The sequence below is a fragment of the Castor canadensis genome, chromosome 6 (genome assembly GCF_047511655.1).
Source record: "Castor canadensis chromosome 6, mCasCan1.hap1v2, whole genome shotgun sequence".
Classification (NCBI taxonomy): Eukaryota; Metazoa; Chordata; class Mammalia; order Rodentia; family Castoridae; genus Castor; species Castor canadensis.
Window position 1 is genome coordinate 3,617,063 of NC_133391.1, and position 51,923 is coordinate 3,668,985.

Consider the following 51,923-nt stretch of genomic DNA (forward strand, 5'->3'; position numbering starts at 1 on the left):
CAGTGTCTCACACTTGTTAAGCAGGCATTTTACCACCTGACCCACTCTGCTAGCCATTTAGAGTTGGGTATTTTCGAAATAGGATGTCACAAACTATTTGTCCAGGCTGGCTTCGAACCATGATCCGCCTGACCTCTGCCTGCCGTGTAGCTAGGACACAGGCATGAGCCATGGGTGCCTGGCTGCTCCCCATCTTTGAACCTTACCTGTCTGCCTGACACCCACCCTCCTCCCCTCCCACCCTATGCCTACTCCACAACACCTGACCCCTTTCCATCACCCTAACCCTACCCAGCCTCCTGACGCCCTCCATCTCTCCCTTCTCTAACCCCCACTCTTCCTTGGCCTATCCTTCCTCTTGAGGCTCCCTGACTTCCTTCCACCTACACCATGACCTCTTCACCTGACTAACCCCTCTGCACCCTATTCCCATTTGCCAGTCCTACGCACTTCCCTGACCCCTACTATTTTCTGACCACCTTACACCCTCCCTCAACCCTCTCCATCTCCTCGAACCTTCCCCACCTTCTTACCTCCCTCACCTTCTCTCATTCCACATCACCTCCCTTACTCCTCCCTCACTCCTCCCCCCCTCTTCCCACCCATCCCCACCACCCTGACCCCTCCCCACCTCCCTCACCCCTCCCTCTTCACTTACTTACCTGGACCTCTCCTCACTCACTGAGCCATACCTCTGTAAATTCTACCTATTTTCATGACCACTACCCACTGCCCTGTGTTCTGGGGTCCTGTTCCTGGTGGGCTGAGAACCCAAGGACACAGAGCAGCCCCTCCACACACACACCAGCACATTGTCAGAGCCTCAGAACCTGGTGGATGCTCACAGTAGATCCCAGGCCAGAAACAGGCCATCTCTCCAGGAGATGGGCATCTTCATAACCAGAGGAGCTCCCCACTAGGAGGCGACCTTGCGCCCCTCAGCCAGGGTCCAGGCACCAGAGCCAGGGAGGAGGTAGACTGGAGGCAATGGGGCCACCCCACAGAAAGGATTGCAAGAGTGCCCTGGACCCATCGGGGATGCCTGAACCTTGGCTAGGCTTTCTACCAGGACAGACCCATTGGCCTGAAGGACCCATGCCTGTGCCTTCAGTCCTGGCTCCACTGTGCCCAGCTGGGCCTAGGCTCCAGTGAGCAGAAGGCCAGGGTCTCTACCTGCAGTGGACTGTGCGCTTCTCCCTGCCTTTCCTGACCACAAAATCGGGGCACACACCCGAAGGGAACAAAACTGCACTGCAGCGTGGCTCCTCTGCTGCCACGGGACTTCATGATCTTCAGCCCCCAACACGGATGGGAGTCCATGTGCATTTCTCCTGAAAGCACATGAAGGGAAGTGGGAGAGGGGCACAGACTCATGGCCATGCAGCCCTTCCCCCAGGCACCTGCAGTGAGTCTTTTGCCTGGCCCCATGCCCGTACTCAGTAGGCGCTCACTAGCTACTTGCTGAGTGGAGGATGGGGTGGGTGCCAACCAAGCTGCTCAGTGGGACACATCTGTCAGGCCATTTTCAAAGGGTGAAAGGACCCAGGTCAGCTGTCCTGAGCAGGAGCTGGAGATGGTGTTGAGGTGGGGATGAGAGACTGGAGGAGGAGGGTGAGAGACTGCAGGGGGAGGGGGAGAGACGGGAGGGGGAGGGGTGAGAGACTGGAGGAGGAGGATGAGAGACTGGAGGGGGGAATGAGAGACTGGAGGGGGAGGGGGAGAGACTGCAGGGGGAGGATGAGAGACTGGAGGGGGAGGGGGAGAGACTGCAGGGGGAGGATGAGAGACTGGAGGGGGAGGGGGAGAGACTGGAGCGGGAGGGGGAGAGACTGGAATAGGGGAGAGACTGGAGGGGGAGCGCGGGCTGTCCTGGACATGGAGCCCCGGGAAGGTACAGCCCACACTGTGCAAACGCAGTGATTCTGTCCCTGCCTCTGACAGGGCATTTGTGTGTCAACAGGTTCCAGAGGTTTGAGCACTAAGGTGGGGGTGAGAACAAAGCCCCCTCCAGGCCCGGGGTCAGCAGGGGTAGGCTTTGCAAAAAAGCCTTCCTTGGGCTGATGTGAGCAGGGACACTGAGGACCCCATCCGTCACCTTCCCGTCCCTGATACAGGACAGAGGGCCACAGTGCCTCTGACAATGTCAAGGTCCCAGACAAGATGCCTGAGCCCAACCCCCAATACAGAAGGAGCCTCGGTTTGTTTCTTAATGAACTACATCCCCCCCTTATCTCCAGGCCACCCAAACTCTGGCTGTACAAGGAGTGGCTGCCCAGGGTGAGGACGCCAGCCTTGTCCCAAGCAGCTCCTAGGCAGGCAGGGAAGGGTTGCTTCCCTCAGTCATTTCCCGAAGACATCCTGGGAGCCCTGGCACCTGGTCCTGACCCTGCTGACACCTGTGCCTTGCTCAACACCCCCTTCCCACTGTCCCAGCCAGTCCCCATGGGTGGCCCAGGGCACTGAGCTCAGGGTCTGCAGATTGTGACCCCTGCTGCAGGGTCTGCTCCACCTGGGTGTCTGCACTGCCAACCTGGCCAAGAGGAAGAACAGTCACCTTCTGACACCTCAGTGAATTTGAGGGGCAGAAGAGGAGGCCAGGGCTGGTCGCCAATGGGGAGAGGTGGGCAGCCTCACCTAGCATTGATGTTTTCTGCAGGACATAGCACCCCTACTTCATCTGAGCCACAGGAACTTGAAAACAGTTGTTGTTAGGACCAATGTCCTAAACCTCGGACCTTGCTAATGGGTGCGTCACAGCTCTCTGCCTTAGGATGTTAGGGTTCTCAGGTGTTAGACACTGGCTAGAGGTACAACTGTCTGGTGGGCAGTTCCGAGGAGCCTTGTCAGAGGCACAGCCAGGGAGCATCTGTGCCTGGGGACAGCAGAGAAGCGTGGGGTTGGGGTTTCTCACAGAGCAAGGCCAGGTCGGAGGACAGAGGGCCAGGCGGAGCAGACCCTGTGAGCAGAGTTTCACAGTGGTCAGGCCCTCGGCTCAGTGCTGGCAGGACTCCATGGCAGGACAGGGTGACATGACTCACAGGATATCTTCAGCAAGCATCTTTGGGGGGCAGCTTTTCCAGGCCAGTGTGGGTGCTGCCCAGAAGTGGGCGGGCGTCCTCACCCAGGACACTCAGCAGGCCACCTGGGGGAACAGGTGGTTTTAGTTTGTTGAGAAACTGCAGTGAGGCTCCTTTTGTTTTGGCTGTGGCTCAAGCCTCTCCTCTAGACTTCCAGCATGCTTAGAGGGCTGGCTGTGAAATGTCACAGGATCGGGGACAGGGCAATGATGGCAGCTGTCCCCCTCAGCGTCCCTGCCTGAAACCCTGTGATGAAGGCTTTCCTTCAACCGAGCCTGCTGACCCGACGCTGCGAGGGGGCTTCCCTGTCACCCCCACCTTAGTGCTCACTTCTCTGGAACCTGTGGACACACAGCTGCCCCGTCAGTGGCAAGTAGATGGAATGGTTCCGTTGTCACAGTGTGAGCTGTGACCTCCCAGGGTCCACGTCTGGGACAACCCACCTTCCCCACCCAAGTCTCTCATCTGCACAGCAATACCGCCTCAGCTCCTGCTCCAGGACGGCCGAACTCAGCGTTCAGCCTTTAAAGTCCTGAGAGACATGGCACACTGACCAGCTGGGCTGGCACCGTCTCTATTCAGGAGGTAGCTAGTGGGCACCTATGGAATATGAGGCATGGGGCAGGCAGCGGGCTCAGGGTGAATCCTCGGGAGGGAAGTGGTCAGTGCCCTTGATTCACATAAGGAAATTGAGGCAAAGGAGACATGACAGAAGGGTCTCCCCACCCCCACACCTCCTATTTCTCTCATCCTGCTGCAGAGGCAGGACCCCATGACGCCTGCTTGGGAAATTTGCAGGTGCACAGAAGGGGGTCTTCATGTCTATGGGTCTGTGTGGGACCCCCTCCCACTTACCTTCCTATGACTGTCGGTGGAAATGCACGCTGATTCCATTCCCTGGTGGGGGCTGGAGATCCAGAAGTCCTGGGCAGAGGCAGCCACAGAACAGAAACCGCACTCAAGTCCTCAGACATGCAGGCCCAGTTGCACCCTGGGAAGGCAGAGAGATGCACACAGCCCACCCAGAGCAGGAGCTGGGTTTCCCGCTTGCCCGTGTCTCTGAGTTGAACGTGGAAGTGGCTCCACCACGGTTAGGGCCATGAGGCAGGTGGGCAGGCTGCTTGTCCATGAATGAGTTTTACTTGGGGCCCTTACAGAGCAGTGGGGACCGGCACATGCTGGCCTGCCTACACCCATTGGTTATGTGTCCGTATACTTACAGGCAGCAAGGAGGAATCTGTGCAGGGGGGCACTTGTTTTAGAAACTGTGCCCCACTTCCCAGGAGGAAACTAACAGTGGCAGTAGGCTTTCTGCCATCAGATGAAGAACTGGTGTCTTACTCTCACTTCAGCTCGGGCGGTGCCTCTGGTCAGTCATGTTGACAGCTCTCGCACCGAGACGGCGGTGCTCACATGTAATCCAGAAGACCCCTTCTCCCACACTTGGGCGACCTGGGAGAGAGAAGAGAAGACCCAGAAGGACGTCCACGAAGCGACGGCCACGAGATTCTTGACAGAGGAGCCGAAGACATACTTTGGAAGAAAGATGGCCCTTCACACATGGTGCTGGCAAAACTCGACATCCACACTGGGGCTGCAAGCAGGTCCCCATCTCTCACCCTGTGCAGAAAGAACTCAAAATGGACCAGAGACCTTAGTTAAGACAGAAACTTGGGAACAGCTGGAGGAAAATGTGGGTCGAAGCTTTGCCATGAATTTCCAAATAGGCATCCAGTGGCAGAGCCCCAGGCGAAGGGGTAAGCACCCAGTACTTACATGACTTAGAACCATGGTCCTCCTTATCTCGGCCTCTCAGTAGCTAGGATTATAAGCATCAGCCACCAGCACTTGGCTTCATTTATTTTTATGTGGATCCATTGGTGTCCAAAGGACAATCACATCTCACTGCATTGTGATTCGCTAAGAAACCTCTATTCCCTAAGACACCAGTTACTAACTAGGATACTCTTTGTCCTTTCACTTTGGAGCTTTTTCTGCTATTAGAGCATGCTATTAACATTCATGCACCTGACAGGAAGAGAGATTTCATCCTAAAAGCCCCATAAGATCCCCATCAGGTCCCTCATCAGACACTCTGGTCCCCAGAAGCCAGTGGGTAGCTACATTCAGAGTGATGAAGGAAACAACTGTCACCGAAGAGCCCTACAGACAGGAAGAGTGGATTGAGTAATGGAGGCATTCCAGGGGTCTCTGTCCCTTCATCCTGCTCTAACAAAATACCTTAGAATCAACAGGAATGGATTTCTCACACTTCTGCATGTTGGCAAGTCAGGGTCAAGGTGCCAGGGAAGTTCATTGTGTGGAGAGTTCAAGCTCTCCCCTGTGACGTGGCATCTTGTTGTGTGTCCTCCCAGGATGAGTGGGTGGAAGGGTTGAACCCAGCCCCTCAAGCTTTTCTCTAAAGGCACACACACTGTCCATGTGTCAGGAACCTCATGGCCTAATTATTTCCCATGACAAATATAACAGCTAGTACTAGCTGGTTGTGGCAGTTCATGCCTGTAATCCCAGCACTGGGGAGTCTGAAGCAGGAGGGTTGTGAGTTTGACACATTGAACGACCATATTTCAAAAATAAGTAAACTGTTATCATTGTGGATCAATCTCTAAAGTGCCTGCCTACCAAATGAGAAGCCCTGAGTTCAAACCCCGGTATCACCAAAAAAGGGAAATACATATATAAATGAAATTTAAATGCTAGTACATTTTTGTTTCTCTATGTTTAGGACTGATAAAAAAGTATCAGTCTGTGCCAGTTAACACACAATACATGAACATATAATTATGACATCAGCCACTGAGGGAGTGGGACTGGAGCAGCCTTTTTTATGTTACTGATTGATTTGCACTGCTATAGGTTCACATCAGAGGGGTATCACTTTTTCCTGTTAAATGGAACCCCCGTGAGTCCCTATAGAACATACACAAAAGAAAATGGGTGGAAATAAATTATTCAGTACACAAATCCACAAAAGAGGTAGAAGAACAGAAAATGAGGGACACAAAGGCCATAGGCATATGGAAAAAAACAACAAAAGGACTGAAGTCCTTCCTTAGCAGGAATTGCTTTCAATAGAAATGGAACAGACTCTACAATCAAAGGATAGAGCATGCCAACATGAACAGAACACACCTCCCTGCTTGCTATCTGCAAGAAACTTACCTCATTTTCTTTTTCTTTTTCTTTCTTCCTTCCTTCCATCCCTCCTTCCTTCCTCCCTTCTTTCTTATATATATATATATAAAACAATTATGTTTGTATATAAAATAATTATATACATACAATTGTTGAATTCTAGGGATTATACCTATGCAGGTTAGGCAAGTGCTCCACTCCTAGAGGCACACACGCCCAGCCCAAGAGACTCACATTAGATCAAAGACACAAAAAGCTCCTAAGTGAAAGGACAAAGAAATTCCATGCAAGTCATGACCCCATGTGAGCAGGGCTGGTTGAACTCATTTCACCCAAAATACACATTCAATCAAAAAAGTTTACAGGAATCAAGAAAGACACTGACTATTCACAAAAGATTCAATACAAAAAGAAGGGGAAACTTTTATACACATTACCTCACTGAAGAGTGGGCAATCCTAAATTCATGCCTGTGCAGTGCAGCGTCCTCCCTTGGCTAGGCAGAATTTAGGGTAGCCAATGGAGCAAAGTGGTTTAGACCACCAAAGCAAAAAAAGGAGGACGAAGGAAATAGAAAACAATGAAGTCTAGGTGGGTTTGTTCGTGCTCACTCATGCTGTTGTCCCAGGTACTGGAGAGGCTGAGGCAGGAGGAATATGAGTTCAAGGCCAGCCTGAACACAATTAGCATGAGACCTTTTCTGAGAAAACTAAAAGCAAAAGTACTTGAAGTGTCGCACCAGTGGGGGAGCATTTGTCCATTAAGCACAAGGCTGAGCTCAATCCCCAGTACTGCAAAAAAACAAAAACAAAATACTATGTGTCTAAGTGCATATGATGTCAGGTATGGCTGTACCGGGGTGCTGAGTGTCCATGTCAGGAATCGGGTGTCCTGACCTCATGGCCCTGCTTCACCCCTCTCTGCGCCTAGCATTCTAGTGTGGTCTCTGCCTTTAAGAGGACAAGATGACAGCAACTGTCTAAGCATCTCCCTCCCCTATGGTCCCACCACTGCAGTCTGACTTATGGAACCTGATTGGTCACCTGCCTGGATCTTAGCCAATGACAGAACAGAGAGGATGGTCTCTGCTGGTCTGTCAGGTGCCAGTCATGTGACCTCTCTCTCCAAGATCCCCTTGGTGCTCCTTCCAGGTGAGGAATCTTGTGATACCTGAGAGAGCAGAGTTAGGGATGGAGCCTCTGCCTCCTCTAAGCCTAATTTTGGGGCTATGCCTGTCCCTCCTTGTACCTTTTGTTCACAGAATTCATGGCAGCAACTCTTCCCTTCCAAGCCCTATTTTGCTGTCTGAAGGTTTGATATGGGGTTTGCTCCCAGCTTCTAGGCCAGCTACTTGTGTGATGCTCAATCTACAAACTTTAACTGTTGACTTGCTATGTGCCAGTGTGTCAGGACCTTACAAGCTGCTGGACACAGGCATCAACAAGACTGAAGATGTTCCTGTCTCCAAGGCACTGACACTCGGGCAGCTTACAGAGAAATTGGGAAGACAAAGGCAGATGGAGTAAGTTCACATGAAAAAAAAATCATGGCAGCCAGTGGGATTGTACACACTTGCAATCTCAGCACTTGGGAGGCTAAGCCAGGAGAATCGTGAGCTCAAGACCAGCCTGGGCTACATTACAAGACCCTATCTCAAAAAGGAAAAAACCATGGCTTGGCATATCTGCTTTTTTGTCCCCACTATCCCAAAATTCAAAATTATTGTCACTGTTTTCCCATTCCTTTCACTGTGTATGTGATGGGTCACTTTATTTCAGAAATTTCTATTTCTCAGTCTTAGAAACTATCCCCAAATTATTCCATTGGCGATTTTCTGTTCCTGTTCCCACCTGCTGTTCTTTTTGGAAATAATTTTATTCACTTATTGAATTGGTCCTCAAATATTCTGAAAGATTGACTCAATTTTGCTTCCAAACCATCAACTTATATTTTCCTTTATTATCTTGACTTTCTTATTAAATAATTTGTCTGAATGTTCCTTTTTTTTTTATAGTGCCCTGTTCTTGTTTCATGGATACAGGATCTCCTCTTACCTCTCTGAGAACATGATGAGAATTTTTTTTTTGAAGTACTGGGCTTTGAGCAAGGCAAGCTCTGTACCATATGAGCCACATCTCCAGACCAGAAAACAAATTCTATGTCATAAAAACTTAAAATATAATAAACATTTGGCTAGGAACTGTAGGTCAGTGGTAGAGCACTTGCCTAGGATGCATAAGGCTCTGAGTTTAAGCCCCAGCACTTCAAAAAAAAGTTGATAAAAATGAATGCAAAAACAATAATGAATTGCTTTACTGTTGTGGGAAATTACGAGCTGAGATAGGGGACTCTGAGGCAGATTAGCACAAAGCAATGTTTATTGTGCTGATGACACAGACCCAGCGGACTCATGTCCAAAGGCTGAACCCCGGGAACAAAGGGGTCTCACCTTATATTCCCTTCCAAGCAGGTTAAAAAAGCAAAAAGCAAAGCCCAACCCACGTATGGCTGCATGTGACTCCATTGGCTATTTCATTCCCCCAGTGCTATGTGACCTTCATGTTTTAATTCTTTAAGTTTTATCTCTCTGCTTTGCCATCCTCTCCCCCTGTCTCCTTAGAACACAGCCTGTCTGTTTCTCTTCTGGCCCTCCTCCCTGCCACATTACAACTTTGGGTGAGACATTTGCAAGAAGGATGCAAAATTGATGAAGGAATGTCAAACAAAATCACAATGTGGTAGCACTTCATACCTAAGAGGGAGCTATAATAAAACAAAATAATAACTGCTAGCAAGGATGTAGAGAAAGTGAAGTCCATTAGCATTGCTGCTGGGAATGTGACATGGTGCAGCCTCTTTTTGGTTCCTCAAAAAGTTAAACACAGGGCTGGAGGCATGGCTCAAGCAGTAGAGCGCCCACCTAGCAAGTGTGAAGCCCTGAGTTCAAACCTCAGTACCACCAAAAAAACAAAAGTTGAACATAGAGTAAACATATAATGCAGCAATTTACTCCTGGCTGTGTACCCAGCAGTACTGAAAACAGATTCTCAAACAAGCTCTTGATGCAAATGTTCACAACACCCTTATTCACCACGGCCAAAAGGTAAAAACACAAATGCCCATGGATGGAGTGTATAGACAAAACTGATTTCAACATACAGTGGAATATTAATCAGTCTTAAGAAAGAACGAAGCTCTGCGTTGGTGGCTCACGCCTGTAATACTAGCCACTTGGGAGGCTGAGATAGGGAGGACAATGATTCCAGGCCAGCCTGGCCAAAAAAGTTTCCAAGACCCCATCTCAATGGAAAAAAGCAAAAGGTGGATGTGGTGGCAGGAGCCTGTCATTCCAGCGACAGCAGGAGACTTAGAACACTCATGGTCCTAAGCCAAAAGGAAGAACCCTGTCACCGGAGCAAAAAGTGAAAGGAAAGTGAAGAAGTGGAAAAGAATCACATCTGCGACCTTCGTAAGCAGCAGGCCTTTATTAGGGAGAGGAGACCTGAGAGGGACCCTCAGCCAGCAGAGTAACACTCAGAGAGGGGCGAGAGCACGCCTTTCTTACAGGCTGGGGATTTTAAACATTCCGTGGTGGGAAGAGGGAGGCTGGAGGGGGATGGGTTGGGGTGGTTGGGAAAGAGGATGGGGGAGGCGTTGGACATTAGCGGGGAGGCCATTAGGGTTGAGCAGGTATGCGTGTTGTTATCTCATCTCGACATTCCAGCAGTTCCAGCATTTGCATTGTTTCAGTGTTTCCTAGCAAGTGGGAAGTCCTGAGTTCAAACCCCGGTACTGCCAAAAAGAAAAAACAAAAAAGAAGAAGAAGAAGAAGCGTTGCTACATTGTGTGCTTATAAATGTACATATTTATATACGCAAATACACTTACTGCCTCCCAGATTTTTGGTCGTTGCTTGCTCTGTGATCACAGAGTTGGTTCTTTTAAATCTTTCTCTTTTTCCAGGCGCAACAAGGTTATACCTTGTCAGGAAGGGATGCTGGGACGATATAAGAGGACGATTTTACCCTTAGTTCCCCCCTCTTCTTAGATAAGGAAACTGAGGCCCAGGAAGTTTTCCCAGTCACCCAGCAATAAGTGCCATCTGGCGCTGAAGCCTGCGTCTCCCTTAGGGCCCCAGGCCACCCACTCTCCGTACCCTTCCTAGAAGGTCTAGCTCCATCTCAGAGCCCTCGGTGTGCCCTCGTACGTGTGAAACATCGAGTATTTTAGTGAAGAGAACACAACACACTCTTTCCTTTCCTACGATATGTCAAATCTCGGTTCTAACCAAAGGGTCTTAATCTATCAGAGGACTTGGGACCAGCACGCAAACAGGCTGCTAGTTCTTGGAGCTTAAGGGAGCGAAACCAAGTGTAAAAGTGAGTGTGAGGGGCTTCCGGAGGCCATTGCTTCTAAAACAGTGCCTCTGAGCGGCTAGACGAAGTGGAGATTTCTACCACGCTCCCTAAACCTAGTGTCGCATAGCCTTTTGGGAAATAGAGTCCTCGTACTCTCCCTGGGATCAGCAGGGAGCCCGGGGACGGGACTTCCGGCGCCCTGCTGCGCATGCGCGCCTCTCTCTCTCTCTCTCTCTCTCTCTCTCTGCGTGCGCGTTCACGCATGCGCACGGCTGCTGCACTGCCCTCGCTTCCTGTCTGTCCCAGTTCACTTGCAGCCTTCGCTCCCAGACTTGGTCCTCTGGTCTGTGAGAACAGCGTTGCTAGCGGGGTTGAGGGCCGAGCGACCGGGCGGGCACTAAGCGGGTGCTACTGTGCGCGTCAAGGTCCGCGTGGGCCGGCGGAGGCGCGAAGGGGAAGCGAAGAGCCCGCGGCGGAGGACCCGGCGGGCGGCGGCGGCTGGACCGGGCCCGGCGCGCGGCATCCTCGGCGGACGCAGCCGGACGGTGAGTGCCGAGGACGGCAGAACTGGGCCCCGGGAGGGACGTTCGGCCTGAAGTTGTCCCGAAGGCCCTGGGAGCCCCAGGGCGGTGGGGAGGTCGGGACCTGCGGGCCGGGTGAGCGCGGCCTGCTGCAGCAACCGCGCGGGCACAGCGAGGGGGCAGCGCAGGTTCCGCGGCCCCGGGGACGGAGGCCCGGCGGGCTGCACGGGTCACGGCGCTCCGTGAGGGGCTGTGAGGACCGGGAATGACGTCCTGACTCCGCACCCCGACACCCCTTCCCCCAGCTGTCCCCGCTCCAGGATCCCCGGGTCTAAACGTCATGGGCACCTCTGTTCTTTGTCTGCTGACCCCCCACTCCCCCAGCTCTGTCCTGTAGAGTCACCCGGTGTAGTGCAGGAAAAGTCTCTTTTGCCTGGATCGATGGAGGAGGAAGACACTGGGCTGGGGAAGATGGGTGACTTGACCAAGGTTAAGGTCACAGGTTTGTTGGTCGCAGTGCTAACGGGACTGCAGTGTTCTGTCCGCTGTGGACCGGTTTAGTTAAGTACAGCATCAGCCAAGTTTAGGCGGGTACTTTAAAAACCAAACCATTCTTTATGCCCATTAACACCCCTACCCCCTTTTTTGTGATAGGATCTTGTTGTGTGACTGGTACTGGCCTTGAACTCATGATCTTCCAGCATCAGCTTTCCAAGTGCTGGGATTACGGTGTACACCACAATGCCCAGGCATTCATTCCATTTTTGAGAGCTCAAATTCTCAATTCCTGTGGCTTCTTTGATTTTAAGCAATTTGAAGAGCCAGTAAGCTGGGATGTGGCTCGCAGGTAAGAGTTTGAGCTGGGCATGTACAAGGCCGTGTTTCGATTCTCAACACCACAACCCAAACCAAACAATAATAAAATGAATGCACATCCCAAGAAAACTTTCGGTTTTTGTGCCTTGTGTTTAATAGTGGCAGAGCATTTGAGAAAGGGAGTCAAGGCTTATATTCAACTTTGAGTGTCTAAGCCATCCTGTATCACCTGATGATTTAGAATTTAAAAAGTGTGTGTTTCCTGACTGTCACTGGTTTTTTTCCCCTCTTGAGTTTTCAGTAGGTATACTCCGTTTGATGGTTCAGCTAGATAATTCCTGACTGAAGTGACCTGCTTCTCCTCCCTTAGGTCCACCCTCAATAGACTACAGTTTCCCAAGAGCAGCAGAAAATGAACAGATTGAAGGTGAGTGTTCCTGTTTGTGTATATTTTCTTTCCCTCTTCTTCGTAATACATTTGAGGAGGTTTATAAGGATCTGTTCTTTAAATGACAATGTAGAAATGGATAAAAGATATTATCAAGTGAAATGCAGTCAGAGAAGCAAATCAGCACTGAGAGCCTTTTGTAAGGTCTTTGGTGCAGGTGAGTGATAGTTTAGGGCTAATGAAGCTATTGCCAAGTAGCACTTTTTTTTTTTCCTTTTTTGTGGAAATGGAGTTTGAACTTAGGGCTTCAAGATTGCTAAGCAGCTCTCTACCTCTGGAGCCTCACCTCCAGCCCTTTTTGCACTGGTTATTTTGGAAATAAAGTCTTGCTTTTTGCCAGAGTGAATACTGAGATCCTCCTCTTTTAAGCTCTCTGCTGTTTTTTTTTTTTTTTCCAAACTCCCCCATCTCTACCCAGCTGACCTTGAACTACAATTTTTCCAATCTTAGCTTCCGGAGTAGCTAGGATTACAGGTGTGCATCCCCAATGCCTGGCTTGATAGGCTAGATAGTCATAGAAAAAGGAAAGTAACATCCATTACATCATCAGTGAAAATGAAGACATTACAAGACACCATTGTTGTTACCTGTGAGTTTTAAAGATTTTTCTTTGTTAAAGTAGGTATAATTGCAGATAGCTTTCCTAATAAACTATTGTGGTGCATGACTTCTCTTTGTCTTTGTTTTTTGTTTGTTTTGTGGACCAAATTGTTTAATCCAGGGATGAAATCAGGATCATGGGGGCATGACCTGATCATCCTTTACTGACCTGCTTCTCCTCCCCTGGGTCCATATTTCTGTCTGTTTGGGTTGGACAGCAAACAATGCAAGAATATTCACTAACAAAGATTTCTTCACTTCCTATTCACATTCATTTCTCAGTATTTTGGTTACATCTTTACCACTTTCCTGAATCTGTAGGTAAAGAATACCAATGACTTAATAACAGGCAAATCCAGTGTACATTTTCCAGTCCTTGCCTCATACGGCCCTTCATCTGCTTTGACATTTGTTGCTCCCAAAGTCGTACTTCCTTCATGGCATCTCTCCTTTTACTCTGGGCATCTCTCCTTTTACTCCGGGGGTAGGGGTGGGGAGCTTAAAAAACTCATCTGGGGACTGGGGATATAGCTTAGTGTTAGAGAGCACTTGCCTACCCTGTCTGCACGTCTGAGTTCATCCTCAGTACTGGGGGGAAAAAAAAAGACAGACACAAAAAAATATGTATTTCTGTATTTGTCTGTAAGTGATAGCCAGTCTTTCTTTAACAGAGTGGAGACTACCCACAATGCCATTCTTTTTGAATATATAATGTCTGGTGTTTCGGTTTTCTAGAAAAGTTTTGGTATGTTTTCTCTCAGTATACGGTGACATCCACACGCTGCAGTTGGAAGATAAATGTTTTATTGATAGTTCCCCTAATATGTCTCTTTCTGCTGTTTATTGTTTGAAGAAACTAATTTGTTTATCCTCAGTTTCTCAGTTTGGAAAGTGTTGTCATAGTGTTACCTTTAGCGAATTTTTTTAATTCCTTTTATGCCTTGAACACTTGGTAGCTTGATCTGGAAGTCTGATCAGGTCGATTAAGTTCACTTCTTTTGTCAGGACTGTTTTTCATGGCATTGCTTCCTTTCTTGCGGGGTCTCTGTCACCCTCCTGGCTCTGCTTTTGTGAGGTGAGCGTCTTCTGCTTGATGATCATTGCCACAGTCTATGGATTCCCTTGGGAGGCAGAATGGCAGTCCACTAATTCTACCCTTTCTTCCTCATTTACAAGCTAGAGTACTTATCTGAAACTCAGCTTCACTTCATTTTTGTTGTATATTGGAAGACAGGAAGATAGTTTTCAAAATTTTGAGTAGCAATTTTGTTTTTTTGGCTGGTTATCATGAGGCCATGGGTTTAAAAATGTTTCATGTTGGCTGGACACAGTGACTCATTTCTGTAATCCCAGCTACTCCAGAGGCAGAGTGGAGTATCCCAGGCCAAAAAAAAAAAAAGTTACTGCAACCCCACCTCAACGTCAAGCCAGGCATGGTGGTGGTACACACCTTAGATCTCAGCTACCAACAGACAGAAGTAGGAGGACTGGTCCAAGGCTGCCCCAGTCAAAAACGAGACTCTATCCAAAAAATAACTCAAGCCAAACAGGGCAGGGAGTGTGCCTCAGGTGGTACAGAGCCCCTGCCTGGCAAGTGTGAGGCTCTCACATGCTAGGCAAGTGCTCCACCAAATTTCAAGTAGCTCAGGTGACGTGAAGTTGCAGATCACTTGGATATTTAAGTGGTTCCATCTGCGGGCAGGGAAGACCCCTTTAAGTTGATTTCCAAGTCCTTTTGAAATACCTCATATATTTGATAGCATTTGTTTGTAATCAGTATTTTATGTAGAAATAATTTGAGATTTACAGAAGAGTTGCAAAGAAATCACATTCTTTTTGCTCAGAAACTTCAGTTCTTAACATTTTACCACATTTGCCTCTGTGTGTGTGTCCATACACATTTATGCATGCACATATTTCCTGTACCATTTGAAAGAGGGTGCCACGTGTCGTGCCTCTTTGCCATGTAATGCTTCAGATTATCCCTCCTATAGGCAAGGACATTCCCTTACGTATCAATGGCACAATTAGAGAATTCTAATTGTACTTCATTTAAAGTACAGTTCATTTTCCAATTTTGCTAGTTTCCCAGTATTTTCCTTTATGGCAGTCATTATTTCTGGTAGAAGAGTCAGTCCAGGATTATGAACTGCACTTAGCTTTCATGCTTTTTTAAGGCTATTTAATGTGGAGTAGTTTCTCAGTGTCATTATACTATTGGAAGAATTATAGGCCAGTTATTTTATTAAAAAGTCTTTGAGATTAGGTTTCCCTGATGTTTGCTCACGCTTTGCATTTAGATTGTGAATTTCTGGCTGAACACTACATGAAAACTTAGATTTCTGGATTAGAGTAGGATCTGCACACTAGAGAAGACGAATGTCCTGCTCCTGTGGGGTGGAGTGTGTGTGAGCGCTGATGACATCAGATTGATGAAATCGGCTGCATTGTCCATGTGTTCTCTGTCTTTGCTGACTTTCTGCTACTTGTGAAGGGCGGATGAAATCTTCTGCAGTTACTTTGTTGCTTTCTTTGGAATTCTGTCAGTTTTTGCTTCCTATATTTATTACTTGGATAAACCTTCAAGATTATGTCTGCCTAGAGTGCACAAGGCCCAGGGTTTAATGTCCAGCACTGCATTTAAAGAAAAAAGATTTTAATGTTTTTCTCAATTACCACTTTGCTGTTGAAAAAAGCCACTGAGTCCTTTTTGAGTGATGTGGGCATAGTACATCTTACTTTACCTTCTGCTGTTAGTGTGTTTGCGTCTTTGCATTGAGCACGCTTTTCTTATAGGTAATGTACAGCTGGGCCTTGCGCTTTGTTTTTATCTACTCTGACAATTTCTGCCTTTTGGTTGGGGATGCTTAGACCACTGCTGTACAATGTGTTTGTTACTGTATCTGGTGAGGTTAGAGTCTGTTCTGTTTCTATTTGTCCCATATTTCTTCTAAGTCTTCCTTCCTTTTGTTTTTTGTGTTTTGTCTTGCTGCAGGTGCTGGGGATTGAAGCCAGGGCTTCATACATGCTAGGCAAGCCCTCTACCACTGACCAAACTCCCAGACCCTTGATTTATGTTTCTTATTATGCCATCTTACGTCCTCTGTTGGGCCTTTAACTATAACACTACTTTCTACTCTGCTAGGTGTTTGGGATTTATAGTATGCAACTTTAATGTATCATAGTTTACCTTCCAGAAATACACTGCTTTACATAAGAGCTCACAACAGGTACTTCCATGTCTCCTCCCTTTGGTCATTACACTATTGCTGAATAATGATCTTTTAAGGAGTTTTACCTAATGAGAGAATTCACAGCTACCATTTCTAGTCCTCTTTGTTCCTTTGTATAGAACCAGGTTTAATTTGCTATCATTCACTCCTCTCTGAAGACTTTTAACATTTCTAATTGGTGAGGAAATCTTTCAGCTCCTCTGTCAGAAATATCCTCATTTTTCCTTTGCTTTAGTGGGGATTTTTGCTGGAGTTTTTCCCCAAATGCTTTAAATGTATTCCTCCCCCGCTTCTCAGTTGTAGTGTTTCCAAAAGAAATCTGATCTCACCTGTCTTTGTTCCTCTGTATATAATATGTTCCCTCTTTTTTCATTGCTGTTTTTCAACTTTTCTGTTTCTCACTGGTTTGGAACAGTTTTCTTGTGATGTGTCGTAGTGTCACCTTCTTCAATTTTCTTTGTTTGGGGAGTGTTGAACTTCTTGGATTTTTGCATTTGTGGTTTTCATCAATATTGGGGGAATTCTCCTCCTCATTACTTCCCCACCTTCCTTTGCTGGTTGAAATTGTCCCACAAACCCCCTCTCCCCCCAAATATTCTTGATTTCAATTTTCCTGTCGGTTTCATTTTATACAGCCTCAATAACTCTGTTTTCATGTTTTGTTTTATTTATCCCTGAAATGCCATTGATCTTGTCCAGTGTAATTTTCACCTCAGATTTTATACTTTTCACCAGTAACAGTTCTGTTTGGGTCTCTACTCAAGTTTTTGAACATGTGGAATACAATTATAAACTGTTCTGGTGTTCTCTACTAGTTATAACATCTCAGCCATTTCTGAGCTAGTCTTTATTCACTGGTTTCTTCCTCATAGCTTATATTTTTCCTGCCTATTTCTCCCACTCTCACCTCCTTCTCCTAAGCTCTGCCCCTTCTCCCCTGTTCCACAGTCTGGAGAGGTCCTTGTTTCCACCTCTGATGGGTCACCGTCCTTCACTGCATAGGGACCAGTGTCTTGAGAACCATTGCTTCTGTGTGTGGGAGGGTTGCAGGAGGAGGGTAAATCCAGTCCATTAGTTCATCACCACTAAAAGCACATGTCTTAATGTTTGAGTCATAGTTAGAAAGCCTTACCCCACATGGAGGTTACAGAGAAATCCACCTGGTTCCTTCTTTTCTTGTAAGGTTTCATTTTGACATTTAGATCACTGACCCAGTTGGAGTTGGAGTTTATTCTTCTATGGTGTGAGGTATGGATGCAGTTTGATCCATGTCCAAGTGGTTAGCATTTGCTTTAACAAATTTGTATTAATCAGTCTTGTGTGACTGCAATGAAACGCCAGAGGCAGCTCACTTGTAAAGAAAAAAGGTTGCTTATCTCACCAGTTTGAAGGTTCATGGGTGTGATGAGGCTACAGCTCCATTTTGGGCTGTGTCACATCACAGTTGAGCTATGTGTTTAGGAGCTCACATTACCAAATAGGAAAGTCAGAGTCTGGTGTCCCTCAGTCCCTTCTGAGGGCACAGCCTCTGAGCTAAGGACCTCTCATTAGGTCCCACCTCCCCAAAGTTCTACCACCCCCTAACAGTGCCACCTGGGGATCAAGCGTTTAATCACAGTGCACTCTTGGGGGACACTTAGGCCACACCCAAACCATAGCACAAATGATTGGGACATTCCTGTTATCACCTAATCAGAAAAGTCTTTCTAGATTCACTTTTCTTTTTCTGCTCTTTCGGGTTTTTTTGTTGTTTGTTTGTTTTCATTGGTTTGGTGGGGGAAGTTGGGGTGTTTTTGTTTTGGTTTTGGTGCTGGATTTTGAATCTAGGGCTTTGTGCATGTTAAGCATGTGCTCTGCCCCTGAGCTACACTTCCAGCCCTACCAAGCTGTTTTAATCATAGAGGCCATGTTTAAAACCTAGTACTGTTAGGCCCCTTTCATAGCTTGTTTTCCATTTACAATTTTCCTGGCTGTTCTCCATTCCTCCCTTCCCAGTATGGACTTCTGTGTCATCTGGAACAAATTCTGGACCTTGTGTCTTTGCAGGAGTAAGCTTGTTGTTTTTGTTAGGATCATATTTCCATAAAGTAACTTAGGGTAACTGACACCTTTATGTTATTAAGTTGACCTGTCCAAGAGTAAGGAATATTCCATTTGTTCCTCTCTGCCTGCATACCTTTCAGGAGTAAAGATATCCTAGTAGAAACACCCTGTGTGCATTTGGGTTGCATCTTCTTACTCTATGAGAGCAGGGCTGTTGATTTGCGTGTTACCTGCACTGTGACATGACAGTTGTTTTATGGATTTGGTCTCATCGTCAGTTCTCTGAGTTTTAATGTCATCTGCAAATGAGAGTCATTTCTCCTTGGTTTCATTCCTTTAGCTGTTTCCTCCCGTTGGAGGAAATGAGTGTTTTACCTCGCTCCTGATTTTAGTGAGAGTGTGCGTCTTTTCTCCACTGAGGAAAATCCCGACTTCAGTATTCATTTCCATTTCTTATTTTCTGAGAAAGTTCCTGAGTTACTATTCTGTGTCCCCTTTGTTAAACAAGATTCTTATGTGAGGATTTTTTTTTTTTAAACAATCCAGTCTCTAAGTTCTAAGCATTCTTTGCCCAATGCTCTTGTTTTAATTATTTAAAAATATGGGTCAGGAGACATAATTTGAGTTCTGCTTCCTGTATGAATTTGGTTCCACTGGTGTTGATCACTCATATTGATGCTGCTCTTTCATTCATGCTCTTTTCCTCAGTTCGCCAGTGAGTCTTGCTTTTCTTTTGCCGTTTGTAGCGAAGAGCAGCCAGTGTGAATGTGCTCCAGTGATTACCCCAACTGATGCCTGGTTCATTTCTGGAGACCATGGCTGCGGAGTATGAGAGCTGTCTGGGAGGCCACCTTGTTAGATGGCCATCACTTCATTTTCCTAGAAGAGGAAAAGCAGCAGCCAAGTCAATCTGTTCAAATTGCTTTCCGTTAACAAGGGTTTTCTACATTTGCTGTATGGGAAGATCCACGTACAGTGTGGCTAGGGATAAATAAATACTCTGGTTTGCTGAGACAGCCCTGGACTGCACCTGCATTCCTGGTGTCCCACCCAGAGGTTTCTCTTTGGACAGTGCATACATGGTCGCCCTGATAATGGACTCTATGACATCTGGCTGCCAGAGGTTTCTCTTGCAGACTCAGCACTTGTCCTGCTGCTCTGTAAACTGACCCCAGGTACCAAGCAAACTGCTCGGGTCCTGTGGCTCATTTTCCTGTCATCAATCTCTGTTCCTACTGGAGCCCCAGCCTGTTAATTGGCCTCAAGTCTTCAAGGGCTCTACTGGAGACTGCCCACTTTGCTACAGGCAGCCTGGATACAGTGTGTGTCCCAAGGCTCTGATTTCTTGGGTCTCCTTCTTGTCTCTGTACATCAAGGATATGCATGAGACACTGCTGGTGGAAGAACTTCTGTGTTCCGGTACTCTTAGTAGAATGGAACTAATTTTTTTTGTTGAGTTGGACTTATTTTCAAGGCGGGAAAATAATTGTGTATGTTTGATTTACTCTCTTGAGTTAGAATTAATTGTTATTACTGTTATTGTCAGAAGCTGACTTTGGGAATGTGCCTTCTTGGCATCTTTTGACCTGTTCTTCTTCGCTAAACACTTAAATATTGATGCTACTTCACTGGTACTTTTTATACCTCATCATCACCTTTCTTCCTTAATCCTGTAGAATACACAGTTCACCTTTCAGGACTTTAAATTAATTGGATCTGTGAAGCCTAATTGGAACATAGAGTTGAAGTAGTTTGGGTTGTGTTTGTTAATCTTCTTCGTATATCACGCTAATAACAACTTCAGGTGTTCATTCAAACTATATATTGCTGCAAGAATAAAATGTTTGAGATATGATGCTTGAGCTGGGCTGGGGGGGGGTGGCTCAAGTGGAAGAGCACCTGCCTCCAAGCACAAAGCACTGATGTCTTCAACCCCCAGTACCCCCTCAAAAAGAAGATGTTGCCAGGTGCCAGTTGCTCACACCTGTAATCCTAGCTACTCAGGAGGCAGAGATCAGAAGGATTGTGGTTTGAAACCAGCCTGGGCAAGTAGTTCATGAGACCCTATCTCAAAAAACCTTATCACAGAAAAAATAGGTTTGTTGGAGTGCTCAGTGTGTAGGCCCTGAATTCAAATCCCAATACCACAAAAAATAAATAAATAAAGATGTTAAGCTGAAACTCTAAGTAAAAAAAAAAAAAAAAAACTTAGCAATGCGGTTAACCAGAGGTAACTGGCTATGCAAATAAAAGAGGCAAAAAGGATCTGAGAGCTGAAACTGGGTGAGAGCACCAGGATAGTGATGAGAAGGAAAGAGACAAAGCCTTAGTCGAGTGCTGAGGACCATGAAGGGATCTGAAAGGGGAGGGAATGGCCAGCAAAGAAGACCCAAGAAAGTGACAAGGAGTAAAACACATGTATTTGTTTATATGTGTCTCCTCGTTAGGCTGTCACTGTCTTGAGAATGGGAGTGGGGTTTTACTTGTATCCCCAAAACTCACATAGTCTAGTTGCAAAATGGGAACTCAGTTGTGTTTTGATTTTAATTTTTGTTTCTTACATATTGAAAACCTCAAAGGTAGTCAAGCTCCAATATCGTTTAAGTTGTTCAGTGTTCACAGTTAACTGTACCAGTGAACTTGAGAAAATCTTGTCTCCAGTGCCTTTTTCATGTCACTCAACTCTGTGCTGCCGTTGCAGGAACCGGTGTCCTTCAAGGGCGTGGCTGTGGACTTCACCCAGGAGGAGTGGCAGCAGCTGGACGCTGACGAGAAGACCACGTACAGGGACGTGATGCTGGAGAACTACAGCAACCTCGTCTCCGTGGGTGAGGCCGCTTGCTATCTAAACACTTGAAATTTAGACTCTTCTTGAGTTTGAGGAAACAAATGGTAAGCTCTTTTTAGTTCCTTTTGGGCAGAGGTCAAGTTTTGTATTTTTACCTCTCCATTGGAAGGTTCTGATTTTGATAAGTAAAAAATGGGGTCTTTATTGTATAGCATGGGTGGCAGCATCTTCTGCAGTCGATTTCTGAAGTCAGCCAGCTAGTCCAAGTACCTCTGCATTTCTTGTTAACAGGGTACGATGTTACCAAACCAAATGTGATCGTTAGGTTGGAGCAGGGAGAAGAGCCATGGATGATAGAAGGTGACTTGTCCTCTCACAGTTGTCCAGGTGAGTGAGTAGAATGTCAAATTTTAGAAAATGGTCATCCCAGTTGTAGGGCAGCTTTAGGAACTTGATGCTTAAGGCTTTACACCAGATGCAACATAGGAGTATGGAAACTCTTGTTTGTCTTCAGAAAAAGTATTGTGATAGGGACGTGACCAGTTGGGGAAATTGTAGTCATCACATTGAAAGGAAATTTATAATTAAACATAATGAGCATTGACTTTGTATCATAAACTCTTCTAAGCCCTGGTTGTGAGGTCTCTCTAAATGGTAGGAAATTTACAGCAGTGTAGAGAGACAAAGATGTGGGAAGAATCTAGGGTGGTCATCTTGGTATGCAGTGATGTCTTGCCATTTAATATAAATTTTGATGCATTTCTCCCAGACGTAGTCCATACTTAATATTAAGTTACCTTTGCACATGTGCCCAGTAATTATTCTCCCACTGACCCTTTTCCTCCAAATCATCCCACTTCTTCCTGGATCAGCACCCTTTCAATGACTTTACACTCTGCTCATAATTTCTTGGGTTTTTTTTCACCTTTCCTACCAAAGATTGACTATTTGTAAAGTAACAAAGGTGCTTATGTTCAGTGTGGATTTACTCACTTTTTCCACTACTACTGAGTTCCTGCCCACCCTCCTCCTTCCACACATCTCCCCACCCATGTATGTGTGCATGTGTGCAAAAAAAAAATCAAAGGAAAGCAAGCCCTATACACTCATAATTAGTTTTATTTGTGGACAGTGGTCCTAAGTGAGAATCAGTCCCACAAATGAAATATGTAGATACCACTCCCATTCGGTAGCTTGTGTGTTCAAATTGACAAGGTTTATTTAATTGTGCTTCTTTTCAGGAGAAGTCTGCAAAGCTGGTGACCTAGTAGAGGACATTGAAGGCAAGCATTTGAGGCAAGCTGTCGACATCAACAACCAAGACCTGCTGGAAGACAGAGGGTGTGCATTTGAAAAAATGTGCAATGTAGAATCTCTCCTTGTTTCACCAAGCATGATAGCTCACAGTTGTGTCTCCTGTGGAAAGAATTTAGAATCTATTTCAGAATTAATTAGTAGTGATGGAAGCTATGCAACAAAGAGATTTGGAGAGTGCATTGAATGTGGAAAAACATACGGAGAGACACCCTATGAGTTTAATCAAAATAGGGATGTCTGTTCTCAAAGTGAGGAAAGTGTTCTCCGGGAAAGAGCATCTGGGATTTCATAAGAAAAGAAATCTGTCGGAAGGCTAAGAGGGATGAAGAGGAGTCAGTGGCATGGAGTGGTCAGGCAAGGGGGTTTCAGGATTTCCTAAGCAGACATCAAATCGCCCTGGGCACACTGCAAGGACACAGAGGTACCTTTACTCAGCCCGAGGACATTAGGATGCTTGCTCTGCAGACTGCTAGGGCAGGTGGGTGCAGTCTCCCCCCATATCCTCAGCTCTGGTACATAACACTGGATCTGGAAAGAAAAAGGCTCCCTGAACCAGTGCTGCTCCCCATGGAGACCTCTCCCCATGTCCAGCTTCCGCTTTTTTCTACTCCCCACACCCCTCCTTTCCACACCCCTTCCCTTCTCTCTCTAATCCAGCCCCATGTACCCAAGATCCCCACCTGCTGCCGTTCCTCTGGGGAAACTGAGTCTTTCAGCCCATGGACCTGGATCAACTCAACTACCAATTTGTGGAACAGGGGCCCAACCCATACCTGTTAGCATACACGAAGGAAATCGTGTCTGGTTTGCACCTGGTTGTCCTCCTCCATGACATTGGCCGGGGAGCTGGGGAGATAAATCAGGGCAGTTGTCAGAGGAACAGCCAGGGAGCAGCTGCACCCGGGGACAGGGATGGTGCAGCAGAAAAGCCCCGGGGATCTTCATAGAGAAGGCTGGGTGGTAGAGAGGCCCGGGGGTATCAGAACATGTGAGCAGAGAGGGTCACAGAGTGCAGGCCCTGGACTCAGCGCCCAGTCCATCCATGAGAACTGTGTGGACTGGGGTCATCCAGCAGAGCCTGTCGGCAGAACGCCATGCCAGGATAGGGTGCCATGTCAGGAACAGACTCGGGGCAGCAACCTTTCCAAGCTCAGCTGAGTGCTGCCTAGGACAGGCTGGGGTCCTCACCCTGGGCTGACAGTCGGAAGGCCACCTGGAGGTGAGGGGTGGGAACTAGTTTACTGAGAAACTGAAATGGGGCTCGTTTTCCTTGGCATGGGGCTGAAGCCTCTCCTGTAGGAATTCAGACATTGTCAGAGGGATACTGCCTTTCTGTCCCAGAGTTGGCGACGGGACGGTGATGGAAGGAGTCCTTGCCAGCACCTGCCGGAGGAAGGCTCTCCTAAAACTAAAATTTGCTTGGCACCCCCCAGCTCTACAAAGTAAGAAGTCGTGAAAGCTTTTGGACCTTGGATAATATCACAGCGCTGGCCCCTAGGGTGACGACGCCATCGGTCTCCACAACACGGTCTGTGTTAGAGCTCTTTGGCCAACCGCACCCAGAGTCACAGGTGACACCATGAGTGTTAAAACTCCAGGGCCTTGTATGTGCAGCCCCTCCCCGCTGATGCTGACTCAGTTACAGCTGTCAGTCCTAAGGGGTGGTGACCTGCTGTGACAGCTCGAGGGCCTAGGTCTTTGGAACCACCAGATTTGACAGCAACCTGTGACACAGCTGTGGGGCCTACGGGGTCAGGACCACTGGTGCTTGAAAACAGTTGTTAGGACCAATGTCCTAAACCTCGGACCTTGCTAATGGGTGCGTCACAGCTCTCTGCCTTAGGATGTTGGGGTTCTCAGGTGTTTGACACTGGCTAGAGGTACAACTGTCTGGTGGGCAGTTCCGAGGAGCCTTGTCAGAGGCACAGCCAGGGAGCATCTGTGCCTGGGGACAGCAGAGAAGCGTGGGGTTGGGGTTTCTCACAGAGCAAGGCCAGGTCGGAGGACAGAGGGCCAGGCGGAGCAGACCCTGTGAGCAGAGTTTCACAGTGGTCAGGCCCTCGGCTCAGTGCTGGCAGGACTCCATGGCAGGACAGGGTGACATGACTCACAGGATATCTTCAAGCATCTTTGGGGGGCAGCTTTTCCAGGCCAGTGTGGGTGCTGCCCAGAAGTGGGCGGGCGTCCTCACCCAGGACACTCAGCAGGCCACCTGGGGGAACAGGTGGTTTTAGTTTGTTGAGAAACTGCAGTGAGGCTCCTTTTGTTTTGGCTGTGGCTCAAGCCTCTCTAGACTTCCAGCATGCTTAGAGGGCTGGCTGTGAAATGTCACAGGATCGGGGACAGGGCAATGATGGCAGCTGTCCCCCTCAGCGTCCCTGCCTGAAACCCTGTGATGAAGGCTTTCCTTCAACCGAGCCTGCTGACCCGACGCTGCGAGGGGGCTTCCCTGTCACCCCCACCTTAGTGCTCACTTCTCTGGAACCTGTGGACACACAGCTGCCCCGTCAGTGGCAAGTAGATGGAATGGTTCCGTTGTCACAGTGTGAGCTGTGACCTCCCAGGGTCCACGTCTGGGACAACCCACCTTCCCCACCCAAGTCTCTCATCTGCACAGCAATACCGCCTCAGCTCCTGCTCCAGGACGGCCGAACTCAGCGTTCAGCCTTTAAAGTCCTGAGAGACATGGCACACTGACCAGCTGGGCTGGCACCGTCTCTATTCAGGAGGTAGCTAGTGGGCACCTATGGAATATGAGGCATGGGGCAGGCAGCGGGCTCAGGGTGAATCCTCGGGAGGGAAGTGGTCAGTGCCCTGGATTCACATAAGGAAATTGAGGCAAAGGAGACATGACAGAAGGGTCTCCCCACCCCCACACCTCCTATTTCTCTCATCCTGCTGCAGAGGCAGGACCCCATGACGCCTGCTTGGGAAATTTGCAGGTGCACAGAAGGGGGTCTTCATGTCTATGGGTCTGTGTGGGACCCCCTCCCACTTACCTTCCTATGACTGTCGGTGGAAATGCATGCTGATTCCATTCCCTGGTGGGGGCTGGAGATCCAGAAGTCCTGGGCAGAGGCAGCCACAGAACAGAAACCGCACTCAAGTCCTCAGACATGCAGGCCCAGTTGCACCCTGGGAAGGCAGAGAGATGCACACAGCCCACCCAGAGCAGGAGCTGGGTTTCCCGCTTGCCCGTGTCTCTGAGTTGAACGTGGAAGTGGCTCCACCACGGTTAGGGCCATGAGGCAGGTGGGCAGGCTGCTTGTCCATGAATGAGTTTTACTTGGGGCCCTTACAGAGCAGTGGGGACCGGCACATGCTGGCCTGCCTAGGCCACCACCCATTGGTTATGTGTCCGTATACTTACAGGCAGCAAGGAGGAATCTGTGCAGGGGGGCACTTGTTTTAGAAACTGTGCCCCACTTCCCAGGAGGAAACTAACAGTGGCAGTAGGCTTTCTGCCATCAGATGAAGAACTGGTGTCTTACTCTCACTTCAGCTCGGGCGGTGCCTCTGGTCAGTCATGTTGACAGCTCTCGCACCGAGACGGCGGTGCTCACATGTAATCCAGAAGACCCCTTCTCCCACACTTGGGCGAGCAACTGTGAGGCCCTTGGTCTGTCCCTCGCAATGAAAATGAAAGCTCCCTTGCTAGAGGGTGAGAGGTTCCGGGGCAGTTGTTACATTTTGTGTCTTTTTGGCAGCTTCTCACATCCTTTGAAAAGTAAATGTAGCTGTGGGTACAGGTGGTGTAGCTAAGGTGGAGCAATTTCCTAGAACGGGCAAAGGGCCCACCTGAGAAAATGTGTGACCCAGCAGCACACAGTAAGTCAGTCAGTGTGAAGGTCTGGGGTGCTGTGGTAGTGAAACTCCAGCTTCATTCCCAAGTTTGACAAGTTCTTGTCAAGAGAAGAGGAAAGTCAAATCCCCCCAAGCTCATCCTTACTTAGCCAGTCAGGGGGCATGAACTCATCCGTGAGCAGCCCCATCCATTGTGACCTTGGAACACCCAGCTCTGGAACCCACCCTGAGCTTGGTGTGGGCTGGGAGAGGCAGGCAATGAGGCCATCAGGCCAACCTGCATAGGAATGGAACGTCCTGACGCTGTTTGCCTTTCCATCAGGACATCACCGCCTGTCCGCTGAGGTCCTAAATGACAAGTCTCGTGGGAGACCTTTCGGCAGCCATGTTTGCAGCTGCGGCCCTGGGGCACGCTGCCAGGCGCCACTCGCTGAACTTACATGGCACTTCACGCCAGACATCTGTGTGCTGGGTGACGGGAGGAGCTCACGCCCTCCGGCCCTGGCGTCCACCACCTGTACTCAGCCTCCTTCCTGGGCTCCCTGGACGAGTCCCTGCTTGGATCTTGAGTTGGCCGAGATGTTGAAAGGCCATCGGTTTTCTCAGTCAGAGTCATCTGAAAGGTGTAGCAGAAAGAAAGCTGATCGGCACCCACAGTTCTACAAAGGAACAGCTCTCTGTCTCTGCATTGAATCAGTTCTGTTTTGGTCATTTGTAAAAAGGGCTGAAGATGGATGCCAGCCAGACATTCAACTGCTGCGGGGAGGCTCCATCTTTTTCCAGGTCTCACAACATTCAGACTTGCCTTCCTTGAAGTCCACTCCACCCACCTCCCCACCAACTGGGATTACAAATCTGTGCCACACGTTTCACATTGTAATTTTGAATTGTAAGAACTTGTCACCTTTCTACTTATTTGAATTAGCAAATGTGTTCATGGAGATGGGTTGAAAAATGAAGGTACAGATTTAAAAATCTATTTACTAGGAACAGAAGACTTTTAAAAATCTTCTGTCTACTGGGAACAGACTGAATAAAGGCAGAAAATTCACCAAATACTTAGGTACAGTAACCGTCTTTTAGGTACAGTAACCATCTTTGTGATAACCACGTGACCGACCGTTCAAAGTGTAAACACACAGATCCTAACAGCTACGGAGGGTGCTGCTCGTCTGTGAGCTGGCCTACTTGTAGTAGCCCTGTGAGTAACGAGGGTGGACCATCTTCCTGCAAAGATTTTTGTACCTGTGGAAGTTACTTCTGTGGGCCAGGCGCTAAGGCATGCCTGTAGTCTCAGGTACTGGGGAGCGGGATCAAGGGAGGTACAGAGTTCAAGTTCAGCCAGGACAAATTTAGCAAGACCCCATCTCAAGCAAGAACCCAGGCATGGTGTTTCACCTGTTGTCTCACTGTGATGAAAGGCACAGCTAGTCCAACAGCAGCCCAAGGAAATCCTGGACCCACTACCTGCAGAATAGCTTAAGCACAAAAGGGCCGTGGGTGTGGCTCCAGTGGCAGAGCGACAACCGAGCAAGGACCAGCCAGGCCTTTAGTTCAAACCCCAGTGTGACAAAAAGAAAAGCAAGGACTGTGGTATTTGTGAAAATAATTTTTGTTCAAGGCTTTGCAGAAGGGTTCTTTGCAAATCATACACTCCTCCTTTTTTCTCGTGTCGGGGTGGGACCAGGGCCTCCCACAAACTCGGCTAGTGCCGAACCACCACACCTGAGGCTGTTGCCTGTTTTCGTGCAGTTACTCTTAGCATATTCACAGAGTTGTGTAACCATCAGCACAGCCTCCGTTTAGAACATCTCACCCATCCTGCACACGAAGGATTTCACACACCCCAACGCCGGGATCTACTCTGTGCTCTCGAGAGGCAGGGAGACGTGTGCAATGGACTCTCGGTGACTTTGACATGAATACACAGGACCTTCTTCACGACTACAGTCACCCCGCTGTGCGACACCTCTCCGACCTGACCCCTCCTGTGGGAAAACTCTGTCCCCTTTGGTCCACAGATTCCCTCCCCTCCCTGCCACCCTCTCCACCCCAGCCTCAGGTAACCTCTGTCCTACTGCCTAGACTCCACAGAATGGGACCCAGCAGGACTTTGTGCGGTGACAGACGACTGAGTACAGTGACTCCCTCAGCCCACAGCGTGCAGGTATACCTCACCTTTGCATTGCACCCCACAAATGTATACACCTGGGGTTTTCAATGCAAACTGACATTACTAACGGCAGACAGAATAAAATGCAGGAGCCCTGCTCACCCGCCACACTTACTTGACCCTTGGCCCGTCTCTCCAAAAGCATGAAGTTGACTTTTTCTCTTGCTGACCAGCACACAACAACAACAGAGGCCCCTGACGAATTTGGCAAGGCCACGGGCAGCTCTCCTCCACTTCTTCCTGAAGGTCGTGGTCCCTCCATGGTCATCATCTCCCTGAGTGGGCCTGATCGTGCCACTCTGGGGTTGCCCACTGGTGATGGGACTTTCTGCGCCCAGGGTGGGGGGGCGGGGGGGCAGCCCACTGGACACGCTGCCTCGCTCTCCCTTCTGACCATCGCTGGTATCATGCCGGGCATCCTGAATGCCGCAGTGGGAGGCTCTGATGTTTCTGGCCTTCGTGGGTCCCCTGCAGGTGGCTACAGCAGGCCACGAGGCTGGTCTGCGGCCCTTCTGCCTATCGCCACCTTTTTGGTGTTCCGGGGCTACCGATTTGATGACGGAGTGAAGGGCAGTTGCACTGAGTCGCCTCTGGAAGGAGTTGACAGGGTCTGTCAGGGGCAGGCAAGGAGGATCGTCACAGTCCTTGACCTCTTCCTCTTGTCTGCTGGAACTGTCCCCCTGTGGTGTCTGATGCTGGAGGAGGAGGAAGGTAGCCATAATATGATTGTAGGACTTTTTCATTAGAGAGTCCCTGATCTCCTGGGAATGATACCCCAGTCCACGCATCGTTCCCAAGACGTTGCGATAGGATTGGGTGGGGGGTATCTCCTGCCTCTGTTCTTGGTCTGCCTTTAACCAGGGGTGCTGGATGATATCAGCCACAGTGGGCCTCCCTCTGGGGTCGGCAGTCAGGATGTAGTGGGTCAGTTGTTGCACCTCTGCAGACAGGCATGCTGGAAACTGGAACGTCAGATGCCTGATCTGCTGCTCCAGCTCACAGGTGGTGTCTTCGCTAAAGGGGAGCGAGCCCGTCAGGATGTAATATAAAGTCATTCCTAGACTCCACACGTCCACGGGAGGCCCCTCGTAGGCCTTCCCATCAAAAAGTTCAGGCGCCCAGAAAACATCAGTGCCACAAAACATGAGCAATTTTTCCCCGGCTTGGACAATGGCACTGAGGCCAAAGTCACTGAGTTTCACTGAGCCACTGCCATCCACCAAGATGTTCTCTGGCTTGAGGTCGTGATGCACAATGCCCTTGCTGTGACAGTAGCTCAGTGCACAGGTGATCTGATAGAACAATTTGCGAGCCTCCCCCTCCTCCACCTGGCCTTTCTCCAAGACGTAGTCATGGAGGTCTCCCCCAGAGGCAAACTCCATCACCATATACACCGATTTTTTTGATTCGATCACATGAAATAAACGCACAATGTTTGGGTGCTCTATAGACTTCATTATAGCCACCTCCGAGGATATGGAGGTGAAGCTCTGCTCCCCTTTGGAAACAATTTTGATGGCCACCTGGGCTCCTGTAACTCTGTGCTGGGCCAGTTTTACCTCACCAAACCCGCCTTGGCCAAGGGTGTGCAGAATTGTGTAATGCTTGGTGACGATGTTCTCACCAAAAAAGCTGTTCTTCACCTTCCGCTCCATCCCGTGTCCTTCTCGTCACCAGAACTCTTCAGTGGAAACACCAAACAACACCGCATATGAATTAAAAGTGGCTCACTGGGGACGTGTATCACTAGAAACACCTCCCTCAAAAGCCAGAGATCCCTGAACAAAGAACCCAAGAGGTGCTACAAGGTCCTAGGAAAATAAGAACAAATTAAACCCAAAAGCCAAAGGAAAGGATAATGAAGACCAGAGCTGAAATAAAGGAAAGGCAAACTATCCCACCACAGAGAAGTCAATGGTCCCGAGAGCTGAGCTCTGCAAGGATAAACAAATTGACAAATGCTTAGCAAAACTCTGCAGAGAAAGAGAAAACACAGTTAACGACATGATTCACGGGAAAGGTGAGATGACAAGAGAAACCACTGGAGTCAAGACGACCATTAGGGAACATGGTGAAAGCTTAGATTCAGGTCAATTGGAAAATCTTGAAGAAATGGATGTTTTGAGACACACAGGAAAGGACCTACCAAAATGAACCCAACGTTATCCAAAACACCTGCACAATTCAAAAATGAGTGAATGACTTTGAAAGAGTAACACAAACCCCCTACAAAGAAAAGCCCAGGACACCAAATGGATACGCTGCTCAATTCTACCAGTTTGAAAGGAAAGCTAACACGGATCCCAGCCTTTTCCACGAAAAGCAAAGGGATGGGACACATCAGCGCTCCTTACAGAAAGGCAGGACTGTTACCCTGATTTCAAAACCAGACAGCGATAAAAGCACAAAAAGAAAGATGTGGGCAAGTTTCTGTGGCAGACAGAGATGCAGAAACCCTCAACGATGCGGAGAGGAAGGAAAGAAATAAGAGGGAGACAATAAAGAGCAAAGACAGCAAATTACCCGTGTGTGCACCTACCATGATCCAATGCAGAAGAGGCGAAGACTCCACCAGAAAACACGTCAAGTTCAGAAGCGCTTGCGGCCAAGCAGCGGCACACAAAGTCACCAGGAGAGTGAGTAGCCTTTGCGTACGTCAGCAAGAAACCTGGTGCAAAAGAAGTGAGCAGGACAATCCCATTCACAAGCGCCTCAAGAAACACCTAGGATACACTTCGGGAAGGCAGGGGAGGAGCTCTGTCCTGACGAGTACAGAGCATGGAGGAGAGAAATGGGAGAAGACACTAGAAGATGCAAAGACCTCCTGTGTCCACGGACTGACAGACGCTGTTGGCAAAGTGCCATCTTCCCCAAACTGGGATGCAGATTCAATGCAGCCTGCATCAGATCCAATGTCATTCTTCATGGAAGTAGGAACATCTACGCTAAAATTCAAATGAAAGATCCCAAATTACCAAACAATTGTCAGCAAAAAGAGCAATGCCGGACGTACCACAATACCTGACTTTCAACTACACTACAGAGCCATCACGACAAAAGCAGCATGGTACTGACACAAAAGCAGACAGAGACCTGGGAGAGAGAAGAGAAGACCCAGAAGGACGTCCACGAAGCGACGGCCACGAGATTCTTGACAGAGGAGCCGAAGACGTACTTTGGAAGAAAGATGGCCCTTCACACATGGTGCTGGCAAAACTCGACATCCACACTGGGGCCGCAAGCAGGTCCCCATCTCACACCCTGTGCAGAAAGAACTCAAAATGGACCAGAGACCTTAGTTAAGACAGAAACTTGGGAACAGCTGGAGGAAAACGTGGGTCGAAGCTTTGCCATGAATTTCCGAATAGGCATCCAGTGGCAGAGCCCCAGGCGAAGGGGTAAGCACCCAGTACTTACTTGACTGCAGCAGTCCAGGAAATTAGAGTGGGAACTGACTGACAAGTGGAATTCTCCAGCTATGGCACACAGAGGAAACAAACTACAGAATGAACACAGAGCCTAGAGAACGGGAGAAAATCTTGGCCTTCTACTCATCCAAGGGAATTAATATCTAGAATCCTTAAAGACCCCAAAACCGAGACAACAAAAGAGCAAATAACCCAATCAATATAAGAGCAAATCACGAGGGTCATGGTGTGTCACAGCTGTAATCCCAGCTAGTCGGGAGAGGGCATGAGGTGGACCATGGTTAGAGGCCAGCAGGGGTAAACACTGTCTCTATCTCACTGAAACGCTAGGCATTGTTGCATGTGCCTGTAGTTCCAGCTACATTGGAGGCAGATGGAGGATCACAGACTGACACTAGCCTGCCCAAAACAGCAAGACCCTCTCTGAAAAATGACTAAAAGCAGAAAGGGCCGGCGGCACACCTCAACTCTAGAGCGCCTGCCTTGGAAGCACAGGTACTGAGTTCAAACCTCAGCACCAAAATCAAGAAAAGGGCCAAATGCAGGGGACAAATTCTTCTCAATGAAGATGTCCGCATGGCCGTAAGCGCCTAGAAAGAGGTCCACGATCTTTAGCCATCAGGGAGACGCAGCTCAAAGCTGCACTGTGACTCCCTGGTGGCCCAGTGACCATGACTACTAGGAAGAAATCCAAAACCAACACACGCTGGCAAGGAAGCCCACGGCTTCCCAGCTGCAGGAAAGTAAATTAGTGCAGCCCCTGCGGAAATTGGATGGGGCTGAAATAATTAAGAATGGAGCCTTCCATGAATTCCGATATGCCACCTCTCAGTGGATACCAGAAGAATCAAAGTCACCTTAGGACAAAGACCCTGCATACCCAGGCTGATCACTGCACGCTCACAATTGCCAAACTATGGAGTCAGCCTAGGTGCCCATCAGTGGATGGATGGCTCAGAAGCTGTCACCTGCAACCACAGTGGAGGTTTACTCAGCTATACAGAAGAACAAAATGATGTCTACACTTGAAGGATAGACCTGGACATGAGGTTTAGTGAAACAAGCAAGTCCCCCAAAGACAAACGTTGCCTGTTTTATTCCTGTGGAGTCTAGGTGGACAACGCAGGACAAGAAGGTACAATGGGAATTTTAATGAGTTGGGGATGGGACAGGGTAATAGTGGGTGAACTTGATTCAAGTGCATTCTAAGCATGTAGGGAAACAGAATATGAAATACCTTATCCAGCACACATAAAATATGTGAAATAACAATGAAAAATAGGAAAATGAAAGGAAATAAAAGTATGAATGACTAAGAAAAATCAAGTGTGAGAAAAAGAAAAAATGGGGAGACATAAAGAAAAAATGAAAAAGCGAGCAAGAATAAACACAAACGACATATAAATAAACAAGAATAAACTCAAAACACCAAACCCTAAACCCCTTACCGGACGACGTGAAGTAACTAGCGGCTCACGGTGCGCAGTAGGTCACAAACTGTCAGGATGGAGTCTCTCACAACGCTCGAGTCCAGCAGGTCACACCCAACGAGCTCCCTGCAGTAAAAGGACAAAAGCCAGCCCACTCGGGCCCTTAAATACATGCTGCTCTATGACATCACAAAGGCCCTGTGAGGAGCAGTACGGAGTGGGCCAATCATGGCAGGCTGTCACCCACAATGGTTTGCCTCAAGGAACTTTTCAAATTTATAACAATCATTGCGTGGAGAGTTTGAGCCCTCCCCTGTGACGTGGCACCTTGTTTTGTGTCCTCTCAGGATGGGTGGGTGGAAGGGTTGAACCCAGCCCCTCAAGCTCCTCTCTAAAGGCACACACACTGTCCATGTGTCAGGAGCCTCAAGCCTAATCTCTTCCCAAGGCTCTGCCTCTGAACACTTGCATTGGGGTTCAAAAGAATCTGCTAACATTTATGATGCATATTAAACTTTCTGTTATAGCCATGTGGATCTAATTTCATATTTTCCTCCACTTTCTATTCATAGAACAGTTTGGGGGCTGTTGTCCCCTGGCAGGACACACTTTGTAACCAGGGGCAGTAGCCATGTACCTGCTAGGTGGCAGCTTGTGCTGCAGAGGCACCAAAAGAGAGAGGGGACACTGGTCAGTGCAGCCCTGAGATCAAACAGTCTGAGCACAGGTCCAGAATCAACTCCACCCGAGCTACTTGTCCTCCCGAGTCATGGCTCGTGTGTCAGTGGTGAGGCTGGCGGCGATGATCTGGTAAGGTGAAAGCTGGCGTCTCTCTAAGATCATGGGCTGATGATTAGGCTAAGCTCACGTCCTCTGTGGGCACAGCAATCCCCTCACTGGAGGCAAGATGACCCCATAAACCGTGTCCCGCAGGTCAGGGAAAACATGACCTACCCTGAAGGTCAGTTTACACACCCAAACCTAGCTGGGCATTGTGGGACCCACTTGTAATCCCGGCCACTCAGGAGGTGGAGGTAGCAGGTTATAAGGACTTTGAGTCCAGCACGGGCAACATAGCACCCATCTCAAAAACCAAACCCAACCAAATCAAACCAAGCACAAAACCTTTGTGTTCCGATATGCCAGCTTCTGCCACCCAGCAAAACTTCGGTGAAGTCTCATTGTAATCGGATATCCAGGATTCTTGTCCCATTAGACACCTGTTGAAGGCAGGGTCTAATCAAATTGTCACCATTCGTGAAGCACTCAGCTAAGTTCTGTTCATTTTAAAAGTGTTTTCATTGTTGTGTTGTATCAATGAAGTAATCAGTAATGGCATTTGGCTTGAATCTTCCCTTCAATCATTCACTCACTTGTTCACTCATTCATTCGTTCATTCAAGAAAACCTTTGGACCCGCAACCTCTGCACCAGGGCACATGGGTGGATGGAAAGAGAGGTCTGAGAAAAGGTGGTGGAATTAACACATCTCATGAGCCAAATTCTCCATCAACCACTTGATTGGGCAGGGATAAATGGAGAAATGGACAGGGTTAGGCCATACCCATGGGTCATTACTCTGTAGTGGGGACACAGGTGTGCACACAGCCCAAGTAAAATGTGTACAGCGTGTGGGGTGCTAGTGGGAGAGGAGCTGAATGAGGGAGATGAAGGGGAGGGAATATGGAGGATGGACTTCACATATGCTATGAACTAGAGCAAAAAAATCTCTTGCGATTGCTGTAAGTGGGGTGGGGAGGGGTCGAGGGAGAGATGGTGGGTGGTCTAATCTATGTGCAATACAAGCCCATCTGGAATTGTCACAATGCAGCCCCTCTACAATGAACAGATCCTAATTTTGAAAAGAGTAATGGATGCTGGCCAGGCACGGCGGCACAGGCTTATGATCCCAGCTACGTCGGAGGCATAGATAGGAGGATGACTATCTGAAGCCGGCCCAGGCAAAAAGTTTGTGAGACCCTATCTCAATACTGAAGCCAGGTATAATGATGCATGCCTATGATCCCAGTATCTGGGAGGTGTAGATAAGAGGAACTTGGTTGAAACAGCTCTGGGCAAAAATATGAGACCTTATCTGAAAAATAACTAAAGCAAAAATGGGCTGGGAGTATGTCTCAAGTGGTAAGGCCCTGAGTTCAAATTCCAACACCATTTAAAAAAAAAAAGCTCACAAAGCCTACTGTAAACACATACTGCATCCAAACTGCAGGGAGAGACGAAGAAAGTAGTTTGTTTCAAAGTACTCGATATTTTCAGTGTCTAACTTTGCATCACCCTGACAGAAGCTCACTTTACACATCTATTTCTCAGTGGTCACGCACTGTGACTCTTTTTCATTTATAGGAAAAAGGAAGGAATGTCAGGACCCCTGGCCCACTGCTGAAACGCACAAGTACACACTGTGTGCAAATATTTATACAAGCGGCAAGACCTTAGCATATAAATCATTTTGTTTTACAATGTCCTATTGCCAGTGAGCGCCCCCAAATATTAAGACTGGTGTATGGATCCAGCCTGACACAACTGCAGCCATCTTTCTTGAAAATGGTCGTGATCGCCCCTGAGAAACTGAGGCTGGTTTTTCCTGGGGAGTTTCCCAGCAAACCGTGAGGACCCTGGCACCAGGGCTGTGCCTTACTCTTCAGATTATCATAAGATAAGCCTGGTCCGTTTCAGCCAGGATGAAATCACTTTTGTTCTGAGTCATACATACGCCCCTCTTTCTGACCCAAATTGAGGGGATCCAATGGTCTTGCTGGTTCCCAGCACCATGCTTCCATTCATAAAGCCAACCAATAACTCAGGAAGCAGAGACAGCAGGGTGGAGGTTCAAGGCTAGCCTGGGAAAAAAGATAGCAAGACCCAATCTCAAAAATAAGGCTGTGTGATGCTGGTGGCTCACTCCTGTAATCCCAGCTACTTGGGAGGCTGAGATTGGGATGGTTGAGGTTGGAGAGCAACCCAGGCAAATAGTTCTAGAGACCCAATCTCCAAAATAACCAGAGCAAAATGGACTGGAGGTACAGCTCAAACTGTAGAGCACCTGCTTTGCAAGTGTGAAGCCCTGAGTTCAAGACACCAGTCTTACCTCCCACTCCACCCCCCAAAAAAGCAAGGCAGTGTAGTGACTCGTGACTATAATTCTATCTCCTCAGGAGGTGGGAGTAGGAGGATTTGGGTCCATGGCTGGCCTGAGTAAAAGTTCAAGACCCTATCTGAAAAGCAAGCTGAAAGTAAAAGGAACATGGGCCGTGGCTCCAGTGGTAGAGCAGCTTGAGGCCCTGAGTTCAATCTCTAGTACCACCCAAAAAAACTTTGTAAGGACCCCAATAAATTGCATTGTGTGATCCATACTGGGTGTGTCTGCCTTTCTGTGGTCTCACAGGATCTCATACACCAGGACCAGGTTGTGGGTTGTTCTGAAAAACTGGTCTGAGACTTTTATACTTACCAGTTGGTAGACGTGTTTGAAATACGTCATACTTGCAGAGAACATGTGACTCAACAAAAATGACAAGATTTTACACCTGGGACAAGAGTACAGAATCATTTCTTATTTGGAGATGAAACTTATCCCAAACCTTTGACTGGCCTTTCCTTCCCCGCCAACACTCCATGACAGCTTCTATTTCTGCCAGGTAAAAGGCCACCAGCTAGACTGGGACTGTGGCTCAGGTGGTTAAGTGCTTTAGCCAGGCCAGGTCCTGAGTTCAATCCCCAGTATTGCGCCCTGCCCCTCCGTCACTCTTTGGTCCTGCTAGCCTCAAACCATGATCCTTCTAATCTCCACCTCCCAAATTGCTGAGATTATAGGGGTGAGCCACCACGCCAGGCCTCTCCCCACCCCCAGGTGCTGTGGCATGAACCCAGAGCCTCAATCAGGCTAGACTTGTCTAACACTGAGCTACAACCCCAGCCTAAATGCTCTGATACGTACATTTGTAGTTGAAGATAAATGGTAAAAAAAAAAAAGAATTAATAATAATAATAAATAAATTATCCTTATAGTTTAAATTTCTTCTTAGTTAAATAGCAAACGCCCTACAAGCTCAGGGAGGCTGCCAAAGGCAGAAGTGGCTACAAGTTGTACAGCAGACCCTGGCTGCCAGCCTAATCGATCTCTCATCCTAAGGAAATGTTCCCTTTTCCACCTCATTTTGCATTTATCTATCTTTTTTTTTCCTTCCCCACCCCTCCAAGGCTGGGGATCAAACCCGGGTCTCCTCACATGCTAGGCAAGCATTCTACCACTGAGCCACACCCCCGCACACATTCTCTATCACGGCAGAATTCCCACTTCAGCCCATCCTCTATTACAGCCCAGGTCCACCGTGATCAATCACGCGTGATTTTCCTCTTGTACATTTTCATATAGTAAAAACAAGTGTTAGGGGATTAAAAAAAAAAAGAAAACCCTCACAAAGGAATGTCATTTCAAACAGTAAAGAAGACTTCTGGCACCAAGGGGAGACCGGAAGCGCAGCAGAGGGAAGTTGACAAGAACCCAACCACTCTCAGCAGAAAGCCAGGACCGGCTGTAGCGCCCAGCCTGCGCTTGGGAGCGGCTCCTTTAAGAGGCGGGGCTAAGGGGCGGGGCTTGGCGGCCGCCCGCTTTCCCAGCCTGCCCCGCGCCTGCGCGACGGCGGTTCGGCCACGTCCCTGGCCACGTCGCGCCCGCTCTCGCCATCTTCGCCGCTTCCTCTCAGGGGTCGCCGCCTCCGCCGCCTCCTGAGCCGCTGAGCCTCGGGGCCGCCGCGCGTTTGCTACCTGTCGCCGCCGCCATGAACATCTTCCGGTTGACCGGGGACTTGTCCCATTTGGCGGCCATCGTCATCCTGCTGCTGAAGATCTGGAAGACGCGCTCCTGTGCCGGTGAGCGGCCGGGCGAGGCCCAAGAGGCTGGGGCGCGCGGGGCCGGGGCTCCCGAGGGGGCGGGGCGGGGGGGACCCCGGCCGTCCCTGGAAGGGGGCTGGGATCGCGGTGGCCATCACGGCCGTCGGTGGGCGATGGGCCCGGTGTGAGGGGACTGTGCGGCCCCTCGCGGTGGCCCTGCTGGTGTCGCAGCGCAGCCCCGCTGGACTCGGTTTGCTCCTGAATTTGAGCCGTGGGCCCAGGGGGCGCTGGCCGCGCTGTGCGGTGCCCTGTTCTGTCTGAAAACTTTGGAATGGGGGTCCGGTGGGCGTGTCCCTCATCCGGGGGATTCTCCGGGCGGAACCCAGGTTGGAGACCCTCGGATCAATGGGACTGGAGAGGGGAGGAAGACAGGACCGTGACCTGACGTGGCAGCGGGGAGATGGGGGCCTGGGAGGGCCGGGGATAGAGGTCATCTTGCTGCCCACCCTGCCCCTGCAAGGACGGGGCTGTAGGATAGTGCTGGTTTGTAGGGGGTTCGGGTCAGGTCACCCAAGCCCTAGAATCCCGGATCGCACCCGCCATCCGCAGGGCTGGGGGGGCTTGGGTCTTTGAGTTTGTTGACGCAGTTCGTGCTGCTTTGAGAGGCAAATGATTTCTTAAACTTCCAGGGCCTTCATCTATCTAATAACGGGTTCTGCTAAATCTGCGGCTCTGGGTACCCTTGAGGTCCCATGTGGTCCCACGCGGTTCCTGGCTCCACGTCACCAGTGAGTTGGCCTGGTCCCTCCCCACAGGACATGCTCATTTCATGCAAGTCTTGCTGGGAGCCAGTGCAACAAACCTCTCCCAGATAATGGAGTTGTATATTTCATTAAGGAAGGCACATTTTAAATAGTTTCGTCAAATGCAAAGCCTTCCTTAAACTTATAACTTTGAAGAACTCCAGAACTTAATTTTTTCAGGCAGCAAAGGATGGGAATCCTAAAGGACCTGGGTGGCAGATTCCATTTATCTGGTTGATTTATAAAAATCTTCACTTCTAAAGTAACACTGTGTCTTTGATTCTGCTGTCTGCAGGCCTCACCTGTCTCCCAGGAACATAGCTGAGATCCAGGAAGTAAGGAAAACCAAAAAAAGAACTTTGAGCACTCAACATAGATGTTACAAAGTCCATGTACTATGTACTGAAGCCAGTGTGTGTTACATGGAGGTGACGTACACTGAAAGGCTCAGTTGCATGATTTCCAGTGACAGCCAAGCAATTGTGATAGCTAACTTTAAGCACTTTCTGTGTATTGAGTAGTCAACTAAGTGCTTTCCATGACTTACTCGAGACATCCTTAAAACAACGTAGGGGTAGCTGCCATTGTCCCTGTTCTGAGAGAGAGGAATCTCAGAAGGTAATCGTAGTGACAGAGCCAGGGTAGAAACACAATCAGTAATTCACAGTTAAGGATTTTGACTAAATCTGTCTGCTTTGGCCTAAGGAGTTAGTTTAAATGTTTGATGCTAGTGGATTAGGTCTTTTTGTTCTTGTACTAAGATGTTACTTTCAATCTTTAGTTTTACTTCAAAATCTTTGTATGAGTGTGGGTCCTAGAATCTCCTTTTCTGGCAGGTAGTTAATTTGTATCCACACTAAAATGTTGGGGAGAATTCCTAATTCTTAAGAGGATGGTGAGTTGCAAGGAGAGGGTCTGCTGTTTTGTTTTTTACATATTCATTGTTTTCATTTGGGAGGTTGAGAGCATTAAGGAAAATGGAAAGTACTTCAGCTACAATGCCAACAAAGGGCCGGGCATTGGTGGCTTACACCTGTAATGCCAGCTACTCAGGAGGCAGAGATCAGTAGGATTGTGGTTAAAAGCCAGCCCCAGGCAAGTAATTCTGGAGACCCTATCTTGAAAAAAAAAACCCATCACAAAAAAGGGCTGGGGGGGATGGCTCCAGTGGTAGAATGCCTGCCTAGCAAGAGTGAGGTCCTGAGTTCAAACCCTAATGCCACAAAGGAAGATAGTGTGTGTTCCCAAGTATTTCTGGCCGGTGGATTTCCTTCTGGTGTGACTTTTCGAAACCAGCCTCTTAAAAAATGAAATCTCCAAGATCTTTGTCAGAAATCACCAAGATCATTGCTTCAGAATTAAGTGCTGGGCTTCACTAACTGTGTTGCTTTTCCATCCTAAATTATAAAAGTTGTTGAAAGAATAAGAACTTGATAGAATTTCTCATATAACAGGAATAGGAGACAATATAGAACCAGCTTGTGTTTCTCACCTCAAAAATACTGGGATGGGGCTTATTTTAGGATTTTGGCACTTTTGAACAGGCCTGCAGCCTCCAAACCACAGGCCCTTTTTCCTAAGGGTGAGGGACAGGGTGGGCTTGGGAGGAAGCTGGGATTCAGTTTCCTGCAATCTCATTCCAGAACAGCTCCTATTAAGGATCTGTTTTTAAAAAAGTGGGACAGTGAGTTGATCTTGTTTGAATCTGCATTCTTTTATGACTGCATCTGCCATTGTCATTACAGAGGGCTCCCCAAAATGAAGGGTGAGTGTCATATTTCTGAACTATCATGGCAGTCTGATCCTCGGTATGCTCAAATCATCTCTCTCTTTCTGTCCTAAACGCTGCCTAGATAACCTGGGAGAACAAGCATGGCGTTTAGATGAAGGGGCTTCTATCTCTGTTTCCCTGTAGGCGGTTAAGTGCTCTATCTACAGAGTTTGAGTGACAGGGGAGTCCCGAGAGCCATGACCCCCAGCCCTCCTCCCCTGCCTGGTCTCTCTCCTTCCCTCCTAGATGTTGTTATGCAGGCTGCAAACTTGTCAACCTCCCAAACAGTGTCTCTGCATATCACATATTTGGGTTTATATTTTTAAGTAAGTGGAAAATACCTCCTTTTATTGCTGACACTGAGTACTTCGGGAAGCTTTTGCATCATATTCCCAACTCCCTCTTGGTGCTGTTATTGAGTGCTAGTCTCTGGAGTGATCATTGCTCTGAAGCATTTATTAACCACCTGCTGTGTGCAAGGCACCCAGGCAATTCACAGCAACCGCTGGCAACAAAGTTTTTGCTCTGGAAGCTGCAGTAGACTGCTTGCTTAGCAGGCTGGAGGTTCAATCCCCAGCGTTGAAGGGGGGAAAAAAAGGCACCAGCAGTTCAGATGAGATGGTAAGACACACGTATGAAAAGATAAAAATGTGGATATGTGGATGTCAAACCAGATGGGCAATAAATAGTATGGGTGTGAAGCAACAAAAAAGATGCCAGAGATGCCTCTGGCTTCCCAACAAGGAGTGTAAAGAACTCCGCAGAAAAGAATAAAAGTTTGCCGATGGACACAGGTGACCTGAATGTGTATTCGTACCATGGTCCTGGGTAGGACCGGGCAGACTGAGGAAGAGACAAGGTGACACATGCCTCTAAGTTAACTTGTTATTTCAAAATATAATCAAAGACAAGAAACCAAGAGAAATAATCTGTAGTATAGGTGACAGTAGGTTAAGAACCATCAAAATTGACCAAGTTGGCAGTTCACAGAAAATAAGACCAATTGGCATGCAGAAATCCCCGGCCTCACTAGTTCTGAACTTGGGTGTGCAAATGGCAGCACACACCATTATCTACCCACTAGGTGGAGAAAGTGGAAGTGTTACGCTGAGGAAAAGGGCGTTCCCTGCAGGTGTTAATGGCCTGGTCGCTGCCTCCCTAGGACAGGTTTGGCCGTGCTAGGTGACAGTGTTCATGTTTATTGTACCAGTAGTTTTAAGGAATCTGGGCTATAGAAATTGTCATATGTGAACAAATGACATAAAAGTATAAAATGTTCATTGTACCTAAGTAAGTGCAAAACACCATCTATAGGTACAAAGATGTTTGTGCAAGATTTATAACAAAAATTGTAAACAACGCAAAGAACTGAGCTAGAGTGAGACATACTCATAGCAGGGAATGATGAATCTGAGACATAGCTTCAAAAAGCACGCTTAAAGCCACCATGAGCCATGCTTTGAGGGGTAAATGTATACAGTACCTATACACAAACACATAGAGAAGGGGCTTTTGAAAAGCTTGGGAAGTTACACTTGGAAGTGGCAGGGGTGTTGAAAAAGACCTAATCACTTTTGGGATGAGCAGTACTTAGGGGGCGGTACCGCTCTAGCCGTGCCTCCAGCCCTTTTTGCTTTAGCTGTGTTCCAGAAAGGGTCTCCAAGAATCCTACAGGCGTGCACCACCATGCCTGATCCTTTGTTGAGATGAGTCTCACTTTTTGCCCAGGCTAGTCTCAAAGCACAGTCCTTTCAGTCTCTACCTCCCTAGTAGTTGGGATGAGCTACTATGTCCCTGATCTAAAAATGCAACTTTTAACTACATCAGACTTTAAAGTAGCTACACTGAAGTATATAGTAGCTCAGCTTTGTGAGTAAAGACAGGAGAGATGTTAAGTTTAATGAGTGACTTCCATTTGACAAGTGATGCTACTTACTATGGATGTTTGGTGCACTTGGTACTAGGACATCAGTGTCTGAAGTGCTTACAGTGCATATTCTGTGAGTGCTTGTTACCTGAGAGCTTTGGTGTATGTTGTTCTAAAACCAGGTTGTTGGTGTTGGCTCGGGTGTGGCTCAGTGGTAGAGCACTTGCCTAGTATGCATGAGCCCTGGGTTCAATCCTGGCACAGCAAATCAATAAATTAAAATGGAGATAGGGCTAGAGGTAAGGCTCAAGTGGTAGAGCATTTGCCCAACAAGCAGTTACTAGCAAACACTCCACAGCATCCCCCGAGGTGATTCCTGGGCCCCTCACATCCTCAGCTGGGATTCCTGCCTTTCTGTGGAGACTGACATTTCTACAGTGCAAAGGGAAAGGCTGCTAATTGCCAATCAGGATCCAAGCCAGGGAGCACAGTGTAGAATCATGTAAGCATCTGGGGATTCCCAGCATGCTGGTCCCTGCCTGGATTCTGCACCATGGTGCCAGTGCTGTCTGTCCTCCTCTCTACCCTGTGCTCACCCAGGGAGCTCTCCATGCTCTAGCTGGTAGTGAATTGGGACAGAGCACATTAACTGTTCAGGCGAAAGACACAGCTGGACTTGGAAATGCTTTAGAAGTGTATTCCCCAAATACCACACAATGAAAATTTGCCCAGTGACACGAAAAGGTGACTGCCTTTTTCTTTTCTCCATGTGTCCATTCATTCAGCAAGTATCTTGTGGAGCCTGCTGTGTGTCAGGCCCAGGGTCCCACATAAGGAATACAAAACGGAATAAGGCACGACCCCTGCCTATCTCAGCTTTGTGGTGAGTGGAGGTTTGGGGAGAGAGGAGGCAGGAACCCAATCATAGTGTGTCTTTTTAAGTCTGTAAGAAAAACGAGGGCAGCAGCTGGATGAATCAACAGCACAAGGGAGGATGTCCCAGAGGAGGTGACAGGTGAGGTGAATCTCAAAGAGGAGTGATTAGAGCTATATTATTGTCCTTGGTGTTTAGTACAGGAATGCTGAAAATGAGGACAGAAGTACTCTGCCTGGTTTCCAAAGCTGCTTTAGAATAAACCCTTTTTATAATTTTTCTTTCCTTTTTTTTTTTTTTGGTAGTACTGGGATTTGAACTCAGGACTACACACTTGCTAAACAGGCAAATGCTACCACTTGAGCTGTACCTCCAACCCCCCCTCCTCCTTTTTTTTTTTTTTTAAAGAATCAACCCTTTATGGAAAAATTTGCCCATCTGTATCCTGTAAGGTTTTTGGTAGAAGTGGGATTTGAACTCAATGCTTCACACTTGCAAGGCAGGCACTCTACCACTTGAGCCACACGTCCAGTCCATTTTGCTATGGTTTTCTTGGAGAGGGAGTTTCACAAACTATTTGCCTGGACTGGCCTTGAACTGCATTCCTTCCAGTCTTAGACCCCACAGTAACTAAGAGTATAGGTGCTCAGCTTGTATCCTATAAGTTTGAAACATTAGGTGGAACCGTACAGCAAGCAGACTGGAAACTTATCTTTGAAGGCTTCAACAAACATCCAGTGTGAGTTGTCTGCTTCCAGTTTCTTTCCCCATCTCGGGTCTAGTTTTTACCATCAGCTTCATGGCTTCTCCTTTGAACACCGATCTCTCGTGGAAAAAAGTCCTCGTTGCTGAGGAAAAGACTTAACAGCACATGTGCTGCCTGAATCTCTTCCTTTGGCTCTTGAAATTGGTTTCTGTTGATGGGTTTGGAAAGAGTCAACTTTTCTTGGTTTCTCTTTAGATGTTACTGTGAATAAGCTGGAACTGTAATTACTCATACTTAGAAAATAACATTCTTGCATCCAGGTTCTTAGTTTCAGCAAACTATGAAGTGTCATTGAAAAACAATGTGATTTGTTTTATGTCCCGGGGTGTTATGAATGTCACTTGGTTGTAGTGACTCTTCTGTTAAATACATGCTTACTAAAATGCATAATGGTGCTGGGCATGGTGGTGCACACCTTGATCTCAGCACCCAGGAGGCTGAGGCAGGAGGATATAAAGTTCAAGACCAGCCTGGGAGAGAGAGAGAGAGAGAGATCCTGCCTCAAAACAAAAAACAAAATGATGTATGATGAATCTAAAAGATGGAGTTTAATTTTTTTTTATTTGTAACTTTGTTGTTGTTGTTTGCTATAGTGGGGTTTGAACTCAGGGCCTCTTGCTTGCTAGACAGGCGCTCTGCCATTTGAGCCACTCCACCAGCCCTTTGTTTTTGTTATTCTTTTGGATAGGGTCTCGTTTTTGCCCAGGGCCAGCCTAGGACACAGCCCTCCTACCTGTGCTTCCTCCATTGCTGGAGTCACAGGTGCATGCCACCACACCCAGCTTGTTGGTTGAGATGGGAGTCTTTCAAACTTTTTTGTCGAGGCTCACCTCAAACTTTGATCCTCCTCATCTCCACCTCCTACCAAGTAGGTGTGCACTGTTGTGTCATTATTCCAGGGGACGAGAGGCTCCTGCTTGGAGACCTAAACCAGTCTCCTCAGCTGATTCCTTGTCCCCTTAATCAGAGTAGCTTCCAACTCCACCCTCCAAAGATTTGTCACCATGGAGAAACTGGGTTTGGGCTCTGGTTTGTTGTGATGGCACTGGGGATTGAACCCACGGCCTCAGCATGCTAGGCAAGCATGCTTCTACTGCGTCATATGCCCCTAGCCATGGAGACCGTATTTTAAAATGGAAAGATCCAGAGGTAAAGACAGTTACAATGCTAATAATAGCCCAGCTGTTGAAAGAAATGTACTCCTGCCTGAGGTGACAGAATGAGAAGCGCAGTGCTCCTTGGAGGACACCCGTCCTGGTGTGCTGGTGGTACAATGAAGTCACTTTCCTAGACTCACCTATCACAGGAAGACAAAAGCTGGCAGGGCCTTCAAGAGTAGTGCACACTGGGATGCTAAAGGAAAGAAAAACTGGAAGTACTCTTGGTTACTCACAGTTGTCCTAGACCCGGGCCTCCGACGCCAGCCCTTGCCCCACACACACTTCCCGTGTCGCTCTCCAGGACTTTTCTCATGCTTTCTTTCTGTTTGTTCAGGTATTTCCGGGAAAAGCCAGCTTCTGTTTGCACTGGTATTCACAACTCGCTACCTGGATCTTTTTACTTCATTTATTTCATTGTATAACACGTCTATGAAGGTATGGTATGGTATCTGACAGAGTGCATTTTATCCATAATGCACAGACCTGTGGGACATTGTTCCTTTATGTCATCTGTGTCTTGGTTAAAAATCATATCTAAAGACGCTGGCTTTGTTTTGTTTTGGTTTGTTTGGTTGTTTGTTTGTGGTATTGGGGTTTGACTCAGGGCCTCACGCTCACTAGGCAGGCGCTCTGCCACTTGAGCCACTCCGCCAGGCCTAAATGTGTTGTTCCTGTCTTTAAAACTTTCGCCACCTTGACAGCCTTGTATATGTGACTGCGAATAATTGTTTTGTTCCAAAACAGCATCTGTTTAATTGGAGCCCTGGGCCCTAGAGGCTTTAAAATGTAAGTTCCTCAAGCATGAGGAAGCTTCCAAAGCTCTTGCTAGCCCTGCCTGCTCTGTTGTCAAGCAGTGGGAATTACTGATTGCCCCAAGAAGTCAGAACACAAGCAGGAGTCCAGCTAGGAGAACTTACTGGTCACAGCGTCTCGTGTCACCACCCTGTGAGGCACCGTGTGGAGGCTGCTGCTTGTTTGCTTCTCTCCACTGAGTCCATTTTTCTTAGACTTCTGCTGCACTTAAACAGCACCTGTACCAAAAATTACTTTTTTATACATAGATATTGCTGCTGCTGCTGCTGGTGGTACTGGGATTTGAACTCAGAGGTTTACACTTGCTAGGCAGGCATTCTACACAGCCCTTTTTGGAGATAGTCTGGTTATTTTGCAGATAGATTATTGGTTTTGCCTAGGCTGGCCTGGACCGTAATCTGTCTATTTTATGCTTTCTGCCATAGCTGGGATGAGATGTGTGTGCCACCACACACAGCTTTTTCCATTGAGATGGGGGTCTCAATAACTTTTGCCCAAGTTGGCCTGAACTGTGATCCTCCCAGTCTCAGCCTCCCAAGTAGCTAGGATTGCAAGTGTAAGCCACTGGCACCAGGCTCAGAAGCATTTTTATGAGCAGAGATTAAAGTAGATAAAGCAGTATTTGGATCTGTTGTCTTTACCAAATAGCAAATTTGAGCCAGGCACTGGTGTCCATGCCTGCAATCCTACCTACTTACGAGGCTGACATGGGAGGATCGTGGTTCAAAGGCAGCCCGGCAAACAGTTTGCAAGACCCCATCTCAAACATAACCGGAGCAAAAATGAACTGGAGGCATGCCTTAGCTCTAGAGTGCCTACTTTCTAAGGGTGAAGCTCTGAGTTCAAACTCTGGTCTCACCAAAAAGAAAAAAAATTGCAGTCACCTGTCATGGCTCCATTATTTATTACCAAGTGATAGGAGTCTAATTACTTGTCTTCAAAATGACTAGGTTTCTGCTCGTTGTCTAGCCAGTTTAAACTGCAGGCAATAGAGGTGTATGAGCCAAAGCCCCCCACTTCAGGCAGAAATCCTGCTTGCGTGGTGGGAGGTTATTTTTTATTCGGATTTTTTGGTTTGTTTTGGCAGTACTAGTGTTTGAACTTGGGGCCTTGTATTTCCTAGGTAAACACTCTACCAACACTTTGTGCTGTGGTCTGTTTTGCAGGTAGGGCCTCACACTTTTTGCCCCCTACCATCCTTCTCCTACCTCTGCCTTCTGCCTAGCTTGGATTATAGACATATACCACTATGCCCAGCTTGTTTTGTGACATGGGATCTTGCTAACTTTTTTGTTGGGGTTGGCCTCAAACCATGATCCTCTGATTTCCCCATTGCCCATGTAGCTGGGATTACAGACATATGCCACCACGCCCACCTGCTTGGTTGTGGTTTCTAAGCATCATGTCCTGAAAGTCGGTGGAGTGAGAGCCAAGCTATATGTACTTGCCTTTAACTGCTGTGTGCTGGCGACAGGAGAGCTCTTCTTTCCCAGCAGCTGCTGAGGCCCGATAGGCTAAAGCTCCATGGGCACAGGCCACCTGGTGTGGCCTCTAGCTGCCTTGAGCCTGGCTGGATGTGTCCCCAGGGAGAGACATGCAGGCGTACATGTATGTGTGCTTTGTTTCCGCATGTGTTTGATGAGGACCCACAATTCAATGTCTTGTTGACTTGTTGACTATGTAACCTCATGATGAGCTATCCAGACTGTTTAGTTTCTTTGTGGTTTGTTTTTTTTTTTTTAAACATATGAGGGCTTGATAATTGCCCTCATCTACCTATTAAGTCATTTGCCCAGATGTTTTCCTAATTAAGTTTCTTGAGTTGTGCTTCCCAAGGAGAAGCGATCCCAGGCAGTGTGGTCTCTATAAGCCTGTTTGATTCTTGGAACTAAATTTCTGTAATTTAAAGATTGATGTAATTTCAGAACACCAGCCTTTGCCTTGGGGTCACTGACCTTTGGGAGATGGAAGAACACATAACTTAATCGCCAGTCCTGGAGCAGCTGTGCCGTGGTGTGCACAACATTGCTCCCTTCCTTTGAGACAGCAGTTACAAATTGTACTGACTTCCCATTTTGCTTTTGTTGTCATAACCAGACAAAATTTCATAGCTACGCTGTGAATGCTCAGTATTAAAGTAACACAATTTAAGTTAAAAAAAAAAAAATGGCAAGTTTCACATAAATTATAATTGTCTATGTTACCCTCATAAAACGCTAGTGAGGAATGGCATCAAAAAATAGCCTCATGCTAGAAGGAAGTCCACTGGTTTTAAACAGCATTTACCTTTGCATTTTTTTTCCTTAAACTGCTGTGTAATAGTTTTAAGATGAGAGTAAAAATATATTTCTTTGGCAGTTTCTTACAAAGTTAAACTTACACTTAGGCATCTGACCCAGGAAACACTGTTCTGGGTATAAATAACCCAAGAGAAACAAAAACTTAGATTCACACAAAAGCTGTAACAAATGTTCATAGCAGCTTAACCCCCATTCCCCCAAACTGGATTTGGCTCACCTGTTCTTTAACTAGGAAAAGGGTATTCAGAAGCCAGTGTGCAACAATGGCCCACAGCTCAGCAGTGAGGAAGAACAAGTTCTTAATAACCACTGTAGGTTTGGCTGCCTCTGATACACAAAGCAACATGTGAGCATGAAGCAGTGGAGCACGGCTGTATTTATGTGGCAGTCTGGGAAGGCAGAACTGGGGACAGAGAACATATCTTTGATGGCCAGAGGTTGGGGAGGAGCGGGACGGCTGACCTCAAAGAAGCAGCATGGTGGGATTGGAGGAGAAGGGCAGAACTGTTTTGTGTCCTAATTGTGGTGGTAGTTGTATGACTTATAGAACTGCACACACACAAAAGTGAATTTTACTATGTTCAAATGTTAAAATATAAAAAAAAAAGCTAAATAGGTAATATAGAAGCTGAGGCAGTTAGGAATCATTATGATGTATCAATAACTTGGTGATTTTCTTTGTTTTAGCTCATCTACATTGCCTGTTCCTACGCCACAGTGTACCTGATCTACATGAAATTTAAGGCAACCTATGACGGAAATCACGACACCTTCCGAGTGGAGTTTCTGGTGGTTCCTGTGGGAGGCCTCTCGTTTCTGGTCAATCATGATTTCTCTCCTCTTGAGGTTAGTTAAGAGGTTATGTAGTGGTCCTGTGTGATTCATAGGTAAACAGACCTGTTTGCAGATAATGTGGATTTTTGTGGGGAGCTTGGGGTTTTTTTCGTTTTTCGCTTTGCTTTCTGCAGTGCTGAGGATTGAACACAAGGTCTTGAACATGCTAGGCAAGACTGTGCCACTGAGCTCCATCCACAGCCCTGTATTTTATTATCTTGCCTTCTGTGCTACCTGGCACAGCCCTGCCTGTCCTGATATCTAAAGAATGGGATCACTCCACTCTGGCCAGCCTTCATTTCCTCTCCATGTACAGCTGTCACATCGAAGTGTGTGGTATGTCTCCTAAGCAGCACTGCTGCCCTCCTCACTTTAGAGAAGAGTGGTGCAGGTGCCCCTGGCCTTTGCAGGGAGGTGACCTCCTCCTCCATGCCTTTTCCTTCTCCAGGGAAGAGCTGCTGCTTCCCACCTGGGTTTAAATTTCTGTGCTGCTCTTGGTTGTTGGATGGCTGCTACAGGTGCCTGGGATACTTTCAAGTCCTTCTGTTGTCAGCAGGAATAAAGTGCCACATTGGGCACAGAGTTTGAATAACTATAAGTCAATTTCTGACCTTTTACTTAACCACACCAAAAAGCCTAAATAATAAGAAAATTACAGACACTCTTCAACTATGATGGGGTTCTGGTCCAGTTAAACCCATCATAACGCTTGTAATCCCAGCTACTCAGGAGGATTGAGGTTTGAAGCCATCTCCAGGCAAATAGTTCTCAAGACCCCATCTCGAAAAAACCCATGACAAAACAGGGCTGATGGAGTAGCTCAAAGTGTAGGCCCTGAGTTCAAGCCCCAGTACCGCATACATACACAAATTTAAAGTGTGGTTTCTACTGAATGTGTATTGCTTCCGTGCTATTGGCACATCAGAAATTGTAAGTAAAGACCATCTATGGAAAAGAGATCAGTTAGTGAAGAAAAAAAACAGAGGGAGTGGGAGAGACCCCATTACCCTTGTTGTCAGCCCCAGTAGAAAGCAGGACTGACTCCAGTGGAGTGGGACAGGCTTTTCCAGGAGGAACACCACACGTGCAGACCGAAAGATTGTGTAGGAAGGAATAAGGTATAGATGTGGTAATGAACATTCCGAGAAGTAAGGTGTCCAGGTTGCCATGGGCAGGGCTCTGCCTCTTAAATGTTGTGGAGCTACCACAATGCAGTTGCCAAGCTGCTGGGTTTGGGGTTGAGATGCCCACACCCCAGCCTCCCAACCCTCGTTCAGCTGTCCACCGTAAAGCAAAGGTCTTTTCCCCAGATCCGGACCCAATGTTTGCCTTCCTCTCCCAGATCCTCTGGACCTTCTCCATCTACCTTGAATCGGTGGCCATCCTTCCCCAGCTCTTCATGATCAGCAAGACTGGGGAGGCTGAGACCATCACCACTCACTACCTGTTCTTCCTGGGCCTCTACCGGGCTTTGTACCTCGTCAACTGGATCTGGCGCTTCTACTTCGAGGGCTTCTTTGACCTCATTGCCGTGGTGGCTGGTGTGGTCCAGACCATTCTCTACTGCGACTTCTTTTACTTGTACATTACAAAAGGTATGTTGGGTCTGTGCTGGAGGTTCCCACAGTCACATGCTCTGTTAGGTGCCTTCCTGCCTAGCTCCCTAGCCCCACACTTGCCAATCTCATACAGTCCCCAGAAAGAACTGGCTTCAGTAAAACTATTTTTGCCATGCTGGGGATCAAACCCAGGACCTTGCATATTTATACATATGCAAATTGTGCACAAAGTGGTAGGGAATTAAGCCTAACCACAAATCCAGTAAAATTCCCAATGGACCTACTCAGTAAAAGAACATGAATATCTCTTAAATATCCATTATATCTTAATAGGGGACTGTTTATGACTTCCTCTTTGTTATGCAAAGCAGCCCTTGGCAGGCTGAGGCAGGGTTTCAAGTTTGAGACCAGCCTAGGCTATCAGTAAGCCCCTGTGTCAAAAAAGAACAGCTGTGAATTTGGTGGCGCTATCAGTGGGATTTGTTTTTGTGTTTTTCATGCCATTGCTTATTTGCTTGTATTGGGTAGGATCGTGTGTGTGGCAGGCAGTAGGAATAGGGGGAAGGAAGCTAGCTGAGTTTGACAATATGAGTAACCTTTTGTTTCTCTCTCCTCTTTGGAATTCTAGTACTGAAGGGAAAGAAGCTGAGTTTGCCAGCGTAAGTGCCAAAGACCATCAGCAGCCTCTGTCCTTCAGGGTGCTCGGACAGAATTCTTACACAGCAAAGGCTTGACATGCGGAGAACCAGAAACTTAGCTCTTTTCGTTGCAGACCATCATCAGTGGCTCTGTGAGGACACAGAGGACAGGAGCCAGAGGTTTCTGTTTAATGCATCTTGCCTTATCTTTTTTTATTACTATGTACAAAGATTTTTTTACACAAAGAAACTTAATGCTGTATTAATAAATTCAGTGTGTAGCTCAATTGGGAGAGTTCCAAAAGTGATGGTTTTGTGACGAATAAGTGCAAGCTTTTTTTATTTTAAAAATTTCATTGAAATTGTTGATTCTTTGTGTCTGCAATGAAATTGTACTTCTTGACAGTCGATAGATTATATACTCCCAACATCTGTCAAATTTGCATTCCACTATATTTATTTTTTGCCAAAAGATGAGTTATATTTGTTTGAA

The 51,923-nt window shown here is 47.6% G+C and overlaps 3 protein-coding genes and 1 long non-coding RNA gene across 6 annotated transcripts; 2 read left to right on the forward strand and 2 right to left on the reverse strand.

Moving 5' to 3' along the window:
* Positions 1–9,703: 9,703 nt before the first annotated feature.
* Positions 9,704–10,735, reverse strand: LOC141423838 (uncharacterized). Its single transcript, XR_012448614.1, has 2 exons — positions 10,122–10,735; positions 9,704–10,025 (listed from the first exon to the last, which is right to left on the reverse strand). It is a non-coding gene; the product is annotated as an uncharacterized lncRNA (long non-coding RNA).
* Positions 10,736–10,831: 96 nt separating this feature from the next.
* On the forward strand, positions 10,832–23,168 carry LOC141423979 (RB-associated KRAB zinc finger protein-like). Of its 3 annotated transcripts, none has more exons than XR_012448748.1 (5): positions 10,832–11,136; positions 12,299–12,355; positions 20,954–21,144; positions 21,332–21,427; positions 22,282–23,168. XR_012448748.1 is itself a non-coding variant. In XM_074075507.1 (5 exons), exons 2-5 carry the CDS (start codon positions 12,341–12,343, stop codon positions 22,647–22,649), a joined length of 606 nt encoding a protein of 201 aa, XP_073931608.1. In that variant the 5' UTR covers positions 10,863–11,136; positions 12,299–12,340; the 3' UTR covers positions 22,650–23,168. The 3 variants fall into 3 exon arrangements, 1 of the variants encoding a protein (XP_073931608.1); XR_012448749.1 differs by having other exon boundaries at positions 20,954–21,080; positions 21,366–21,427; XM_074075507.1 differs by having other exon boundaries at positions 10,863–11,136; positions 20,954–21,080.
* Positions 23,169–24,477: 1,309 nt separating this feature from the next.
* On the reverse strand, positions 24,478–29,989 carry LOC141423964 (sperm motility kinase 2B-like). Its single transcript, XM_074075368.1, has 2 exons — positions 28,450–29,989; positions 24,478–24,569 (listed from the first exon to the last, which is right to left on the reverse strand). The coding sequence occupies exons 1-2, from the start codon at positions 29,987–29,989 to the stop codon at positions 24,478–24,480; spliced, it is 1,632 nt and encodes a 543-aa protein (XP_073931469.1).
* A 7,847-nt stretch (positions 29,990–37,836) lies between these two features.
* Kdelr2 (KDEL endoplasmic reticulum protein retention receptor 2) lies at positions 37,837–51,717 on the forward strand. Its single transcript, XM_020173894.2, has 5 exons — positions 37,837–38,084; positions 45,621–45,721; positions 49,087–49,245; positions 50,576–50,828; positions 51,421–51,717. The coding sequence occupies exons 1-5, from the start codon at positions 37,994–37,996 to the stop codon at positions 51,453–51,455; spliced, it is 639 nt and encodes a 212-aa protein (XP_020029483.1). The 5' UTR covers positions 37,837–37,993; the 3' UTR covers positions 51,456–51,717.
* Positions 51,718–51,923: the final 206 nt, after the last annotated feature.

Coding starts and splice junctions, on each gene's coding strand:
- LOC141423979 (XM_074075507.1), top strand. Junction 21,081..21,331: donor CAGCAACCTCGTCTCCGTGG/GTGAGGCCGCTT, acceptor TCTTGTTAACAG/GGTACGATGTTACCAAACCA. Junction 21,428..22,281: donor GTCCTCTCACAGTTGTCCAG/GTGAGTGAGTAG, acceptor GCTTCTTTTCAG/GAGAAGTCTGCAAAGCTGGT.
- LOC141423964 (XM_074075368.1), bottom strand. CDS start 29,989: ATGGAGCGGAAGGTGAAGAACAGCTTTTTTGGTGAGAACATCGTCACC. Junction 24,570..28,449: donor AGAGACGGGCCAAGGGTCAA/GTAAGTGTGGCG, acceptor CTGTTCCCCCAG/GTGGCCTGCTGAGTGTCCTG.
- Kdelr2 (XM_020173894.2), top strand. CDS start 37,994: ATGAACATCTTCCGGTTGACCGGGGACTTGTCCCATTTGGCGGCCATC. Junction 38,085..45,620: donor GAAGACGCGCTCCTGTGCCG/GTGAGCGGCCGG, acceptor CTGTTTGTTCAG/GTATTTCCGGGAAAAGCCAG. Junction 45,722..49,086: donor TGTATAACACGTCTATGAAG/GTATGGTATGGT, acceptor TCTTTGTTTTAG/CTCATCTACATTGCCTGTTC.